This window comes from Triticum aestivum, chromosome 7B (assembly GCF_018294505.1).
Source record: "Triticum aestivum cultivar Chinese Spring chromosome 7B, IWGSC CS RefSeq v2.1, whole genome shotgun sequence".
In the NCBI taxonomy this organism is placed as follows: Eukaryota; Viridiplantae; Streptophyta; class Magnoliopsida; order Poales; family Poaceae; genus Triticum; species Triticum aestivum.
Genome location: NC_057813.1, coordinates 3,101,824 through 3,173,912, shown reverse-complemented (window position 1 = coordinate 3,173,912; position 72,089 = coordinate 3,101,824). Strand labels below are relative to the sequence as shown.

General features: G+C 45.3%; 2 protein-coding genes across 2 annotated transcripts; one reads left to right on the top strand and one right to left on the bottom strand.

The window, feature by feature from the left end:
• The first annotated feature begins 50,980 nt into the window (after positions 1-50,980).
• LOC123159451 (uncharacterized) lies at positions 50,981-55,371 on the top strand. The gene is made up of 10 exons (XM_044577291.1): positions 50,981-51,319; positions 51,632-51,694; positions 52,466-52,544; positions 52,655-52,765; positions 53,256-53,334; positions 53,498-53,543; positions 54,132-54,226; positions 54,312-54,381; positions 54,852-54,934; positions 55,126-55,371. Exons 1-10 carry the CDS (start codon positions 51,083-51,085, stop codon positions 55,154-55,156), a joined length of 894 nt encoding a protein of 297 aa, XP_044433226.1. The 5' UTR covers positions 50,981-51,082; the 3' UTR covers positions 55,157-55,371.
• A 387-nt stretch (positions 55,372-55,758) lies between these two features.
• Positions 55,759-57,772, bottom strand: LOC123159450 (NAC domain-containing protein 71). The gene is made up of 3 exons (XM_044577290.1): positions 57,482-57,772; positions 57,100-57,392; positions 55,759-56,840 (listed from the first exon to the last, which is right to left on the bottom strand). The coding sequence occupies exons 1-3, from the start codon at positions 57,654-57,656 to the stop codon at positions 55,947-55,949; spliced, it is 1,362 nt and encodes a 453-aa protein (XP_044433225.1). The 5' UTR covers positions 57,657-57,772; the 3' UTR covers positions 55,759-55,946.
• Positions 57,773-72,089: the final 14,317 nt, after the last annotated feature.

Here is a 72,089-nt window from a genome sequence, read left to right as displayed (position 1 = left end):
GACTTTAAGCATCGCTATGGATGAGAAAATCTCATCGTAGTCAACTCCTTGAACTTGTGAAAAACTCTTCGCCACAAGTCGAGCTTCATAGATGGTGACATTACCATCCACGTCCGTCTTCTTCATAAAGATCCATTTATCTCAATGGCTTGCCGATCATTGGGCAAGTCCACCAAAGTCCATGCTTTGTTCTGATACATGGATCCTATCTCGGATTTCATGTCTTCTAAACATTTGTCGGAATTTGGGCCCACCATCGCTTCTCCATAGCTCGTAGGTTCATTGTTGTCTAGCAACATGACCTTCAAGACAGGATTACTGTACCACTCTGAAGCAGTACACATCCTTGTCACCCTACGAGGTTCGGCAGTGACTTGATCTGAAGCTTCATGATCACTATCATAAGCTTCCACTTCAATTGGTGTAGGTGCCACAGGAACAGCTTCCTGTGCCCTGCTACACACTAGTTGAATTGGCGGTTCAATAACCTCATCAAGTCTCCGCCATCCTCCCACTCAACTTTCCGAGACAAACTTTTCCTCGAGAAAGGACCCGATTCAAGAAACAATCCCTATTGCTTTCGGATCTGAATTAGGAGGTATACCCAACTGTTTTGGGTGTCCTATGAAGATGCATTTTATCCGCTTTGGGTTCAAGCTTATCAACCTAAAACTTTTCACATAAGCGTCGCAGCCCCAAACTTTTAAGAAACGACAACTTAGGTTTCTCCAAACCATAGTTCAAATGGCGTCGTCTCAACGGAATTACGTGGTGCCCTATTTTAAAGTGAATGCGGTTGTCTCTAATGCCTAACCCATGAACGATAGTGGTAATTCGATAAGAGACATCATGGTACGCACCATATCCAATAGGGTGCAACTATGATGTTCGGACACACCATCACACCATGGTGTTCCAGGCGGTATTAATTGTGAAACAATTTCCACAATGTCTTTGTTGCGTGCCAAAGCTCGTAACTTAGATACTCATCTCTATGATCATATCATAGACATTTTATCCTCTTGTCACGATGATCTTCAACTTCACTCTGAAATTACTTGAACCATTCAATAATTCAGACTTGTGTTTCATCAAGTAAATATACTCAGTATCTACTCAAATCATCCGTGAAGTAAGAACATAACGATATTCACTGCATGCCTTAGCACTCATTGGACTGCACACATCAAAATGTGTTACTTCCAACAAGTTGCTATCTTGTTCCATCTTACTGAAAACGAGGCTTTTCAGTCATCTTGCCCATATGGTATGATTTGCATATCTCAAGTGATTCAAAATCAAGTGAGTCCAAACGATCCATCTGCATGGAGTTTCTTCATGCGTATACACCAATAGACATGGTTTGCATGTCTCAAACTTTTCAAAAACGAGTGAGTCTAAAGATCCATCAACATGGAGCTTCATCATGCGTTTTACACCAATATGACTTACATGGCAATGCCACAAGTGGTACCATCATTACTATCTTATATCCTGTTGGCATGAAAATGTGTATCACTATGATCGAGATTCAATAAACCATTCCTTTTAGGTGCTAGACCATTGAAGGTATTATTCAAATAAACAGAGTAACCATTATTCTCCTTAAATGAATAACCGTATTGTGACAGACGTAATCCAATCGTGTCTATGCTCAACGCAAACACCAATAACAATTATCTGGGTTTAACACCAATCTCGATGGTAGAGGGAGCGTGCGATGCTTGATCACATCAACCTTGGAAACACTTCCAACACGTATCGTCAGCTCACCTTTAGCTAGTCTCCGTTTATTCCATAGCTTTTATTTTTAGTTACAAACACTTAGCAACCGAACCGGTATCTAATACCCTGGTGCTACTACGAGTACTAGTAAAGTACACATTAACATAATGTATATCCAATATACTTCTATCGACCTTGCCAGCCTTCTCATCTACCAAGTATCTAGGGTAATTCCGCTCTAGTGACTATTCTCCTTATCACAGAAGCACTTAGTCTTGGGTTTGGGTTCAACCTTGGGTTTCTTCACTGGAGCAGCAGCTGATTTGCCGTTTCATGAAGTATCCATTCTTGCCCTTGCCCTTCTTGAAACTAGTGGTTTCACCAACCATCAACAATTGATGCTCCTTCTTGATTTCTACTTTCGCGGTGTCAAACATCACGAATACCTCAAGGATCATAATATCTATCCCTGATATGTTATAGTTCATCACGAAGCTCTAGTAGCTTGGTGGCAATGACTTTTGGAGAAACATCACTATCTCATCTGGAAGATCAACTCCCACTCGATTCAAGTGATTGTTGCACTCAGACAATCTGAGCACAAGCTCAACGATTGAGCTTTTCTCCCTTAGTTTGCAGGATAAGAAAATCGTCGGAGGTCTTATACCTCTTGACGTGGGCACGAGCCTGAAATCCCAATTTCAGCCCTCGAAACATCTCATATGTTCCGCGATGTTTCGAAAACGTCTTTGGTGCCTCTACTCTAAACCATTTAACTGAACTATCACGTAGTTATCAAAACGTGTATGTCCGATGTTCGCAACATCCACAGACGATGTTTGGGGTTCTGCACACTGAGCGGTGCATTAAGGACATAAGCTTTCTACTGATCGCATAATCGCTACTGTCGACTTTCAACTATATTTTCTCTAGGACCATATCTAAACAGTGGAACTAAAGCGCGAGTTTACAACATAATTTGCAAAGATATTTTGACTATGTTCAGGATAATTAAGTTCATCTTATGAACTCCCACTCAGATAGACATCCCTCTAGTCATATAAGTGATTACATGATCCGAGTCAACTAGGCCGTGTCCGATCATCACGTGAGACAGACTAGTCATCATCGGTGAACATCTTCATGTTGATCGTATCTACTATACGACTCATGCTCGACCTTTCGGTCTCTTGTGTTCCGAGGCCATGTCTGTACATGCTAGGCTCGTCAAGTCAACCTAAGTGTTTCGCGTGTGTAAATCTGTCTTACACCCGTTGTATGTGAATGTAAGAATCCATCACACCCGATCATCACGTGGTGCTTAGAAACGACGAACTTTCGCAAGGGTGCACAGTTAGGGGGAACACTTTCTTGAAATTTTAATGAGGGATCATCTTATTTACTACCGTCGTTCTAAGCAAATAAGATGTATAAACATGATAAACATCACATGCAATCAAATAGTGACATGATATGGCCAATATCATTTTGCTCCTTTTGATCTCCATCTTCGGGGCTCCATGATCATCATCGTCACCGGCATGACACCGTGATCTCGATCATCGTGTCTTCATGAAGTTGTCTCGCCAACTATTACTTCTACTACTATGGCTACCAGTTAGCAATAAAGTAAAGTAATTACATGGCGTTGTTCAATGACACGCAGGTCATCCAATAAATAAAGACAACTCCTGTGGCTCCTGCCGGCTATCATACTCATCGACATGCAAGTCGTGATTCCTATTACAAGAACATGATCAATCTCATACATCACATATATTCATCACATTCTTCTTGGCCATATCACATCACATAGCATACCCTGCAAAAACAAGTTAGACATCCTCTAATTGTTGTTTGCATGTTTTACGTGGCTGCTGGGTTTCTAGCAAGAACGTTTCTTACCTACGCAAAACCACAACGTGATATGTCAATTGCTATTTACCCTTCATAAGGACCCTTTTCATCGAATCTGTTCCGACTAAAGTGGGAGAGACTGGCACCTGCTAGCCACCTTATGCACCAAGTGCATGTCAGTCGGTGGAACCTGTCTCACGTAAGTGTACGTGTAAGGTCGGTCCGGGCCGCTTCATCCCACAATACCGTCGAAACAAGATTGGACTAGTAACGGTAAGCATATTGAACAAAATCAACGCCCACAACTACTTTGTGTTCTACTCGTGCAAAGAATCTACGCAATAGACCTAGCTCATGATGCCACTGTTGGGGAACGTAGCAGAAATTCAAAATTTTCCTAAGTGTCACCAAGATCTATCTATGTTGATTACATGATTTAATATCAAAGCAGTCCATCCTGCGTTCCGGATATTCCCGGAGTAATCCTGATGGTCGAAAGTGATTGGTTTTGACATCCAGTGTCGGGACTCTGCTGGGGTGGACTGTGCGGTGCGTACTTTAATGGGTGCCACTCTATTTTTTTCATGTTGTCACTTGAAGTGAATTTACTGTTTTGACCTCTTGTGGGAAATCCTTTTGTTTTCCGGTGCTTTGCTTGTGAGGTTCGTCATCGTCCTCACTTGGTGTGTCTAGCCTCTTGTGTTCGGCGTTAAGTCGGCCGGACTGCTTGAAGACCCAACAATCTCTGTGGGTATGGTTTGCAGGCCTCCCGGGGGTATTGTGGATTTGGCATATCTTGTCCAAGATTTTGTTTAGGTTGGATAGCTCGTCGCTGTTCTCCTTGAGAGGCAATTTTTTGTTGTTCTGCCGAGAGCTTTTGAATCCGGCATTGACTGCCGTGCTCTTTGGACCATTTCCTTTAGTCCGGCGCTGGTCCTTGTTGCGTCGTGGTTTCCCATTTCCATCTCTGACCTCGGATGTACTTGGGTTGCTGGTGCTGCATCTTGCCAGCCAGCTATCCTCTCCCGCGCAAAAGCGGGTCATGAGGCTTGTTAGTGCGGCCATTGTTCTTGGCTATTCCTGGCCGAGGTGTCTGGCGAGCCATTCGTCTCGAATGTTGTGCTTGAAAGCTGCTAAGGCTTCGGCGTACGGACAGTCGACTATCTGGTTCTTTTTGGTGAGGAACCTGTTCCAGAATTTGCGGGCTGACTCTCCGGGCTGTTGAGTTATGTGACTTAAATCGTCTGCATCCGGAGGGCGGACGTAAGTCCCCTGAAAATTTGCCTGAAATGCGTCCTCGAGCTCTTCCCAACTTTCAATGGTATTTTCTGGGAGGCTTTTGAGCCAGTGTCGGGCTGGCCCTTTGAGTTTGAGGGGTAAGTATTTTATGACGTGGAGGTCATCTCCTCTAGCCATATGTATGTGCAGGATGTAATCCTCAATCCAGACTCCGGGGTCTATTGTTCCGTCGTATGCCTCTATATTTATGGGCTTGAATCCCATTGGAAATTCATGATCCAGCACCTCATCGGTGAAACATAGGGGGGGTGCGGCGCCCCTGTATTTGGGTGTGCCGTGATTTTCAAATACTTGACGTGTTGTGTTACCTTCTGGAGCTTGCTTTCTTGGCCCATAGATGGATCTAACCGGGCCATCCTTTTTGTGAGGATCCTTATGTGGATCGCGTGCCGATTTGTGTGCGGCGCCGCTTGCCGCTCTTTGTTTGTCATGTGGTCGTTTATCTGACCGGGCGGCCTCTTTGTTTTTTGATTTTTGGGGCTCTACGGCCTCCTCGTCAAATTCGGGCAACCGTTTGCGCTTCGGGTAGCTCTTTGCTTGGCGACTATTGTTGGGGAACGTAGCAGAAATTCAAAATTTTCCTACGTGTCACCAAGATCTATCTATGGAGAAACCAGCAACGAGGGGAAGGAGAGTGCATCTATATACCCTTCTAGATTGCTAAGCGGAAGCGTTCAAGAGAACGAGGTTGAAGGAGTCGTACTCGTCGTGATCCAAATCACCAGAGATCCTAGTGCCGAATGGACGGCACCTCCGCGTTCAACACACGTACAGCCCGGTGACGTCTCCCACACCTTGATCCAGCAAGGAGATAGGGAGAGATTGAGGAAGACTCCATCCAGCAGCAGCACAACGGCATGGTGGTGATGGAGGAGCGTGGTGATCCAGCAGGGCTTCGCCAAGCACCGCGGGAGAGGAGACGTACTTGGGAGAGGGGGAGGGCTGCGCTAGAACATGTGGTGCGGCTGCCCTCCCACCCCCCACATATATATAGGGGCAAGGGAGAGGGGGGCCAGCCCCCTCAGATCCAATCTGAGGAGGGGGCGGCGGCCAGGGGGGTTGCCTTGCCCCCAAAGCAAGGGGGGCGCCCCCTTTAGTGTTTCCCCCAAGCCCTAGGCGCCTTGGGCCTTGGTGAGGGGGCGCACCAGCCCACCTGGGGCTGGTCCCCTCCCACACTTGGCCCATGCAGCCCTCTGGGGCCGGTGGCCCCACTTGGTGGACCCCCGGGACCCTCCCGGTGGTCCCGGTACGTTACCGATAAAACCCGAAACTTTTCCGGTGACCAAAACAGGACTTCCCATATATAAATCTTTACCTCTGGACCATTCCGGAACTCCTCGTGACGTCCGGGATCTCATCCGGGACTCCAAACAACATTCGGTAACCACATACAAACTTCCTTTATAACCCTAGCATCATCGAACCTTAAGTGTGTAGACCCTACGGGTTCGGGAACCATGCAGACATGACCGAGACGTTCTCTGGTCAATAACCAACAGCGGGATCTGGATACCCATGTTGGCTCCCATATGTTCCACGATGATCTCATCGGATGAACCACGATGTCAAGGACTCAATCGATCCCGTATACAATTCCCTTTGTCTAACGGTATTGTACTTGCCCGAGATTCGATCGTCGGTATACCGATACCTTGTTCAATCTCGTTACCGGCAAGTCTCTTTACTCGTTCCGTAACACATCATCCCGTGATCAACCCCTTGGTCACATTGTGCACATTATGATGGTGTCCTACTGAGTGGGCCCAGAGATACCTCTCCATTTACACAGAGTGACAAATCCCAGTCTCGATTCGTGCCAACCCAACAGACACTTTCGGAGATACCTGTAGTGCACCTTTATAGTCACCCAGTTACGTTGTGACGTTTGGTACACCCAAAGCATTTCTACGGTATCCGGGAGTTGCACAATCTCATGGTCTAAGGAAAAGATACTTGACATTAGAAAAGCTTTAGCATTCGAACTACACGATCTCTGTGCTAGGCTTAGGATTGGGTCTTGTCCATCACATCATTTTGCTAATGATGTGATCCCGTTATCAACGACATCTAATGTCCATGGTCAGGAAACTGTAACCATCTATTGATCAACAAGCTAGTCAACTAGAGGCTTACTAGGGACATGGTGTTTTCTATGTACCCACACATGTATCTGAGTTTCCTATCAATACAATTATAGCATGGATAATAAACGATTATCATGAACAAGGAAATATAATAATAACTTAATTTATTATTGCCTCTAGGGCATATTTCCAACAACTATCGCCGTATTTGTCTGCGGTCTTGAGTACTTTGCTCCATCTCATTCTGAGTACGTCTTCCGCTGTTTTGAGCTTCCGCTTCTGCTTCTTCAGGCTTCATGCAGTGGCGATGAGCCTTTTGTGGAGGTTCTTCTGCTCCAACGATGTGTCCGGCGTGAGATCATCCGGACTGTTGTTTTCGTCGGAGATGGGTTGCCTCTCCAATTCGTCCTGTTTGGATGGTTGCTTGGGGGCATGTTCGTCGTCCACTGGTTCGCCCTGCTCTATGGCTGGGTCTTCATGGGTGCTGCCGCTGTCGAGGCGGGACTTTGGGCGGCGCTTGCGTCACCGTTTCGGCTGTTCCTTCGCAGGGTCCTGTTGTTTCTCGTTATCGCTTCCTTTGGGTGTATCCACCATATATATATCATGAGTTGAGGTGGATTTCCCGTGCCCTATGGGCACTGGTTCTTGGTCATCTCTAGCATCGTCATCCATATCGTCGATATCTTTGGAGTCAAAATCTAGCATGTCGGTTAAGTCATCGACAATGGCTACGAAGTGGGTGGTGGGTGGGCTTTGAGTTTCTTCGCCGTCCGCATCCCAACCGTCCTGGCCATAATCCGGCCAAGGCTCTCATGATAAAGAGAGGCATTTTAGCATATTCAGGATGTCACCGAAAGGCGAGTGCCGAAAGATGTCCGCGGCAGTGAACTCCATGATCGGCGCCCAATCGGGTTCGGTTGGCAGGAGCGCGGAGGGTTCGGGGTCCGGAGAAGAGTCCGGCACCTTGGAGTCACGAGCTTCGCAAGGGACAGGGTCAATATTCGGCTCCATCACCGTAGAGGTAGCAGCCCCCGAGGCGGTGTCTAGCCACCCATCCTCGATCGGCACAGTCGGCTCCGGGTTTAGGGTCAGAGCAGATTCTTGTGCGGCCTCCAGGGCACTGTCCGGCGGCAGAGATAAATCATGCTCATCGTGACAGTGCGGCGCACTCGGCTGTGGCTCGAATCCGTCTAGATCAAGTCTCCGCGGATGTCGGCCGTATAGTTTAAACTTCCAAATCTGACCCGATGGCCAGGGGCGTAGCTTTCGATCTGCTCCAGATGGCCAAGTGAATTGGCCCGCAGTGCGAAGCCGCCGAATACGAATATCTGTCCGGGGAGAAAAGTTTCGCCCCGGACCGCGTTGTTGTTGATGATCGAAGGAGCCATCGGGCCTATCGGCGACGACACAGAGGAACTCTCAATGAAAGCACCAATGTCGGTGTCAAAACCGGCGGATCTCGGGTAGGGGGTCCCGAACTGTGCGTCTAGGCGGATGGTAACAGGAGACAAGGGACACGATGTTTTACACAGGTTCGGGCCCTCTCGATGGAGGTAAAACCCTACGTCCTGCTTGATTATTGATGATATGGGTAGCACAAGAGTGGATCTACCACGAGATCAAGGAGGCTAAATCCTAGAAGCTAGCCTACAGTGTGATTGTTGTTCGTCCTACGGACTAAAACCCTCCGGTTTATATAGACAGCGGAGGGGGCTAGGGTTACACAGAGTCGGTTACAATGGTAGGAGATCTACATATCCATATCGCCAAGCTTGCCTTCCACGCCAAGGAAAGTCCCATCTGGACACGGGACGAAGTCTTCAATCTTGTATCTTCATAGTCTTGGAGTCCGGCCAATGATGATAGTTCGGCTATCCGGACACCCCCTAGTCCAGGACTCCCTCACCTTCCTCTAGGCCCAAATAATGGTGAAGTGTTATGTAGTCGACGTTCACATAAAACCACTAGAGGTTAGACAACATACATCTCATCAAAATATCGAACGAATACCAAATTCACATGACTACTAACAGCAAGACTTCTCCCTTGTCCTCAAGAACAAACATAACTACTGACAAAGCATATTCATGTTCATAATCAGAGGGGTAATAATATGCATAAAGGATCTGAACATATGATCTTCCACCAAGTAAACCAACTAGTATCAACTACAAGGAGTAATCAACACTACTAGCAACCTACTAGCACCAATCCCGGACTTGGAGACAAGAATTGGATACAAGAGATGAACTAGGGTTTGGAGATGAGATGGTGCTGGTGAAGATGTTGATGGAGATTGCCCTCTCTCGATGAGATGAGCGTTGGTGATGATGATGACGATGATTTCCCCCTCCCTGAGGGAAGTGTCCCCGGCAGAACAGCTCTGCCAGAGCCCTAGATTGGTTCCGCCAAGGTTCCGCCTCGTGGCGGTGGAGTCTCGTCCCGAAAGGTTGCTTGCTATTTTTTTCTTATCGAAAGAGCTCATATAGGAGAAGATGGGCATCGGAGAGCCACCAGGGGGCCCACGAGGTAGGGGGGCGCGGCCAGGGGGGCGCCCCCCACCCTCATGAGCAGGGTGTGGGCCCCCTGGCCTTCATCTTTGGCGACGATTTTTCTTTATTTATTTTAAGACATTCCGTGGAGTTTCAGGACTTTTGGAGTTGCACAGAATAGGTCTCCAATATTTGCTCCTTTTCCAGCCATAATTCCAGGTGTCGGCATTCCCCCTCTTCATGGTAAACCTTGTAAAATAAGATAGAATAGCCATAAGTATTGTGACATAACGTGAAATAACAGCCCATAATGCGATAAATATCGATATAAAAGCATGATGAAAAATGGATGTATTAGTACTAAGCAAGTAACGCAAGCACACAAGTAAGCAAGCACAATATGATATACTTAAGTGCAAAGAGACATGTAACCACAAGTAGAGAGTTAGGGTTAGGTATAATCGCAACTCCGGGAGACGAGGATGTATGCCGATGTTCACTTCCTTGGAGGGAAGCTAGTCACCGTTAGAGCGGTGGATGTTACCACGAAGGAACACCAACGCCACGTAGGCTCACCCTATTCTCCCTTTGAGACAACACCATGGAGGCGTTTCTCAACCACTAGTGGTAGACCTTGGGGTGGTCTCCAAACCCTCACAAACTTTTCTGAGGCTAATCACAAAGTTCGATTCCTCTCCGAATGACTCCTACCGCCTAGGAGTCTCCAACCTCGAAGAGTAAAAAGAACGATGGGGGAAAGCTCAAAACTTTCTCAAATCACAAATTCCTTCAGTGCAAAAAAGGAGAAGGAGTGGATCTATCACTTGATTGGACAACTTCTCACAAATGCTCTCAAATCCCTTAGGGATCTAAGATTTGGTGTGGAGGAGTGAGAGAAAGTAAGAAATGTGTTCTAGGGTTTGTTCAAAGTGAATGGTCAGTCATGTCCCATGGGGGAGAAAGGCTATATATAGTGTGAGTGCAAATGTGGCTGTTATAGTGTAAATGAACGGGCAGGCCGGACATCCAGGCTAGAGGCCGGACATCCGGATTGGCAAGGGCACACAAGGAACACAGCAGAGGCAGAGCAGAAAACAGAGAGGCCGGACATCCGGGGCCCAAGCCCGGACATTCGGCGTATCAGGAAGGCCCGGACATCCGGTAGGTGAGCGGACATCCGGCGTGATCACAAGGTGGTTGCAGAAACCCCATTGTTCTGTGGTAGTAGGGGCCGGACATCCGGGATAAGGCCCGGACATCCGGCGTGGCATGAGGGCCTGGACATCCGGCATAGAGGGCCGGACATCCGGTAGGTGATACCAACAAAAATGCATTCTGGATAGCCAGGCCCGAAAATACGGCCTGCAGGCCGGATATCCGCCATGAGCCCGGACATCCGGGGTCAAGCCTGGACATCCGGTATGTGAGAGACAGAACCTTATTAGAGGACATAAAGTTGGAACACTAGCCTAGTTTTGAATGGTTGTTATTGAAATGGGAAAGTCTTAAGCTAACCCTATCGATCCCCTCTTAATAGTGCGGGATCCTATACTCAAGGAAATAAATATGAAATCACTTTTGATACTTCATCCTTGAGCAAAATTACTTCGTATGCTCTTGATCCACACACGTCGATGAAAGCGGGGACTAACACCTCAGATTTACTTAACAACCATTGTTAGTCCCCTACATGTATATTGTCATCAACATCAAAAACATGATGTAAGAGCATGATTGCTCTTTCAATCTCCCCCTTTTTGTTTGTTGATGGCAATCACACATGTAGTATCACAGTTCTAATAAATAGTCAGCACTGACAAATATGAGAGCAAGAATACAAAGTATGTTGATGTTTCTATTTGTATTTGGCTCCCCCTCATTGTGAGCATGCAATGAATATATTAGGATGCATGTGTATCTCCATAAGATATATATGTATTTGGCATGCACATGGGAAACCATAATAACACATGGATAAGGAAACAATAATTCCATAGCCACAAGGTAATCAATATAGACTCACATGATCAAGATAATACGATAACATATGTAGCAACATACCAAGTTCGAATAATAGTAGGGCTAACATAAGCAACATACCAAGTAATACTACTTCTCCCCCTTTGACAGCAACAAAATAAAAAGGGGGCACACTCGGTCACTCCTGGCGGATGTCATCAAGATCATCAAAGAACTCCTGATACTCGTCACGAGAGGGGAAGCCGAACGTAGAGGTGGACGGAGCCGCAGGAATAGGATCATCGTCACTCACGGGACTCCCACGGTTATGGAGTCCCTGCTTGAGCTGATTCTTGGAGAGGATGAGGCGCTTCTAGACATCATGATTCTGCTGACAGCTAAAAGTGATGGATCTCATGATGGCAGATTGAGCCTTGCTGATGAACATCGCTAAGCGACCACGAGGATCCGTAGAGGAAGATGGAACAGAGGAACCAGTGGGCTGAGTCCCCCCAGCAGACCTCCTAGACTGTGAAGGGGCAGTAGGCGGAGCAGCAGCCACCACGCGCATATGAGGAGCAGGCTTCCAACAAGAGTGAACAGCAGTCTTGACCACCTCAAATGGAGCAGTATGATCAATCAGAGCCTGAATGAATAGAGCATGAGGAAACTGGCGTGACTGAATGAAACTGCAAAGACAGATCTCATGCCAAATGAAATGGGCTGTGTCCAGAGGCTCATTGGGTTTGTCATGCATACGAACCATCAAGTCAATGCAATAGTTGTAGGCCCGCGAGCGATCTCCCTTCTTAGGATAGAGAGTGCGAAGCACACACTGATAGAGGATGTAGTAAGGAGCACACAACATAGATACCTCATTGAGTGGATATGCAAGTTCTTCTTTAGTGAGCTGAGAGGTAGGTTTGATAAGTGGTAAGCAAGCATCAATCGCTTTGGGCTTGCTCTCAGGATCCATACTGTGGGTGCGATGGCCAACACCGGAGAGACCTAAAATCTGAACAAACCTGTCATAGGTGATGCACAGAGTGGTGTTATCAGTCCTCCAAGTGAGAGTGTTGTCCGGACCAAAGAAACAGGTGGCATAGAACTGTAGAATGGCAGCTTCATTCCAATCACACCTGAAGGTCATTGCGGGACCGAGAGTCATATCATCAATGATCTGGACCGGATCGTTTGGAAACATGTCAGGATTCTCACGTAGGAAGTTGAGATGCAAGTATGGGTGAGGAGCAAGTCCACGCCCACGGACGAAACTGGAATAGAGATCCTGCTGCATACGAGTCCGGAACCGAGGATCCTCCGCATCAGCCACCATCTCATATTGATTGACATCCCGGCGAAACGCAAGATATTGAGCTGCCCCTACAGTTTTGAAGTTGTGAGGAGTGCGATCCCCGCTGTCAGGAAGCTCCATGGAGATGCGACGACCATGAGCAACGGGCATTGCAGACCCGCTGACATGAGGCATCGGGGCCCTCCTAGTACCGGGCTTGGACTGTCCAATGGAGTGTCTTGGTGCACAAACCTCCTCATCCTCCCCAACATAGTCCGCATCATCTGGATCCGAGGCCGACGGACTAGTGGATAGTGCCCGCTTCTTCTTCTTAACGGTGGTGGCCTTCTTCTTCTTAGGCCGAGCATGCTCATCGGAGTCGGTTGAGCCTTGCCGGCGGACAACCGGAATGGATGAGAGACCCCGATGAGATGGTACGAATAAGGATGAACATGGATAAAACAATTTTAAACAATGGGATGACCATTTTTGAGCATGACCATAGAATAAGTTCAGTGGTAGATCAAAAAGAGACATATCCATGATTTAAATTTGAGTAGCCAAGTTCATTGACAGATGTTTTAGGCATAGGCAAGAGACACCAACACTTAAGAGACCAAAAGTGATGCCCTAAGATCTTGTGGTCACCATAGAAGCAGAATGGAGGAGAGATATCATGCATACCCCTGGAAGAGGGCTCGGGGCGATCAGGGCCGCAGTTCTTGGTCCTTGCCATGATGAACTCCGACCGTTACTCCCACACAACAGTGTTCCCTCCCGAGGGATTCACAACCCAACCCAAGAAATGGATTAGATAGAATCGTAGATCGGGAGGAGGAGAGGCCGTGAGCAGGAGATCAGGGCCGGAGCTCGGAGAATAGGGCCGGGGTAGCACCGGAGTGGCAGCCGGTGGCGGCTGTGATGAGCGTTGGGGAAGATGAACTGGAGTGAATGGGGAAAGATGCCCCAAACGCCCGAGCCCCTCCCCAGATATGTGTGGCCGTGGGTACGGACCGGATATCCGGGGCCTAGCCCGGATATCCGGCGAGCGACGGTCAGAGAGCAAGTAAAAAGGGGACAACGGGCCGGACATCCGGGAAGGAGGCCAGATATCCGGTGTGTGAGGGACCGACAGCTATAGGATCAGGGCCCAGATGTCCGCCTAAAGCCCGGATGTCTGGCAGTGCTCCAGGGCCCGGATGTCCGGTGAAGGGGCCGGATGTCCGGCCACTAGACAGCAGATCCAGGCCATAGAGTGATTGGAAAGGAGATAATTGATGTGATTTGATATAGACTCCGCCAAGGATTTTTGGAGAGAATTTATAAAAGTGACTCCCTGAGTAATTCTAAGGCCATACTAAGATGAAATAGCATCCCTAACACATAAAAACAAGAGGTTCACATATGTAAAGTACACGCAATGACTGAGGTCACCATGTTTGAGCATATGTAACATAGTGCCACAAAGATGTAGACTGTGGGCATATAGTCACGACTCCATGTTAAAGCACCATAGTTCGAGAACCATGATAGCTTTGAGAGTGTTGGTTCTTTTTATGCGTTATGTAGGGTGAGAGCATTCATGAATTGAATGCCTCTCCCTAAATATATGCCTACATCATGACCAGACATTAGATTCATGCATGAATGGGTACTAGATTTCACATAATATGTTCAAGCTCCAAGATACCAAGTTCACGCCTAAGTCGACAAAACCTTGCTTCATCTAAAGGTTTGGTGAAGATATCTGCCAGTTGCAAATCTGTACCAATGTGATCATTGTGAATATCTCCCTTTTCAACATGATCTCTCAAGAAATGATACCTAATACCAATGTGTTTGGTGCGGAGATGATCTTTAGGGTTCTCAGCAATATTGATGGCACTTTCATTATCACATAGAAGAGGCACATGTCTATAGGTGATACCGTAATACTTCAAAGTTTGCCTCATCCATAACAACTGAGTTGCACAACTGGCGGCAGCAATGTATTCAGCTTCTGCGGTAGAGAGAGCAATACAATTTTGTTTCTTCGAGGACCAACTTACCAAGGATCGTCCAAGAAACCAACATGCACCGGATGTGGACTTACGATCCACTTTGTCTCCAGCCCAATCCGCATCCGTGTACCCAATGAGATCAAACTTAGCATCCTTGGGGTACCAGAGGCCCAACTTTGGGGTGTGAACAAGGTATCTAAGAATATGCTTAACCGCCTTATGATGACTTTCCATAGGGAAAGCTTGAAATCTAGCACACATGCATACACTGAACATGATGTTTGGTCTAGATGCACAAAGATAAAGCAATGAACCAATCATAGAGCGGTAAGTAGATGGGTCGAAACGAGTACCATTTGTGTCTTCAGTGAGAGCAATTTTGGTTGGCATGGGTGTCTTGCATGGACTAGCATCAGCATGCCAAACTTCTCTAGGATATCCTTGAGGAACTTTGCTTGAGATAAGAAAATTCCTTCTTGAAATTGTTGAATTTGAAATCCGAGAAAGAACTTCAAATCCGTATTGAGTGACATTTCAAAATTCTTGGTATTGAAGCCGCAAACTTCTTGAACAAATGAATGTTAGGAGAACCAAAAATGATGTCATCTACATAGATTTGGCATAGGATCAAATCACCCTTGTCCCTCTTAGTAAAAAGAGTGGGATCGATCACCCCTCTCACAAAACCATCATCGAGTAAAAACTTCTTCAAATGATCATACCAAGCATGAGGTGCTTGTTTGAGGCCATACAAAGCCTTATGAAGTTTATACACATAGTCTTTGTGAAAGGGATCAACGAACCCGGGTGGTTGTGACACATATACTTCTTCTTGTAGAGGACCGTTAAGGAAAGCACTCTTCACATCCATTTGATGTAATGTAAAACCATTGAAAGCGGCATAAGCAAGTAAGATGCGAATGGATTCAAGACGGGCAACGGGGGCAAAGGTCTCACCAGAGTCCAAACCTTCAACTTGTGAGTACCCTTGTGCCACTAACCTTGCCTTGTTGCGGATGATTACACCATTTTCATCTTGCTTGTTCTTGAAAATCCATTTTGTTCCAATGACGTTGTGCTCGGTAGATGGCCTCTTGACTAATGACCACACTTGGTTGCGTTCAAAATTGTTCAACTCTTCTTGCATAGCAACTAGCCAATCATTGTCCATCAATGCATCTTGTACCTTGAGGGGCTCAATACTAGACACAAACGAGAAGTGAGCACAAAAGTTTGTCAAATGTTTATGAGTGACTCTACCTTCCGATATGCCGGTGAGAATTTTGTCAACATCAACACGACCGGCCACTCGAGGCATGATGGAGGTAAGGGTTTCACGAGGTTCAACTTCATGTCCATCATCCACATCCTCAACATGGAGGAAGATCTTCTTGTTCATATTGCATTTGTTGAGGTTCATCATCAATGATTGGACTTTCTTGTTCTTGCACTTGATGATGATCTTTTTCTTGAAGATTATCATGAAGAGGAACTTGATTATCCTCTTCAACTTGGGCTAAGGGTATTGGTTGAACAATAGGAGCTTGTGGTGATATGGGTTGAAGTAGTTTGATGATGTGTGAGACTTCCATCTTCTTCTTCATCATCATGAGGTTCTTGTTCCGTAGGAAGAAGTGCACCAACACCCATGGTCAAAATGTCTTGAGAAGAATATTCTTCACCTACATCACTTAGATCAACTTGCTCCCCATGGGAGCCATTAAATTCATCAAACACCACGTCACAAGTTTCTACAACACATCCATTGAATTTGTTGTAGACTCTATAGGCGTGAGAGTTTGATCCATAGCCAACAAATATACCCTCAATTGTTTTGGATTGAAATTTTCCTAACCGTTCTCTTTTGTTGAGGATGAAACATTTGCACCCAAATACACGAAAGTACTTGACATTTGGCTTGTTTCCAGTTAGAAGCTCATATGGAGTATTTTCCAATATAGTGCGGAGGAAGAGCCGGTTTGATGCATGGCATGCGGTGTTGACAGCTTCGGCCCAAAAACTATGTGGTGATTTGTATTCATCCAACATGGACCTTGCCATCTCTACAAGTGTATGGTTCTTCCTTTCGGCTACACCATTTTGCTGAGGAGTGTATGGAGCTGAATATTGATGCTCAATCCCTTCATCACTAAGAAATTCTTCCAAGGTATAGTTCTTGAACTCAGAGCCATTGTCACTCCTTATTGCCCGGATTTCTTTGTCAAACTTGCGTTGGGCTTGCTTGGCAAAATCAATGAAGGTGATCTTCGTTTCGTCCTTGGACTTGAGGAAGAACACCCATGTATATCTTGAGTAATCATCAACAATGACAAGCCCATACTTTTTCCCACCAAGACTATCCCATGAAGGAGGCCCAAAAAGATCCACATGAAGGAGCTCCAGGGGCCTTGAAGTAGATACTATGTTCTTGGGTGGGTGCTTTGATTGATGTTGCTTTCCGGATATGCCTGCACTACACACACGATCTTTCTCAAAAGAGACATTGTTTAGTCCAAGGATGTGATTCCCCTTTAAGAGATCTTGAAGATTTCTCATGCCGACATGGGCTAGCCGGCGATGCCATAGCCACCCCTTGTCAGCCTTGGCCATTAGACAAGTTGCATGGAATGTGCTCTCTTTCGAGAAATCAACCGTGCAAAGGTTGCCATCCAACTCTCCAACAAAGGCCACTTCGAGAGTATCTCTCTTAAAGACTTTCACATCTGTTAGTCCAAAGAGTGTATCATAACCAACAGAAGCCAATTAGCGAACAGAAAGCAAGTGGTATTTAAGGGATTGGACAAGCATGACATTTGCAAGAGACATGTCATTTGTGATAGCCACCTTGCCCAACCCGAGTACCTGTCCTTTGGAACCTCCACCAAACATAATGCTCATGAATGGTTGAATAGCTTCCATGAAATCGTAGAGCAATTTGCTATCTCCGGTCATATGTTTTATACATCCACTATCAATCACCCATTTCACTCCACCGGAGAAGTTAACCTACACACAATTAGGACTTGGTTAGAGTCACCCATTTTGCAATGGGACCTCTCAAGTTAGTCACAAAGGTCTTAGGGACCCAAATAGCATCGAACCGGAATGCATTTCGAGGACCAACAAATTTTGCAAAGACTTCTCCATCCTTAGTCTTACGAAGTACATAGGATGGAGGCATGAACTCTTTAGGCTTGTTGAGAGTGGGCATGCCCCTTGTGGCCTTCCCACTCACAACCTTACCTTTCTCCTTGTGCCCTTCTCTTACTAATGTTTCTTTTAGAGGAGTTGTGCACTTTTGAGAGGACGTCTTCTTCTTGCTTGTGCTTGGGTCAAACCCAAGTCCCTCTTTGGCAAACACCTCATTGTGTTGACTCAATATCTCATCAAGATTCTTTTGCCCTTGAGCACATGTCATGAGACCTTTCTCGATTTGAGCCTTGAGAAAACGATTTTCCTCAAGAATAGATGCTAGATCACTACTAGAGTTAGTAGTACAAGCATCAACATTGATAATAGGAGAAGAGTGAGCCTTGGCTAGAGTTTCAAGATAAGTACGTTTGAGTGTCTCAAAACTCTTTGTAAGAACGGTGAGCTCTCCTTCCTTAGTCTTGAGAGACACGGATAGAAGCTCATAATCCTTAGATAGAGAAGCATGAGACTTTACAAGCTTACTTTTATCATTCATTAAGTCTTCACAAGAGTCAATAGCCTTTTCAAGGAGGCAAGATCATTAGTGTGAACATCAATATTTGCACCAATTTTTAAGCATAATTCATCATTTCGTGCTTCCTCATATTGGACTTTCCGCTCAAGGATTTCAGATTTTTCCTTTTCCTCAGTGACGAGGGTTTCGAGTTCCTTAATGGTGATGGTGTGCTTACTCACCATCTCCATAAGCATACGAAACATAGTGAGCTTCTTTCCTTTGAGGGAGCACACGAACTTATTAAGTTTAGCAATCATAGGGTCATCTAGATCATCATCCTCATAACTATCCTCTACATCAATATACTCATCACTAGGAGTAGAGGGAGTGAAGAGAGGAGGATTTGATCGTGGAGTTACCTTGACCTTGTCAGAAGAGCTTTGGTCCTCTCCATCTTCAACCATGGCCTTTTCCATTAGGCACTTGTTAGTGTTGCCCTTGTAATCTTTCATGTAGTTGTAGGTGACCATGTCACCACTCTTGTTTACTAACCTCAAGGTGTTTTGAGAGTCTTGAGCAACTCCGGCAACACCACTAACATCATCTGGGTCAGATTCTTCTTGAGCAACCATGGCTTTTCCATCTCTCTTCTTGAGCTTGGAGTTCAAAGGATTTGGCAACTTCTTCTTGGGGAAGGTCTTGGGAAACCTTGGTTTATCTTCTCTCTTCTCATAAGGGCACTCGTTGGAGAAGTGGTTGGTTTCTTCACAGTTGTAGCATTTTCTTACTTTCTTCTTTGGAAATCTTCCCTTGAATTTTCCCGCGCTAAACTTCTTGATAAAGAGAGCCATGTCTTCATATGAAGGGCCCTCGTCGGATTCAATCTCATCACCATTTTCATCATCATCATCTTCTTCTTCTTCTTCACTTTTCTCATCTTCACATACATGCTTGGCCTTCAATGCAAGATTGATCTTTGATGATGGGGAACCATGCATGGCAAGATGTTTTGTGGCATTAGCCTTCGACTCTTCAAATAGTTGAAAGGTGGATATGATGTCATCTGTAGTCATTTCCTTGAAGGTATGGTGTTGTCCTATGTCCCACACCATTTGATGGTGATATGGGGCAAGAGCATGAAGCAACTTATCCACAAGGAAATGCTTAGTCATGTTGAATCCATCTTGCGTCTTGTCACACTCACATGACTCAATATCGGCAGTGAGAGTCATAAGACGCTCATGGAGTTGATTGGGGGTTTCACCTTTCTCCATACAAAAGTTTTGCAATTGCCCCTTGGCAATTTTATATTGAGCACTCCGGAGGGTAGAGGTGCCAGTCTTGGATCTTATAATACTTTCCCATAGTTCCTTGGCACATGTGATGTGTATGAACGGTCTCCTTTGCTTTTCAGCCATACCTCTCCTTATACACATGATTGCAGTGTCATTGAGGTTCTTGTCATATATTTCTCTTGGTGTGGGGTTCTTTGGATCAACCACACGATAGCCATACTCTGTGATCTCCAGCATCTCATCATTTCCATGTCGAAGATGATCTTGCATAGCAACTCTCCACAAAGCAAAATCGGAAGTGGCACTAAGTAAAGGAGGTTTGCCTTGAGGATTATATCTTGGTTTCTCAACTTGAGGTCTTGCATAAAGCCAAGGAACACTAGCGTGTTCATTGCTAGGAGGTTGTTGACCAAGTGATGAAGTAGGCACAGTTGGCCTCGAATCCACACCACCCGAGAGTGGTGCAAGCACCGTGGACAACGTGGCTAATCTCATTTGGACCAAGGCCTCAAGAGAAGCATCATGCTCCTCTTTTTGCTTAGCAAGGGCCTGTTCTAGATCCTCAAACATAAAGGACTTGACTTCAGAAGAAGCCTCGCCTTTATCCTTAGGATCTACAACCAAGGGAGTCCCATCTGGGTTCATCTCGCTCTAGGGCGGTTAAGCCACGAGAATAGAGCACGAGGCTCTGATACCAATTGAAAGGATCGAGATGGACCTAGAGGGGGGTGAATAGGTACAATTACCAAATTTTTAATTATTACTTAGCAATTTTAGGCAATAATGCGGAATATGAAGATGAGCCTAACAATTGCAAGTGAGTACTAAGTACTAAGCAAGTAACACAAGCACGCAAGTAAGCAAGCACAATATGATATACTTAAGTGCAAAGAGACAAGTAACCACAACTAGAGAGTTAGGGTTAGGTATAACCGCAACTCCGGGAGACGAGGATGTATGCCGATGTTCACTTCCTTGGAGGGAAGCTAGTCACCATTAGAGAGGTGGATGTTACCAAGAAGGCACACCAACGCCACGAAGGCTCACTGTCGGTGTCAAAACTGGCAGATCTCGGGTAGGGGGTCCCGAACTGTGCGTCTAGGCGGATGGTAACAGGAGACAAGGGACACGATGTTTTACCCAGGTTCGGGCCCTCTTGATGGAGGTAAAACCCTACGCCCTGCTTGATTGATATTGATATTGTGGATGTTTACAAGAGTGGATCTACCACGAGATCAAGGAGGCTAAACCCTAGAAGCTAGCCTATGGTATGATTGTAAGGGTTGTTGTATGTTGTCCTACGGACTAAAGCCATCCGGTTTATATAGACACCGGAGAGGGCTAGGGTTACATAGAGTCGGTTACAATGGTAGGAGATCTACATATCCGTATCGCCAAGCTTGCCTTCCACGCCAAGGAAAGTCCCATCCGGACACGGGACGGAGTCTTCAATCTTGTATCTTCATAGTCTTGGAGTCCGGTCGATGATGATAGTCCGGCCGATGATAGTTCGGCCGATGATGTTAATCCGGCTATCCGGACACCCCCTAATCCAGGACTCCCTCAGTAGCCCCTGAACCAGGCTTCAATGACGATGAGTCCGGCGCGCATATTGTTCGGCATTGCAAGGCGGGTTCCTCCTCCGAATAATTCGTAGAAGATTGTGAACACCAGGATAGTGTCCGGCTCTGCAAAATAAATTCCACATTCCACCGTAGAGAGAATAATATATGCACAAGTTCAATCTGCTGACGTTTTTTGCGGCATGACGTCACACCACTACCAAGCCATTACTTGAATCGTTTTTTATTTTACCACCTCAGCGCATTTAGCCAAGCGGTTTCCTTGGCACGTCTTGTCGAAGCAGAGATCGTGTTCCCCCTTAATCCGGGATTCTGATCAATACGGACGTGGGTAACCCAACCGCGCCCGTCGCCACGCCCCCTCTATCGAAGGCGAGTCTCGAACGGTCACGGAGACGGCTCTCGGTATCCTTCCTCTTTATAACGGGACCAAGGCTCGTTTCTTTTCTTCAATCCTCCATCAAATCCTCTTCCTGCTCCAAGTTCCAGCACCTAGAGCCCCAGATTCGAGCGCTTCGGACCTTCAACGATGTCCGGTTCCGACCTCTAGGGCCGGTGGATGCCCTCCTCCGTCACGGAGGAGGACGTGCTAAAGCTGCGGGAGACCAAGTACCTGGCTTACGAGATTTCGCACAGGTTGCCCGCCGAAGGGCAGGCCATCCCCACCCCCGAGCCCGGCGAGTATGTCGTTTTTGTACCCCACCTCCGTCGGGGTTTAGGCTTCCCGATGGATCCTTTTGTGAGAGGGCTCATGTTTTACTATGGGTTGGAATTCCACGACTTGGCTCCGGAGTCCATCCTCCATATCTCCGCATTTATTGTCGTCTGCGAAGCCTTCCTCCGCGTCACCCCTCACTTCGGCCTGTGGCTGAAGACCTTCAATGTGGCACCGAAGATGATCGGGGGGCGTCAAGCAGAGTGCGGCGGGGCGGCCATAAGTAGGAGGGTCGATGCCCCGTGGCCCGCGGGCTCCTTCCAAGAGGAGCTCGTCCTGTGGCAGCAAGAGTGGTTCTATATTACCGTTCCGAGGGGTAGCAGACAAAAGCCGCCGCCCTTATTCTGCCCGGGACCTCCATGACGGTTGATGTCGTGGGTCAACCAAGGGCTCAACTGGGGGCCGCCAAAGGACGCGCCCCTACTGCAGGGCCGGATTCGAGATCTCCAGGCGAGGGAGATCGATCTGGTCGTGGTGATGCAGGTTATGCTGATCAGGCGTTACTTGCCCTGCAAATGCCGTCCTCTCCGATTATGGGAGTTTAATCCGGAAGGCCCACAGATTCTTCAACACTTCATGGGTATGACACCCCTGGAGATGTACAAATTATTCTTCGGATTGCAAGAGGCGCGTCCGGAATTGACCGAGGATGCTGGCCTAAGCTGCAATCGCCCGGATACTCAAGTAAGTAGTTCCAAGTCCGGACATACCGTTTGTTTGCCTTTCGATGATTCGCCTTATGACCAATTTCCTTCTAAACAGGAGTGGATAGCGGAAGCAAAATTGATATGGTGTCCGGCCCCCCTCCTCGAGACCGCGCCAAATTCCGTGCTGGTCCGGATGCTGGAGGTTGCGCCTCCAGAGGAAGGCGAAGGGGAAAGTGGAAAAGCTACTGCCTCGCCTAAGGAGGCTCTTGAAAGAGGGGGGATCGAGAATCCCTCCCTCCAAGGGGAGAAGAGGATTGCCTCCGAGGACCCGGGGGCTAAAGCCCCTAAGCGGGGGAAGAAATCTTCGCCAGAGGTTCCTGCGTCCGGGGAGGCCCCGGCCGCACAGTCTCCCTTAAAGGATCAGCCCTCCAACGAGTCGTAAGTAGAAAGAAAGGATTTTTATAATAAGGGACATCCCTATTTGTGCTTCTGAGGATAACTAAAGTTTTTACCTTGTAGTTCGGATCTCCGTCCTTCGCAAATGAGCTCGTCTTCGGGGGACCTTCGTTCGGATATGGTGGAGAGCGAGACGCCTCCGTCCGGGGCGCCGTCGGATAGGGCGGACGAGCCTGAAGTGTCGTCACGGAGGGAGCCCTCGGGTTTGGCGAAGCCGGATAGTTCGGCGCCAACTGGTGTACAGCTGAAGAATCTGCTTGAGAAGGCGTCTATCTCAGAAGATCACCACGCATTGATGAGTGTGGTGATTGAAAGGATTTCATCCGCCGAAGGCGGGTTGCATAATGCCGTCAGGTGTTTGCTGGCGGGGTTTGAGGTACGTAAAATGACACACCTTTTGACAGTTTTGCATATAGAATGCGCCATGTATGGATAGTAGCCCCTGAGACTCGGTAGGTTGTCGAAAGCGACAGCGTACCGAGGATCAAAATCGCAGGTTTAAATTTTCGCCGTGCCTATGTAGGTGGCGGGTCGTCCGGGGGCCAGCCGGACTGATGAAGTTGCTGAACTAAAGCGGCAACTCACCGTTGCGGATGCGGACATCACGTTGGTCAACAGGCGACTTGATGAGTCACAAGGTAAGTGTTTCTGTGCGGTCACTTGGTAAGGGAGCCGAAGCCAGCTCCTTACTACATGTGTGTGAAATGCAGATAGTGCCGCTGCTGTGGAGAGCCTTCGGGCCGAACTTGCTCAAGCCAAGGAGCAGGCCAGAAGGAGTAATGCGGCGGCCTCGAGGGCGGCCGAAGAGTTAGCGGCCGAAAGGGCCGCACACTGCCGAAGCAGGGAAGAGATGGCCGAAATGGCCGTGAAGTTAAAAGATGCTACCGACCGCAATGAGGCTCTTGAGAAGGAGCGCCTGGCAGGGCAAGAAGACCTGGGGAAGGCCACCGCCGAAGCCAAGGATGCCCGCTCTGCAATGCGGGCTATAAAGGAAGAGCTGCGCCAGGCCGGAGACATTGTAGCTGGCAAGCCTTTTCTGCTGCGGCGAAGGTTTACGGATCCAAAGTATGCTCAGCTGGGCCAACTGTGGGGTCCGGAGGACCCTTATATGGACTTAGCAGCGAGTGCGGCGGATGTCGTTGTGCATTTTCGAAGCCAGAAGGATCACAAGACGGAAGAGCTGTTTTGGTCTCAATTCCATAGTCCGGAGCGTTCACTTCCGCTGACCGACCGTTTGGCCGAGTGGGCTGAGCTGAATAGGTTGTCCGGGCTTGCCATGACGGATATCGTGACCCATGTCTGGCCGGATAGGCCCAAGCCGAAGAGTTACTTTGGCTTATTGCAGCAATTTCTTGGGGCGGTGCCGCACATGAAGGCGATGAAGCGGTCGGCATGCATAGAGGGTGCGCAGATGGCATTCGCCCGTGTGAAGACACATTGGACAGAGATGGATGCCACCGCTGTTGCGACCCCAGGTTCGGACGATAGCCGGTTACCCGCCAAGCACTATTTTGGCGAAGTGCTGCGTGGTGCTCGTGTAATAGAGTCGCAGTGTTCAAAAAATGTTACGTTCAAGTGAACGTTTTATGTTGTAAAACAATATCTATGATGTAAGCGCCTTTTATACTTGTGCGTTCAAGTAATGTAATATCTCCTATGCGGCCGTTCATGTATATGTGTGTATAACCTGAAAGATGGCAGTCGTCGGCTTCAGCCCCCACGCACAAGGTGCGGGGGTGTTCGCAAAAGATAGCGTGTTTTCACACTTAATCCTACGTCTCGGTCCTGTAAAGGAGGTGGTAGTGTAGCAAACGAGGCAACCGGACTATAATGATTTATCACTTTCACTTAGCCATGGAGTTCGAGGGTGGGGCTACGACATAGCCCCTGGGGGCACCGCGCTCTCCGAATTTGGGGCACGTATGTGCCTGACCGGGAAACGGCCCTTCGTCAAAACGGAGGAATTCTAAACATTCCCTTGGTCGATCGAGTGGTTGACCAGTCTCTCGCTGTATCATGACAGTCAGTTTTCGGCTTTCTCTACTGAGGTGCTCGCCCAGCCGAACTGGGGCACAATCGCAGTAGTTCTCCTGGTGCCGCGTTAGCCGATGATACGGAATGTAAGGCAGCAAAACACAGGAGCCGGGCAAACCCAACATTTGACCAAAGACATGATTCGGAGCTGATGCATATAAGGCCTAACTCGAGACGCCGAACACTCCCGAAGGTGTTCGGTCTTTATAATGACGGGCAGAACAATGCCCTAAGCCCCTTGTGTCCAGGTACGGGCAAGTTCCTCTGGCGCGGCCGATGCCAAAACGCCAGCCTCCACTCTGGTTATAATGAGAAACCAAGGGATTATAGCAACAAGAGACAGTAAGAAAGGTTTACGTAGGGTCTTAGTCTGAAAAGAATCCTTGAAACGGGTCCCTACTGCATGTCTGTGCCTGTGTCTCCGTTGTGACATATCCTGGACGGGTGTGCACGTTGTTCATCTGTAAAAAGAGAGGAACTTAGTTTGAAAAGAAATCGTGCAAAAAGTACATAAAAAATTGAAATATAAATGTAGAAAGCTGAGCCTATGCTAGCTCATTATAGCTTATATACACAAGCCCTTGTGAAGGGGTGTGCGGCTAGGTAGCCCCTAGCTTATTTAGTCCGGACCCGTCCAGCCGTGTCCGGGGTCTTAGCTGACCTTTTTAATGAAATGATGCCACGTGGACCGGCCATTTTAAGCGTAAGAGACGCGTAGTGTGGTATTGCGTTAAAGCGGACGAAAGCTTCACGTCCCAGTAGTGCTTGATAGCTACTTTTGAATGGGGCGACATGAAAGGTTAGCTTTTCTCGTCGGAAGTTGTCAGGTGACCCGAACACAACTTCTAATAGTAATGAGCCTGTGCACCTGGCGTAAGGGCCTGGCACCACTCCTTTGAAGGAAGTGCGGCTATGTCGAATTGTAGTAGGGTCTATCCCCATCTCGCGGATTGTGTCCGGATATAGCAGGTTTAAGTCACTGCCGCCGTCCATCAGAACTTGCGTAAATTGCAGTCCGTCTATTATGGGATCCAATTTCAGAGCAGTCCATCCTGCATTCCGGATACTTCTGGAATAATCCAGATGGTCGAAAGTGATTGGTTTTTTCATCCAATCTCGGTGTTCCACTGGGGTGGACCATGCGACACTTGTCTTAGCGAGTGCCGTGTTGTATTTCCATACTATCACATGAAGTGAGTTTACTGTTTTGACTTCTTGTGGGAAAGTCTTCTGACTTCTGGTGCTCTGCTGGTGGGGTTTGTCATCGTCCTCGCTTGGCGTATCTAGCCCCTTGTGTTCGGCGTTGAGTCTGCCGGACTGTTTAAAAACCCAACAATTTCGGTTGGTATGGTTTGCAGGTCTTCTGGAGGTACTGTGGATTTGACATATCCGATCTAAAATTTTGTTTAAGTTGGATAGCTCGTCACTATTGTCCTTAAGAGGCAGTGTTTTATTGTTCGGCCGCGAGCTTTTGAATCCGGCGTTGACCGCCGTGCTCTTTGGGCCTTTTTCTTTATTCCGGCGCTGATCTTTCATGCGCCGTGATTTTCCGTTTTCATCTCTGATCTCGAATGTACTCGGGTCGCTGGTGCTGCATCTTGCTAGCCAGCTGTCTTCTCCTGCGCAAAAGCGCGTCATGAGGCTTGTTAGCGCGGCCATTGTTCTTGGCTTTTCTTGGCCGAGGTGTCTGGCGAGCCATTCGTCTCGGACGTTGTGTCTAAAAGCTGCTAAGGCTTCCGCGTCCGGACAGTCGACTATTTGGTTCTTTTTGGTAAGGAACCTGTTCCAGAATTTGCGTGCTGACTCTCCGGGTTGTTGAGTTATATGACTTAGATCGTCTGTATCCGGAGGGCGGACATAAGTCCCTTGAAAATTCGCTCTAAACGCGTCATCAAGCTCTTCCCAACTTCCAATAGTGTTTTCTGGGAGGCTTTTGAGCCAATGCCGAGCTGGCCCTTTGAGCTTGAGGGGTAGATATTTTATGGCGTGGAGATCATCTCCTCTAGCCATGTGTATGTGTAGTATGTAATCTTCTATCCAGACTCCGGGGTCTGTTGTTCCGTCGTATGCCTCTATGTTTATGGGTTTGAACCCTGCTGGAAATTCATGATCCAGCACCTCATCGGTGAAACATAGCGGGTGTGTGGCGCCCCTGTATTTGGGTGTGCCCTGTCTTCGAACACTTGTCGTGTTGTGTTGCTTCCTGGGGCCCTCTTTTTTGGCCCGTAGATGGACCTAGTTGGGTCGTCTATCTTCCCAGGATCATAAGTCGGCTTGTGTGTGGCGCCGCTTGTCGCTTTCGGCCTGTCATCTGGCCGTCTATCCGGCCAGGCGGCCTCTTTATTTTTTGGTTGTGAGGGCTCTATGGCTTCCTCGTCAAATTCTGGCAGCAGCTTGCGCTTCGGGTAGCTCTTTGTTTGATAGCCATTACCATACTTGCCTGCGGTCTTGAGTACTTTGCTCCACTTCATTCTGAGTATGTCTTCCGCTGTTTTGAGCTTCCGTTTTTCCTTCTTAAAACTTCTTGCAGTGGCGACGAGTCTTTTGTGAAGGTTCTTGTTCTCCGGTGGTGTGTCTGGTGTGAGGTTGTCCGGACTGTTGGTTGCTCCGGGAAGGGGCTGATTATCTGGTTCGTCCTGTTTGGACGGTCGCTTGGTTGCATGTTCGTCATCCACTGGTTGGCCCTGCTCTAACGCTGGGTCATTGGGAATGCTGTTCTTGCCGAGGCGGGGTTTAGGGCGGCGCTTACGTTGCCGTTTCGGTTGTTTGTCGGCGGGATTATCCTCTGCCGCGTCTTGTTGTTCCTCGTTATCACTTCCTCTTGGGGTGTCCACCATGTATATGTCATGTGACGAGGTGGCCTTCCAGTGCCCTGTAGGCGCTGGTTCTTGATTGTCTCCGGCATTGTCGTCCATACCGTCGATGTCTTCGGAGTCGTAGTTTAGCACGTCGGTTAGATCGTCGATAGTGGCTACGAAGTGGGTGGTGGGTGGGCTCTGAATTTCTTCGTCGTCCGCGTCCCAACCATCCTGGCCGTAGTCCGGCCAGGGCTCTCCGGATAGCGAGAGATGCTTCAGCGAATTTAAGATGTCGCCAAAGGGTGAGTGCTGAAAGATGTCCGCAACGGTGAATTCCATGATCGGCGCCCAATCGGATTCGACTGGCAGGGGCGCAAGAGGTTCGGAGTCCGGCAGGGAGTCCGGCACCTCGGAGTCATGAGCTTTATGCGGGACAAGGTCAGTGTTCGGCTCCATCGCCGTGGAAGTTGCAGCTTCCGAGGCGGCGTCCAGCCACCCATCCTCGATATGCGCGAACGTCTCCAGACTATAGGCCGGAGCGGATTCGTGTGCGGCCTCCAAGGCGCTGTCCGGCGGCAGAGTTAGGTCGTGCCCATCGTGACAGTGCGGCGCACTTGGATGCGGCTCGGATCCATCGAGGATCAAGTCCCCGCGGATATCGACCGTGAAGTTTAGGCTTCCAAACCTGACCTGACGGCCAGGGGCGTAGCTTTCGATCTGCTCCAGATGGCCAAGTGAGTTGGCCCGCAGTGCGAAGCCGCCGAATACGAAGATCTGTCCGGGGAGAAGAGTCTCACCCAGGACTGCATCGTTGTTGATTTAAGAGGCCATCAAGCCTATCGGTGACGACACAGAGGAACTCTCAATGAAAGCACCAATGTCGGTGTCAAAACCGGCGGATCTCGGGTAGGGGGTCCCGAACTGTGCGTCTAGGCGGATGGTAACAGGAGACAAGGGACGCGATGTTTTACCCAGGTTCGGGCCCTCTTGATGGAGGTAAAACCCTATGTCTTGCTTGATTGATATTGATACTGTGGATGTTTACAAGAGTGGATCTACCACGAGATCAAGGAGGCTAAACCCTAGAAGCTAGCCTATGGTATGATTGTAATGGTTGTTGTATGTTGTCCTACGGACTAAAGCCATCCGGTTTATATAGACACCGGAGAGGGCTAGGGTTACATAGAGTCGGTTACAATGGTAGGAGATCTACATATCCGTATCGCCAAGCTTGCCTTCCACGCCAAGGAAAGTCCCATCCGGACACGGGACGGAGTCTTCAATCTTGTATCTTCATAGTCTTGGAGTCCGGTCGATGATGATAGTCCGGCCGATGATAGTTCGGCCGATGATGGTAATCCGGCTATCCGGACACCCCCTAATCCAGGACTCCCTCACTCACCCTATTATCCCTTTGAGACAACACCACGGAGGCGTTTCTCAACCACTAGGGGTAGACCTTGGGGTGGTCTCCAAACCCTCACAAACTTTTCCGAGGGTAATCACAAAGTTCGATTCCTCTCCGAATGACTCCTACCGCCTAGGAGTCTCCAACCTCCAAGAGTAACAAGAACGATGGGGGAAAGCTCAAAACTTGCCCAAATCATGAATTCCTTCGGTGCAAAGAAGGAGAAGGAGTGGATCTATCACTTGATTGGACAACTTCTCACAAATGGTCTCAAATCCCTTGGGGATCTAAGATTTGGTGTGGAGGAGTGAGAGAGAGTAAGAAATGTGTTCTAGGGTTTGTTCAAAGTGAATGGTCAGTCCTCTCCCATGGGGGAGAAAGGCTATATATAGTGTGAGTGCAGATGTGGCCGTTATAGTGTAAATGAATGGGCAGGCCGGACATCCGGGCTAGACGCCGGACATCCAGATTGGCAAGGGCACACATGGAACACAGTAGAGGCAGAGCAGAAAACAGAGAGGCCAGACATCCGGGACCAAGCCCGGACATCGGGCGTATCAGGAAGGCCCGGACATCCGGTAGGTGACCGTACATCCGGCGTGATCACAAGGTGGTTACAGAAACCCCGTTGTTCTGTGGTAGCAGGGGCCAGACATCCGGGATAAGGCCCGGACATCCGGCGCGGCATGAGGGCCCGGACATCCGGCATAGATGGCCGGACATCCAGTAGGTGATACCAGCAAAGATGCATTCTGGATAGCCAGGCCCGGAAATCAGGCCTGCAGGCCGGATATCCTCCATGAGACCGGACATCCGGGTCAAGCCCGGACATCCGGTATGCCAGAGACAGAACCTTATCAGAGGACATAAAGTTGGAACACTAGCCTAGTTTTGAACGGTTGTTATTGAAATGAGCAAGTCTTAAGCTAACCCTATCGATCCCCTCTTAATAGTGCGGGATCCTATAGTCGAGGAAATAAATATGAAATCACTTTTGATACTTCATCCTTGAGTAAAATTACTTCATATGCTCTTGATCCACACACGTCGATGAAACCGGGGACTAACACCTGAGATTTACTTAACAACCATTGTTAGTCCCCTACATGTATATTGTCATCAACATCAAAAACATGATGTAAGAGCATGATTGCTCTTTCAATGGCCTCTGATCATCTTGTGATCACCTGACTTAGGCAAAATTGTGTGCTTGAGGATCCAGTTGATTGTTGGCAATCCTGACAAAAGGTAATGTACTAATCCAAACTTGTGTGTCTCAACAGCAGCATCTGGGATCTCTCTGTACATATGGGCCATGGAGTTGTGATCCTTCTTCTTCGTGGCATAGACATCCAAGTCATCCTCATTTTCCTTAGGTGCATTGATCAAATTTGCCCATTCTTCAACTGTTGATTGGTACCTAGTACCTTTAGAGATCCAGACAATCCTTCCATCTGGATAGAAGTGAGGTGTGGAGTAGAACTGCATAATAAGCTCATCATTCCACTTTGTGAGCTTCTGCCCAACAAAGTCATCCACTCCACAAGCATTCAAACTGTCATACGCTCCTGGATAATGTTCTTCATTCTTCCTGAAGTACTCCCAGTCCACCCATCTCATATCAAAGACGATTGGCTTCTTGTCAAGCAGCACTGTCTCATAGAAGTCCTGCTGTTCCTTTGTATGGAACCTGTAGTCCACAACAGTTCTCCTCCTGACTGCATAGGGATCAGTCAATCTCCACTGTGTGAGTCCTGCATCCTTCCTCAACTTCATATCCTCAGCTACAGGATGAACATCATTGTGATCTAGAATTTTGGGCTTCAACTTCCTCAAGACATGTTCATCATCATCTTCTTCTTCAACAGCAGCTTCAGGCACTCGGGCCTTGTTCTTCTCTCCAGCAGGAATGTTCCTTGTATTCCTCTTGGGTGCAGCTTTGGGGTTTGGAGCAGCTACCTTGGGAGCTTCTTTGGGCTTTGATGAAGCATCCCTTGACCTGATAGCATCTCCCATAAGCTTTTGAGCTTTAGGTGCTGGTGCAGCAACCTCTTCCTCTTCTTCTTCTTCCATCATGGAAGGTTTTCCAACAACCCTGGTCATGGTCTTCTTGACCCTTTCCTTCCTCTTCTTCCCTTCTGCAGCAGCCTCTTTGGGTTCAGATTCCAAAGGTACTTGAGTGGAGGCTCTGGCTTTAGACATGGGAATTCTTCTTGCAGGTGCTTTGGTCTTCATACCAGGCTTAGTGGCAGCAGCTGTGCCATACTCCTTCTTCAGCACCTTCTTCTTGGAAGTGGCCTCATCCTCAACAGCCACATAGTCTTCATCCTCAGACTCTGAGGTTCTCTCCTTTTTGGCCCTGGTGGCTGCCTTGGATAAGTTGCTGGGTGAGCTCCTGCTACCATCATAGCTGCTTGAGGGACTAGTGCCCTCACTCAAGTGAACCTGCTCCTCAGACTTGTTCTGACTGTCACTTTGATCAGACATGTTGCAAACACTGACAGCAGATCCTGTGAATAGATATAGTTGAGGTAGAGTAGATGAGCATCACAAAATACAGAGGTTTTTGCAAAAGAATGAGTCAAAAACTTAGTTTTAGTTTTCCACAGAAAGCATTTCGGATCTACCGATTTGTAAACTCGGTGATACCGAAGCAGCTTTTGGAACCTAAACTAGTGAACTCGGTCAGACCAAGTCACAGTTTGGTGGCACCGAGACTGCTAGGGTTTCACAAAGTCTTGAACTCGGTCACACCGATTTTCAATTCCCGGTCAGACCGAGAATCACATGTGCAATGGCCTTGGCCAAATCGGTGCAACTGATTTCTACAACTCGGTTGGTCTGAGATGGTTTCGGCGGAAACCTAACCCTAAGTTTTCAGTCCACAACTAAACTATGGAGTGTTTTCGCTGGATAAGATGATCTCAATCGTGGCAAGATACATGGCAACACAATGTGCTAGGAAATCAGAGTGGGATTAGCACAAGGATCAAGTCCATACCCTAGTTCGGTGATGGACTTGCTACGCGGCAACGGCGGAGACAATTCCCGTTGACAGCGGCGGAAACCAGTGGCGGGAGGTACCTAGCGACGAGGAGGACGCTCCGGAGACCCAGGGAGGCAGAGCAGGCTGAGCGCGGGCGAAGGGATTCGGAGAAATTTCCAAATTTTGACCCGGGGATATATATAGCATGACCCTGTCGGTGTGACCGAGTGGAACAACTTAGTGGTACCGAGATGCATAACTGCAAGCAGTTACTGCAACTCGATGTGACCGAAAAGTTCAAATGGTTGCACCGAGATTGAAAACCTAGATTGACTGAGTGATCTCGGTGTGACTGAAATGGATTCTCGATCAGACCGAAACGCATAAAGAAGTTTTGGAAGTTTAAGTCTATGACGAATCGGGAACTCCGAGTGCTCCTCACACAGAGTGGTTCGAATCTGACTTGATCGAACTTTGTGATTTAGCATGAATAGAGTTTGAGACAAGAAAAGCATAGATAGCTAAAGAAGGTTCTTAGGCATTCTTGTCCATCCACTTGGCAAAAGAAAATAAATCAATCAATCAAAACAACAAGTGGATGTCCTCGAATGATTAAAATATGCAACCAACATGCTCACACAATAAAATGACAAATGAAATATGTGGCAAAGCATGCTCAACCATTCTAGCATCTATCAAGCAATTGGCAATGACTAGGTCATCTATATATGAGTATATTGACTTAGGAGTCAAATGAGAACATTTGATCATAGGCCATACTCATCGTTTAAGCTCAAGTGGGGTTGCCACTTTTACATAATGCATTGTTGTGTTCACACCATTAGAGTTGCTTTAGCTCAATTCTTAGAGTAAAGCTCCCCCTAGATGTGAGATCCCCCCTAAGAGGGATGAACTAACCTTGGGTTTTGTCGATGATGACTTCATGTAGGTGTTGAAGATGTGGATGCTCAATGTTGATGTAGATCATTTGGAGCAATCCTTTGGAGTGAGTTGCACTTTCAATACCTACACGGGTTAGTCCCACAAGGAACAAACAAGGATATCCATAGACATAGAGTGATGCATACACAAGATGATGTCCATGAAAGCATTAGGTTACCTTGTCCCTTGTCTTACCAACAAGAGGGTTTGTGACTCCTTGAACTAGTGCAAGATGTGGAAGTTGATTGCACTTATCCTTGCCAAAATGATAAGAGTGAAGTATGTTGGCGGAGTCACCCTCAAGAACTCTCTAGTTCTTCTTCTTCGGGATCCACATCATCTTGATGGGAATCCTTGGAGTTGTAGTCGTACTTGATGAAGTAGAACTTGACATAGTCCTGGGAACCCACTTGAGCCAAGGCCTTAGGAGCTTCTTCAAATGCATCAATCTCCTCTTGAAGCTTGACCTTGCCTTTTTGCTTGTGGTCTTGTGGTGGAAGATCATCTTGAGCTTGTGTTCCTGTGAAGGAAGTAGGATCATACTTCTCTTGTTGAGGAACAAACTTCGTCTTGGGGTATTGATCTTCTTCCCACTCAACTCCATTGGCATTGAACTTTCGTTCAAAACCAACACCTTGGTTCTTCCGGTGCCTTCCTTGCTTGCGTACAATTTCCTCGAATTGCTTACTCCCGGCAAGGCTCTTGTAAACACCTTTCTCTATAATTCCCTTCAATAAGCTATTTTATTGCTCAAGTGTAACTTGGCTAAGAGAATCATTAGTGGAATCAAGAGAACTACTACAAGCAACAACATTGGATTTAACATGATTATTGTTACTACTAGAGGAAGAATCCTTCTTGTTCTTGTTACCAGACTTGACTTGAGGCATGTAAGTAGATAAGAGTAAATGCTTGGCAATGTAAGAAGAACTTTTCTTGCAAAGATCATCATTGATTGCCTTTAAGAACTCATGCCCTTGCTCAAGGTTGAGCTTTTCAAAGCGTAACTTCTCATGAGTGCTTAAAAGTTCTCGATGATCTCCTAAGATAGTTTCATGAGCTAACTTAAGAGTGTTTAGTTCTCTAGTTAGAAGCTCAATCTTCTCCTTATCATTGTCATTTGTTTTATCTTGATTAGCATGATTAATTGACATTTCATCATAGTATTCATCACTAGAGTTATCAATAATTAAATCATCATCACCTAACAAGTCATCTTCATCACTATTGAAATCAACATACTCAGGGTGTGATACCTTTGGGCCTTTAGCTATTAAGCATCTTCCAAGTCCTTCATTTGGTGAATCAAATATGTCGTAGGAGTTGGTTGACACAAGTGCTAGACCGGCAACACCTTTATCTTGATTATGTTCGGAGTCAGAGTGATAGCTTCTCTCAGAGTGATGGTCGGAGTCGGAGCCGGATACCCATTCACCAACATGAGCTTGATGTCTTCGTTTTGTGTAGCTCCCTGATGACTTGTCCTTCCTTTCCGAATCCTTGCTTCTCCAGGATGTTCTTCGTTCATAACGATCATCTCTACTCCTTCTCTCTCTTGGTGGTGATTCTTCTCTTCTACTTCTCCTCTTAGGTGATTCCTCTCTTCTTTTGTAGGGAGCCGTACACTCATTGGAATAGTGTCCGGGTCTTCCACAATTGTAGCAATTACGCTCTCGACTAGAAGATCTTTTGTCATTGTAGGAGCTTGACTTGGAGCTTCTTTCCTTGCTTCTACTCTTGTAGAACTTGTTGAAGTTCTTCACCATTAGGCTCAATTCTTCATTGGAGGTTTGTTTCTCACTTGATGATGTGAGAGCTTCACATGAGGCTTTCTAAGCACCACTTGACTTGTTGTGGAGCTCCTCCTTATCCTTGAGTGACATCTCATGAGCAACAATTCTTCTAATGACTTCCGTTGGCTTGAGATTCTTGTAATTTGGCATCATTTGGATCAATGTGCACACAGTATCATATTTCCCATCCAATGCTCTTAGGATCTTCTTGATGATGAATTTGTCGGTCATCTCTTCACTTCCCAAGCCGGCAGTCTCATTTGTAATGAGAGCAACCTAGAGTACATTTCAGCGATGCCTTCACCATCCTTCATCTTGAACTTATCAAGTTGACTTTGAAGCACATCCAACTTGGATTCCTTGACGAAGTCGGTATCTTCGTGCATATCAATCAAAGTATCCCAAATTTCCTTTGCATTCTCAAGACGGTTGATTTTGTTGAATTCTTCGGGGCACAATCCGTTGAAGAGGATATTGATACGTCTTCAACGTATCTATAATTTTTGATTGTTCCATGCTATTATATTACCTCTTTTGGATGTTTATGGGCTTTATTTTACCCATTATTATCATTTTTGGGACTAACCTACTAACCGGAGGCCCAACCTGTATTGCTGTTTTTTGCCTATTTCAGCATTTCGAAGAAAAGGAATATCAAACGGAGTCCAAACAGAATGAAACTGTCGGTGTCAAAACCGGCGGATCTCGGGTAGGGGGTCCCGAACTGTGCGTCTTAGGATCAATGGTAACAGGAGACAAGGGACAATGTTTACCCAGGTTCGGGCCCTCTTGATGGAGGTAAAACCCTACGTCCTGCTAGATTAATATTGAAGGTATGGGTAGTACAAGAGTTGATCTACCACGAGATCAACGAGGCTAAACCCTAGAAGCTAGCCTATGGTATGATTGTTGTTGTATATCTATCGACTAGACTGGCCCCAGTTTATATAATGCACCAGAGGCCTAGGATAACAAGAGTCCTAGCCGAATACGCCGGTGGGGGAGGAGTCCTTGTCTTGATCGCCAAGTCTTCTTGATTCTTCCTTGTATGCGGCAGCTGTCTGGACTGGCCCATGAGTATACGGCCATGGGGGTCCTCGGCCCAATCCAACTGATGGGGAGACGACACGTTGAGTACCCCCTAGTCCAGGACACCGTCAGTAGCCCCCTGAACCGGTCTTCAAGTTAGGGACGCTCCTCGATTCTTCCGAACTGTTCTTCATCTTCGGTTGTCGGTCTTGAAAACTGGTTCAACAAATCTTCTCATCTTCTATCTTGAGGATCGCCGAAATGTATTCGACGAGTTTATACGTCGGGTATCCGAGGAGCCCCTTTAAGTTTCTAGCCTTTATCAATGCCTTGTTATTTTTATGCCATGCCTCGGGTTTGAAGTTATTCCCAGGAGGCAGTGTCCTCTTGCGTCCGAGCTCTAACACCGAACTGCATTCAAGGTATCTTTTGCAGCCGAGCACCAACGCCAGACTGCTTCCCAGCTCTATCGCCGAACTATGTATCTGAGCTCCAACGCCGGACGGTATCCGAGCTCCAACGCCGGACTATGTATCCGAGCTCCAACGCCGGACTGTATCCGAGGTGTCGTAAATCACCTTGATTCAAAGAAGTTTGAAGGAGTTTAGCCGAGCTTAATGCCGGAAATGCCCTCTATGGAGCCAGCCACTAGCGTCCGAGCTTTATGCCGGACTGCTTCCGAGGTGGTGCACCACCCCGAATATGGGCCGATTTTTGTCAATATTTTTGATTGGTGAAATGTATTCTCTACCGAGATACACAGCCAGTAGCCCTCAAGGTGGGTATCGGTCTAAAACCCGAGATGCCCATGAAGGATGACATAAGACCGCTGATCCCCGTAGCTGCTGAGACTCAGGTTGATTTGCAAAATCGGTCTGAGGATCAAGTCCTAGCTCGGCAGAATACTTCAGGACACAAAAAGCGGCGTGCTCAGTCCTCAAGACTCAGGTTGGGTGCGGCCGACCAACCTGAGGATCAAAATCTCCTCGGAGACTGTATTACACTTAAAATTTTCTGCATAGAACAGGCAATGCAGTAGCCCCCGAGACACTAGTCGGGTGGCAACACCAGATCAGGGGATTGATGTGCCCCTTTAATATTTGTAAATAATAAGCCCGAAGCCCAGTAGCCCCCGAGCCTTAATGCGGGCACGGGAGGCCGAATTAAGGATCGATATCCATAGTAAAATCACAAATTATGTGTAATGATTCTATGTATCCAAGTACTTTACGTCATTAATGCTCGGATCCGCATTGTACAAAACTTTGTTGACCGACCATCGGCTTCCACCTCCTCGGCCAATAGCCAAGGAGTGTTTGTCCTACTTTATAAAGCCTTTATGAGGGCAAAGATTTACAACAAACAAGGCAATCTGGCCATATGGTTTTATAAACAAAGGTACGCGGAGAGACATGTTATATTACTGTTTAACAGAAGAAATGTCTTCCAAAGAAAATAGTCCCGCTATCGGTTCCTTTCTTTGGGTTGTCATGCTAAGCATGATCATGAAACCTCAGCTCTAATGGAAGAGCCAAATATTGAGGATTTAGTTTGGGAGGCCAGTTACTAGCCCCAGGTAGTGTTCGGCGACAGTCAAGGTCAAGCCATAAACACTTCGGCCAATGTTATGAACGGCCCGTCATTTAATATAGTCATCAAATTGCTGACCAGTTTACGCCTATTGTGATAGTCAGTTTTCGGCTTTCTCCACTGAGGTGCTTGACCATGCGAGCTGGAAGCACAATCGCAGTGGTTCTCCCTTGACACACCTAGCCGAACAAAGCGGAACGTAGGCGGCAAATACAGGAGCCGGGCAACCCAACTATTGACCGAAGACACAATTCGAAACTGATGCATATATAGCAATATCCGAGAATGTTTCTGCCGAATCCCTAAAGGTGTCCGGCGTTGCACTGCGAGACTAATGCTGGAAATGCACAAATAGCTTAAAAGTGCCATAGGCTCGAAAAGCCAAAAAACTTATTCAAAAGTTTAATGTCCGAACTAGATCAAGTGTTCGGTGCCAAATCAAAACTTGGACTTTAGAAAAGAAAAGTGCTTCTGCCATGCTTTAACATGACACATCCTATCTCAATACTTCAAGCGGGTCAGCCTACGGCTTCAGTCTCCCATCCCGAAGGAGGAGTACTTCTCATTAGGCCAGTTTAGAAAACTAAACTCTAGCGGTTTTGAGAGAGAAATTAGGCTCCCCGGCTAGTGACCGCACACTCGTGTCGAAAAAAGGAGTGATAAATAATAATAAAAACTTTGCAACGACTAAGAAGAAAAACACTTATCATAAAACGGCTCATATAAATTTAAGAGCCCCCAAGTGACTTGGGTAAAAGAATGATTGTATGTACCGAAGTACTTATATCATATCTACGTTCAACCGAACATTAAACGCGTCTTAACCGACCGTCGGCTTCTCCCTCTTCGGTCAAGGACCGAAAAGTGTTATGTACTCCATCTGTCGAGAATATCGACAGTGTTTCCAATAACCAGGCAATCAGGCCATAAGGCTGTAACAGAAAAAGCGCGCTCAGGGTACTTATGCTATATTACTGCAAAGAGTAAGAAGCATCTTCGAAGAAAATAGTACCCCCACCGATACCTTTCTTCGGTGCTCATTGTTATTATGAGACTTGTGCAATAGATTTTTTGTACTCATGAGTTCCGTTGTGTGCCGACCATGATTGAAAACAATAAGAGCGCTAGCTTTCGGCTTCACCCAGTCTGAGGTCCGGCTCGGTTGACCCGATCGTGACAATCACAGAGGTGCTCCCTTTACTCCCTAGCCGAACAATCGGGAACGTAGGGGTAAGCACAGGAGCCAGGCAACCCAGCTTGCAAATCGCTTAAGTCAATATGGTGCATATTGTGGCGTAATACACGAACAAGGAACGAAGCCGTACAAGTATAATCATATGCAAGAGGAAAAAGCTTCATGAAGGAAGCCCCCAAGTAAACGGGGTATTTGAATTTGCGTGTCACAAACAAAGTTTGGACAAGGAAATTTTTTACAAGCAACTTTTTTTCAAAAAATTATAATGCTTGGCTGAGCCGAACACAAGTTAAAAATTTAAAACTTTGAGCATGAAGACAACTTAGCTAGTTTAATGTGTTTGGTATTGATGACGCGGTCCAAGCTTGATGCAGGACAAGGTTCCATCCCCGAGCCGGTCCCGAGGTGGCGGAGCAAAGAGTTCGGCACTCCGAAGTGGTGACATAGCACGGTCAATGCAGGACGGCAGGGTGATGCCGAAGTCACCGGCATGGGGTAATGAAGTGTTGCTGAAGCCCCCCGTCCAGCCGAGGTGACGCCAAAGGATATAGTCCGGCTGGATCATTTTCCTGTGCACAAAAAATAGTGCAAACCGGAGATAATAGTAATAATAAAAAAATTCGTTGCATAACAAATAATTTATGCAAAGTGAGTAATAAAAGAAATATGGCCTGGCGCTGAAGTCAATGTCGATGCAGGGCGGCGGCGTGATGCGGTAAAAGCATGGCAAGGCCTGAATTCACAGGTTGGTTTGAGTTCCGGATGCGGCGTTCGCCGGACTATGTACGGAAACTGACCAAACCACCATGCGACCATTGTTAATGCGGCCACCATTTGATAGACCTGCGTACATATGATGGACAAACCAGAGTAATAATTCGTTGGGAAAAATGAACCCAAACAAGCAAAAAATACTAGGATTAATAGCACCTGGCTTATTTGTTGTAGCAATCCAAAGAAAGGTGATTCCCAAAATTGGGACTCGATCCACACACCTATCGCCTGATGGGCGATAAAGCAACGGCATGGCAATGCTGGCAAAGGTTGGCTCGCCGAGGCAAAGCCCTCGGTCCAGCTAACGTGACGGAGCTGGTCGGCCAGCGACGCCGGAGTCCCCGGAGTAGGTTGATGAAGAGATGATGAAGCCCCCGGTCCAGCTAATGTGATGAAGCCTCGATGTCAGCCGGTGAGTCGAAGTAGGTCGGCGTGATGGACACCAGCTTGAAAAAGCAACAGTGCGGCCCTGCCGATGCAGGTTGTGACGTGGTCGATGCCGGCTTGATGAAGCGACCCTGTGGCGATGCAGGTGTGCCCGCTCCGTGTAATCCGTGGGGCCGCGATGTTGGTGACGATTTATCCTTCGCGATGCCGAACTATTGTTCGGCTGGCCGAGATGATGATCCAAAGAAATTGAGTTTGGCTCAACAAAGCGACGACGTGTCTAACGCAGGTCGGCCGCCATGGAGTGATGTTGTCGGGCTGGTTTGACACCGGCGCGACGGTGAAGTTCGTATTGCAAGAATACTTTTAATACTATTGGGATGTGTTTGAGAATAAAACACAACACCCCATACGAAAACTTCCTTCAAAAAGGATGTCCGAGATCCCGTTCATAAAGAAGATGAATTCGGGTCGGATTCGTTCTCGCGCAGAAAACAGATCCAAAAAGTGATGCACTAATCGGAAGTTTTCCGGAGTTTGGACGGTTGGATCGAGTTGAATTTTTGGCAGGTGGTAGATATGGGAATTCCGCAGCAAATCAACGGTCGGATCCTCCAAAGGACGTCTGAGCTAGATGCTGGATACCACGCCCTAAACTCAACCGGATTCTCGTCCAGATTCAACAGGGCTCCGGTATATCGGAGATTGCTGGAGATTCCTCCATCGGAACTCGACGAAATTTTTGCAGGGTTGTTATAGACTTAATTCCACATAATTCCACCAAAGTAATCGTTTAAACGACACTCGAGGAGGTGGTGGCGGCGGATACAAGTTTGCTGTCCAGAAAAATAGCACGGTCGCCTGAGGGCAATGTTGACGTTGAGCCCCCGAGCTCCATGGATGACTCCTCCATGATCTTGATAGAGATTGGAGTTGGTGTTGATGAAGGGCCTCATCCAAAGATGACGATCGGAGGTAGCGCGCAGTCCTTGGTCGAACCAAGGTGACCAGTCGAGCTGGTGAGGAAGAAGCCGACGTCGCAGTTGACCTGCAGTCGAGCCATTGATCCTTTCGCCGATCACACAGCAGAACTCTCAATGAAAGCACCAATGTCGGTGTCAAAACCGGCGGATCTCGGGTAGGGGGTCCCGAACTGTGCGTCTTAGGATCAATGGTAACAGGAGACAAGGGACAATGTTTACCCAGGTTCGGGCCCTCTCGATGGAGGTAAAATCCTACGTCCTGCTAGATTAATATTGAAGGTATGGGTAGTACAAGAGTTGATCTACCACGAGATCAACGAGGCTAAACCCTAGAAGCTAGCCTATGGTATGATTGTTGTTGTATATCTATCGACTAGCCTGGCCCCGGTTTATATAATGCACCAGAGGCCTAGGATAACAAGAGTCCTAGCCGAATACGCCGGTGGGGGAGGAGTCCTTGTCTTGATCGCCAAGTCTTCTTGATTCTTCCTTGTATGCGACAGCTGTCCGGACTGGCCCATGAGTATACGGCCATGGGGGTCCTCGGCCCAATCCAACTGATGGGGAGACGACGCATTGAGTACCCCCTAGTCCAGGACACCGTTAGTTATTTTACACATTATTATCATTTTTGGGACTAACCTACTAACCGGAGGCCCAACCTGTATTGCTGTTTTTTGCCTATTTCAGCATTTCGAAGAAAAGGAATATCAAACGGAGTCCAAACGGAATGAAACCTTCAGAAGCGTGATTTTTGGAATGAACGTGATCCAAGGGACTTGGAGTGCAAGTCAAGAAACAGCCGAGGCGGCCACGAGAGGGTAGGGGCACCCCCCATAGGGCGCGCCCCCTATCTCGTGGGCTCCTCGGGCGGCCACCGACGTACTTCTTCCTCCTATATAAGCCTACATACCCTGAAAACATCCAGGGAGCACCCGAAACACAATTTCCACCGCCGTAACCTTCTATATCCGCGAGATCTCATCTTGGAGCCTTCGTCGGCGCTCTGCCGGAGGGGGAATCGACCATGGAGGGCTTCTACATCAACACCATAGCCCTTCCGATGAGTTGTGAGTAGTTTACCATAGACCTTCGGGTCCATAGTTATTAGCTAGATGGCTTCTTCTCTCTTTTGGATCTCAATACAATGTTCTCCCCCTCTCTTGTGGAGATCTATTCGATGTAATCTCTTTTTGCGGTGTGTTTGTCGAGATCCAATGAATTGTGGGTTTATGATCAAGTTTATCTATGAATAATATTTGAATCTCCTCTGAATTCTTTTATGTATGATTGAGTTATCTTTGCAAGTCTCTTCGAATTTTCAGTTTGGTTTGGCCTACTAGATTGATCTTTCTTGCCATGGGAGAAGTGCTTAGCTTTGGGTTCAATCTTGTTATGTCCTTACCCAGTGACAGAAAGGGTTGCAAGGCACGTATTGTATTGTTGCCATGGAGGATAAAAAGATGGGGTTTATATCATATTGCATGAGTTTAGCCCTCTACATCATGTCATCTTGCTTAATGCATTACTCTGTTCTTTATGAACTTAATACTCTAGATGCAGGCAGGAGCCGGTCGATGTGTGGAGTAATAGTAGTAGATGCAGGCAGGAGTCGGTCTACTTGTTGCGGACGTGATGCCTATATACATGATCATGCCTAGATAATCTCATAACTATTCACTTTTCTATCAATTGCTCGGCAGTAATTTGTTCATCCACAGTAATACTTATGCTATCTTGAGAGAAGCCTCTAGTGAAACCTATGGCCCCCGGGTCTATCTCTTATCATATTTGCTTCCAATCTACTTTTATTTGCATCTTTACTTTTTGCATCTATATTATAAAATACCAAAAATATATTTATCTTATCATACTATCTCTATTAGATCTCACTTTTGCAAGTGGCCGTGAAGGGATTGACAACCCCTTTATTGCGTTGGTTGTGTGTTCTTTGTTTGTCTGTGTAGGTGCGTGGGACTTTTGAGGAGCCTCCTACTGGATTGATACCTTGGTTCTCAAAAACTGAGGGAAATACTTACGCTACTATTGCTGCATCACCCTTTCCTCTTCAAGGAAAACCAACGCAAGCTCAAGACGTAGCAAGAAGGATTTGTGGCGCCGTTGCCGGGGAGGTCTTCGCTCAAGTCAAGACATACCAAGTACCCATCACAAACCTATCTCCCTCGCATTTACATTATTTGCCATTTGCCTCTCATTTTCCTCTCTCCCACCTCACCCTTGCTGTTTTATTTGCCCTCTCTTTCCCAATCTCTCTCTCTCTTTTGCTTGCCCTTTCGTTTGCTCGTTTGGCTTGAATAGATGCTTATTTATTACTAAACAGAACCTAAGATCTATGGATCCTCATCCGCTTGCTAATATTTTAAGAGATCCAATTATGATGAACCAATTGCTAGTGAGTTTTGTGCACTAGATTATCTTTATAAAGCTTTGCTTGAAATTTGTGAATCTGAAAATTATGATGAAGAAATTTATGAAGAGATTCACGATAACTCCTTTAATAAAAAGCATGATTGCAATGATTTTCCTATATGTCGTGCAGTGTGGTGTTCAGTTAACTGCTTGGTTCAATTCTGCAAATGTGATGTTCAATTCTTCAGGGTGCAATATTTCCAAGTTGTTAAGCATGCTTGGTTTGGTTAACTGTCTGGTCTTCTATTACGAGTATGTTATATTGTGCAATGTGGTGCTCAGTTAACGTTTGGTTCATTTGTTGTGGTGTTTAGTTAACTGCTTGGTTCAATTCTGCAATGCGATGTTCAATTGTTGTGGCTGCATTCTGTTATTGTATACCATGTGAGAAATAAATCGAATTTGGTTGTACTAAATACATGAGAAACAAATACAATTGCTATATTTCAAAGTTGTTAAGCATGCTTGGTTTGGTTAACTGTCTGATCTTCTATTAGGAGTATGTTATATTGTGCAATGTGATGCACAGTTAACGTTTGATTCATTTGTTGTGATGTTTAGCTAACTGCTTGGTTCAATTCTGCAATGCGATGTTTAATTGTTGTGGCTGCATTTTGTTATTGTATACCATGTGAGGAATAAATCGAATTTAGCTGCACTTAATACATGAGAAACATATACAAGTGCTATATTTCCTAGTTCTTAATCATGCTTGGTTTGGATAAATGGGTTTCCTATGTGGCTTGAATTAATCTGATGAATCTGCAATGTGCTTATTTATCATCAACATATTTTACTGATAGCATGCGAACCCTTACTTAACCTGTCCTGATGACTAACTACCTTATATGTGTTGCAGGGAAACAATGGGAGGCACTGAGGTTTACAAGATGGTACTAACTATTATACCTTGCCTTTTTTTATTCCTTTGCCTCATTTCCAATATAGAGAAGATATTTACGCACATCCTTGTTTTCAGGGTTCACTGATGATTACCTCTCAAACCACCTCTGTGGTCAGGAGGCGAGGAAAGTTTTCATACAACACCCACGGTTCAATATTGAAGTGTTCCTGAAGAGGTCGAAGGATGGACGGTCAATCATCCACAGGCACTGACCTAAAGTTGCAAAGACCTTCAACATGAATGAAGACTCAATATTTGCCTTTTGCTTTAGTAGTTTTCCAGATGCATCTCTCTATGTACCGTCTATGATGCTAATTTCGAAAGGTTCTAGATGTAGCATGTGAAACTTGCTGCTGGTGTAGTTGTGTCGGGGATATACCCCACGGTATGACCCGGCCGGAGTCATAATCCGGCTGGGACTTGGTAAACCGGCGAGTGTTAAACCGGCAGAGTTAAGACAGATGGCTAAGACAGACGGTAAACCGGCGAGTGTTAAACTGACAGAGTTAAGACGGATGGTAGCACCGGCACGTGTTAAGTCAATCATAACCTGGCAGACAATGTTAAACCGGCAGACAATGTTAAACCGACAGACAATGTTAAACTGGCAGACAATGTTAAACCGGCAGACGTTAAGAAGCCCAGGAAGGGAAGTCAAAATAGTTTAAGTCTTAGTCCGAGATGGACTCTACATGTAACCCGTCCCTTCAACTTATATAAGGAGGGGCAGGGCACCCCAAAGAGGGACAAGCAAGAAACAATCTCTAGGGCTAGACACAACTAGAGGAGAGCCGGTTTACGGTGACTCCCTCGTGATGATAATGAGATCTAGCCTCAAACACCATGTAGAGTTTTTACCTTATGATGTTTCCCGGGGCCCGAAGCTGTCTAAACCCTTGTCTTGCGTTGCGTCTCTCGATTCCGCTCAACCTCTCTTAAGCTACCACATAGATGCGTTGGCCTCGCGACTAAGTCCTCACAGTAAGGACATCTGACGTGTTAATTGCATGACAGTTGGCGCCCACCGTGGGGCCCGGGCACGGTGGTGTTGAGTTCTTGGAGGGCGCTATTCCAGGGATCGAAAAGTTCGACGAAAGCTTCCGACTGCCTCGACGAAAGTTTCTGTCTGAATCGCCAAAAAGTTCCGACTGCCTCGATGAAAGGTTCTGTCTGAATCACCAAAAAGTTCCGGCCGGACTATCAAAAAGTTCCGGATTATCAAAGAGTTCCGGCCGGGTTATCAAAAAGTTCCGGCCGGATTATCAAGAAGTTCCGTTTCAAAAGTTCTGGATTATCAAAAATAGTTTCGGCCGGACTATCAAAAAGTTTTGGATTACCAAAAAATTTCGGATCATCTGGAATTCAGGTGATATCCATCCAGTATATTTTTATATTATATATTGCTTTCTTTAAAAGAGCAATTACTCCGGCTTGCAAGGTTGTCTAATGCAGGACCCTAAACCGCATATTGGTGCAAATTTAAAGGTCGTCAGAAAATTTTCGACTTAAAAAGAAGGATTCCGGTTTAATATCCAGCTAAGGGAAGTTATCTCCCACAAAGCTTTGAAGCTCTCGATAGCCGGTTCAAAATACTGTTTCAAAAAGAATTTATCTCTTGCAAAAAGTTAAAGGTTGCCGAAGAGGACCTGCTGCCCTGACGCACAGTTCAAACATGGGTATCCTGCCTTATGGGCTCATCTTGATATGATCACTTGGGGGCATCCTGTTCAAACATAGGTGTGTTCACCAAAGAGAACATAGCGTTACTACCCTCTTGATGCAACTATCAAGCCAATATTATTATAACGGGCCAAAGAGAGTTTGTTGCACAACACAACTCAAACATAGGCACCCGGCGAGCACAACTCAGAAATATATCACATGGGGGCTTCTGCTTGCAAAGCGGAGTCCTGTCCATTAATCTGGCTATCACGCACAACAAAGCTTGGGAGCTTCACACCCCATGGGCCAAAGAGAGTTTGTGCTAAGCACAACTCAAACATAGGCACCCATAGAGCACAGCTCACAAAGTTACTTGGGGGCTCTTTGTGCAATGCAACAAAGAGTTTTGAAAGGACCCTTGTAATATGCTATCAAGCATGGCTTGGAAGCCTGGTGTATTCACCTAAAACCCCGGGTTAACCTGCCTTCATCAAGTAAGCCACTCCTATCCAGGTAATCTCGGCATGACCCGCCGAACGTTTGACAAGTCAATCTTATACAGACCCTGAACTTGTCAAAGTTAAAACGACGATTGGTTAGTTGGAGGCCCATCTTAAAAGGCTTTGTCAAATGGTTTAACTCAGCGGCCTGGCAGCCCATGAAAAGCCTCGAATTTGGGCTTGGAAGCCCTTGAAAAGCCTCGACTACACGATTTTATTTGCCTTTGTCAAGATTTTTCTCTTTTGATAAATTTTATGTTGAACCGGCATCTATTGACCCGGCATGACTATCAGTCATCAAATTAATCCGATGTTCATTAACCCGGCTCGACTTTCAACTACAAGTTGTCAGTACATAATCACTTATAAACCAGTGTTTATTGACCCGGCCTGGCTTTGGACTATAAGTCGCCAGTATATATTTGGATTGCGCCATTGGAATTATGCTCTTATAAATCATTGGGTATATTAGTCAAATAGCCAACATGGCTGGATTTTTATTATGGTTATCAATAACCAGTATTATGATTAAGGTTTTCAAAGTCGCTTTAGCACAATGGCTATCATATTGTCAATATGGATATGATTTATTCTACAATTGAAGGAATAGTCCCGAGTTGCTGCAGGCTTACAACCCGGCACTTGGGGGCTACATTATTTAAGTTGAGGTTACATCAAATATGCAAGTCTCATGTCGCTGCAAGCATGCACCATGACACTTGGGGGCTAATGCAAAGTCATTTTTTGCTCATCTTATTGAAGACCCGACTCATCACATTATAATGAGCCGGCCCTTGGGGGCTACCAATTTCTCCTGTCAACAATTCAAGGTACAAAGCTTTTTATCCATTACATTGAAAGGTCCACTGCTCAGTTGGTAAAGCACAAGGCTCTTAACCTTGTGGACGTGGATTCAAGCCCCATGATGGGGGTTACATCATATGATGTTATTTTCATTGAAGTATATATCAAAGTCCCAGCTGAATATTATCTTACTGAGTCGGCCCTTGGGGGCTACACGTTGCTGTTCAAAGTTTACAAGATTATATTTACAAAGTCCCTGCTCATTATTGTATAATGACTCGGCCCTTGGGGGCTAGACTGGTTGAAGTTTTTATGAGCATCGGGCAATTACAAATCTCAGGTTGCTGCAAGCATGACAACCCGACACTTGGGGGCTACATATGTGGAATACTCAATTCTGACTAGTGATTGGGATGAACAACCTGGATTTCTTCAAGATTGTGATATTTATATTGAAGCACTTAAGCTGTTGCTATGCTACCTTCTTAAGATTTGGGGGATACAAGTGATAGGCATATAAGAGGTATATTTTCAAGCTGGATGTTAACTACAAGTATGACCCGGTGCTATCAATATTTATAAATCGGTGATCTTGGCGATGATAAACCGGCAAGTTCTACGTCCTTAAACCGGCTGAAGATCAGATGAGTATTTCAAGGACCAATATTGTTTTTAAGCATTGGGAGCTGAATCAAAGGAGTTATTCTTCACAATATATTTTCTATGAGAAACCAATGTCAGCAAGTTGATTATGAAGCTGGCCTATTAAACTGGATTTTCTAGAAGAAGGAAGTGACAAGGACTTAAGGATGATCAGGATCAGTTTAAAATGGATAAATCCAAATTAAACTGGGGCTAATGTCGGGGATATACCACGTGGTATGACCCGACCGGAGTCATAATCCGGCAGGGACTTGGTAAACCGGTGAGTGTTAAACCGGTAGAGTTAAGACAGATGGCTAAGACAGACGGTAAACCGTCGAGTGTTAAACCGGCAGAGTTAAGACGGATGGTAGCACCGGCACGTGTTAAGTCAATCATAACCCGATAGACAATGTTAAACCGGCAGACAATGTTAAACTGGCAGACAATGTTAAACCGACAGACAATGTTAAACCGGCAGACAATGTTAAACCGGCAGACGTTAAGAAGCCAGGAAGGGAAGTCAAAATAGTTTAAGTCTTAGTCCAAGATGGACTCTACATGTAACCCGCCCCTTCAACTTATATAAGGAGGGGCAGGGCTCCCCAAAGAGGGACAAGCAAGAAACAATCTCTAGGGCTAGACACAACTAGAGGAGAGCCGATTTACGACGACTCCCTCGTGATGATAATGAGATCTAGCCTCAAACACCATGTAGGGTTTTTACCGGATGATGTTTCCCGGGGCACGAAGCTGTCTAAACCCTTGTCTTGTGTTGCATCTCTCGATTCCGCTCAACCCCTCTCAAGCTACCACATAGATGAGTTGGCCTCGCGACTAAGTCCTCACACTAAGGACATCTGACGTGTTAATTCCACGACAAGTTGTGTGATGGGGTAGCTGAGTGCTGAAGCTATATCATGTTGTACTCCAATGTATTTCAATTATGAAATCCTACTTCCTTAATATGGAAATGGAATATATTATGTGCTTAATATGAATGTCAATTAGATGAGTAAATGGATTATTAATAATAGGACAATTAGCCTGCTAATTGGCCAATTAGCTTGCTAATTGGGTTTTCCTATTGCAAAGGTTCTTGAGAAAACACCGTGGGCGATGACCTCAGACAACGCACACAGTTTCTAGAAATAAACCGTATTGGATCAATGAACAATCACACACGACATTCTCTTAAAAACTGTTTGCGTTACGCCACCTTGCGTAAACGTTTTCCTTGCAGTGACTATGTGGGATGTATATACGAACGGAAACGTTTACCGGTGACTGACTGTGTGGGATGTACTTACGACCGAAAATGATTTTGCCTGTATAATTGTATTTTTTTAGCACTACTGTATGTATTTCTGTATTTGAGTGCTCGCCGGTCACACACGACCTCATTTTGCCGAGCGTGTGTGCCAGGAGGGCATATCCCCGATGATTTCTGGGTCGTGTGGGAAGGAGCCCTACCTCCCACACTCACTTGGCGACGGTTCCAAACACTGTCGCTGAAGGGGTTAAAAACCGTTTGTATAGCACCGACGTGTACTAGTGTATTACAAAGATATTTTATGGTAAAGGTAATGGTGACTATGGAGGTGTCCCCAAAGATATCCTGTAAGCTCAGATATCGACCAGAGAGGGATGAATGGGAGATATGACAATTGATTTGAAAATGCAAGCTCTTCGAAGAAAAGCATAGTAAGTTAACGAAATTGCATGACAGGATAGAGGAAATCTAGAAAGATAGCAGAAGTCTTATAGGAAGTAAACTAGTACAACAGAGACAGAGGCATGAGCAAGCTAGATAAAAGAATAACTAAGTAGCAGTAAGATACTCGAGTCTAACAAATAAGCATACAACCTTGAGAACAACAAGAGTGGACACAGATCAGAACATGGTATAGGCAGCGGAATAAGGTAGTTCGCAACAAGGTCTTCAAATCAATCACAGAGAAAGAAGACGAGGAAGTTCTTCAGACCACAAAAAGATTACAAAATGTAAAGTGAAGCGAAAAGATAGAAACCGTAAGCGTGATGAAGACAATGTAGTTGTCCAGCCATTTCAAGTTAATCCTTTAATTGCCTTTTACATTAATCGCCACATACCCTCTAGGGGCATTAGATGAACTTACACATTCGGACGCACCCATATGAGGCCCCTCTTCCTTGGCCTTCGCCCATGAAAGAGGGGTGTTTCTCCTCTGGTTTTCAAGGCAATGGTGATGGAAGGGCAAGAGTCTCCCCTAGTTGGATCTCTGTTTCAAAGGAGTATTTTGTGTATCTTAAAATCAAATACATTTCACCATTTTATCGGTTGTCCGATCCGTAACTCCAAAAAATATGAAAACTGCTACATTTTGATAACTTGGGTGAACAACTACCCTCCAAAGGGAAACCACAAGGGTGAATGTGGGCTCCACACGCCCTTCCACGCGGTTTGGCCCTGGGCACAGTAGGGTGCGTGTGGGGCCCCTATTGCCCCTCTCTCTCTCTCTTTCTCTCTCAATTTTCTACGTGGCTCTATGATCCCTCCAATGTTATCCAAAGTATTTTAATTTATTAAACCTCAGCTAGGATGCAGTTGTTCAATACATGTATCCAGTTGATACATATTTGCTTCGAATAGTTATTTATTAAAGGAAGATTTCACATGATTTTTTTTTCTTTTGAGGATAGATTTCAGAGGATTTTTGATATCACATATTTCTTCTTCTTTCAAGATTTTTTTGATTTGTATTCTTTCAAGAATTTTGGTCCTGTCCATTCATTTCATTCTACTATAAAATCTGTCGCACCGTTTTCTTTGGGGAAAGAAAGTTAGCCTGCGGGTTAAAGCGCAATCTGACTCTCTAACGGTGATCAAATGCTGCTTCGGTCAGAGTACTTGGTGGGACATGTGCTATCTAGTTTTAGTTTTGGTAATTAAGTTTGTTCTAGTTAGACTGACGAGCCTTTAGATTGTCTTATGAGCAAACTCGTAGAGGTTAATCGATAAAAAAAATTTGGCCGGACAGCAAGAAGTGCTGAAAAACCGGGGTTAAACTAGACAGAGCCCCAACGAGACGTCTAAACCGGTCCGTGGCAATCTCCACAGCACCTCCAGCAGAAAAAGCGCACGCAGCGGCGCCTCTCCCCTCCGCCGCGCCGCGCGACCGCCGAGATGAGCCTCTCCCACCGCCGCCCCCACCTGCCGCCCGCCGCGCCGCCTGCGGGGGACCCCTACTACCACCTGTACGCGCCGCAGCCGCTCCAGCACGCGGACCCGCGGCAGGGCGTCGTCACGCTCTTCGTCGCCGGCCTCCCCGACGACGTCAAGCCCCGCGAGATCCACAACCTCTTCTCCCGCCGCCCCGGCTTCGACCACTGCCTCCTCGAGTACACCGGCCGCGGCAACCAGGTCCCCCCCCCCCCCCCCCCCCCCCCCCCCCCCTTCCTCCCTCCCCTAAGCCGTGCCCTGCCCTTCAGTCGAACTAAACCCTCGCGTCGCGTAGGCATTTGGGGGCAGAGCCCTTCGATTCGGCCGTTTCGTCTTTGCCCTCTAGACTCGACTCTGTATGAGTAGTGTAGACTAATCCAATTTTCTCTAGCAGGCGCGGTAGCGGCAAGATAGATACAATTTCCACCTCCCCTGTTTGGGTGTATGTTGCATTACCTAGATTTGAGCATACCCCTGTTTTTCTGATGCCGTATATTAATTCTTGTGCTGCAGGCTGTTGCATTTGTGTCGTTCTTCACCCATCACGCTGCCTTGGCAGCAATGGCTTCGTTAAATGTGAGTTATACTGCGAGTCAAGTTCCTTCTGCGTTTTTTCCTGCTTGTCCTGTGTAGAATTTCTCTGTGCTAATGTGGATATGAACTAGGAAAATTCGTTATACTTAATTCCCTGCCAAGTATTGTGCCGTTGCCGGCATCCTCAGTTCAATCATTGTATTAGAAATTCAGCAGCAGGTCTTGATCATTGTTTATAAGGCTGTAAGGAGACCTATGGCGAGCACCAATGGCCCTGACGCCTAGGAGGGTGCGTAAGGTGGGCATAATTGTAAGGCACTGCCAGGGCGCCTTGCTGCCTAAGTGTCGATGCCTTATAAACAATGGTCTTAATGCAGTAGCTTTAGTCACTATTAAAATCCATATGCTGAGTAACAAATTGACAGTGTCTGTTGTGTAAAAGGTGCTTGGTTTGCGTCAGTAGGTTGATATTGAATGATGAAATCATGTGCCACTTCACAGTAGTACATGAAGCCAATGAGAATTGTTCCGAGGAAACTTGACTTGCTCTAGTTACATGGAATCAAAACTCAAAGACTGGATTTCCATAAATACGATCTAGAAAAACTCTTATGCTTTTACTTGTCAAACCTTGACAATATGAGTAGGCCAAAAGCTCTACAAATGCCTCTGATGTATAAAGTACATTTTCGATGTATGCGGTAGTAGAAAGAGATTACCTACTCAATCTTGTGTTCTGGCCTCATAACTGTATCAATAGGGTTGATCACTTGATTGTCATTAGCACCGGTCTGACATTGTGTTCCATTTTAGGGATCTGTTTTTGATCCTGATAACGGTGATTGCTTGCACATTGAGCTAGCTAAGTCAAATTCACGCAAACGCCATGGAGGTACTTTTTGTGCACTACTATTGCTATTTTTTTTAATCATATCAATTTCCCCAATTAAAATGCTATTGAAAACTTGCACACCATTCAATGGATTACAATTTTCATGTTAGGTGGTGGTGAGGTCTACAGAGTAATTGATAAGCGAGTTCGAACAGAGGAAAATTCTGACAATGATAACAACCGTGATGAAGGTGATGATGATGTATCAGGCAATGATGATGGTAATGGTCATATTTATTTGATAATATCTCATATCTGTAAGGGAGTTGGTCCTCAACTCCACATAGCTAGCAAGCCACTGTAGTGCAATCTGAAAAACCGCATTCAGACTGAACTTGCTATAAGAGAAATTAGGAAGGGCTAGAAATTTGCTGTTCAACATGGCTTCCATTCACTGAGGAGCACAATTTGAGTGTTAACACTTAATTTTGATATTTGATTACTTTGAGGGGTACCTCTTCATTTTATTTTCTCTAGAATTATTTGAGTTGATTTCATAAAATAACTAGCAAGAGTATTGGCTTGTTAGCAGCAGTAAGAGTTTGCACTTGGTATACCCCCAGTAGGAAACAATTTAGCGGTTGGATGACTTTGCGCACACATGTAAATAAAAGTAATGCCGGTTGCAGTATGGGTTCTCAACGCACTATCACTACAATATAGTGTATCTCACCTGCACATTCTTGTTGTTGTTGGCGACCAAACATTCAGGACAGGATGGATCTGATGGACCATCGGATGAAGAAAATGATAATTCCAGCGACAAGAACGAGCTACCCACGGACCAAAGGTTGACATGTAGTTCGCATTACTCATGGTTTAAGTTAGTTATATTTCTTAATTTGGCATTAATCTTAATCAAACACTAGTGCTAGTGAGCCACTTTTCTTATGTCTGCCGATTGTGCATGGATTTGTTGATGATATTTGATTGATGTTTCCTTTGATGGACAGTGGTGAACCAGGGATCAAGCAGCAGAAGGGGCGTTCTTCTTCAAATGTGAGTTTTGTGTCACAGCTTCACTTCATCACACTTTGATCTTATATCGTCTTTGTAAAACTAATATACACTGCGGCAGTGTTGTGAAACAGAGCAACCAGTTGTGCATGTTTTTGTAGCATGCTTTCTCACATTCTATATTGTGGCATGATGTTACTTGTGTTCATGCTCATATTTCTGTTTAACGACTATTAGAAGAGGCTGATCATATTACGCTTGCAATGTAGATTTTGCATGCCTTGTAGAATCATGTAGTAGCTCGATTTATCTACCCATCTGAAAAAGGGTGTATCTGTACGAACTGGGTTACTTTGAACATGTTTTTCTATAGATGTTTTAAATACGAATATGGTTTGTACGTGAGACAGTGCACATGCTTTTATCAGGTTTCTTCATGTCTTCTTTAACGGCACATATTGTGACACGTTCTGTATATACGTTTTTGGAGAATTTTGAAGTGCACAGGTGCTATATTTTAATGATGGATGCATATCAATTTATAACCATATAAAACTGTATTTGATTTCCCCGTGCAGTGTTCGCTTTTTTTCCTTGTCAATTTCTTATAACCTGACATTGATTGTACAGGATCAGCCAGACAAAATTCCACCTTGCTCTACTTTATTTCTTTCAAATTTGGGACAAACATGTACAGAGAAGGAGCTAGAGGAACTTTTGTCTAAGTATGTTGACTAAACTCTACTACTATATTCACTAAAGTTAAGTTGCAGAAGAAATAAAATGATAATTATTGCTTATTGTTGGCAGGCAACCTGGATTTCACGTGCTTAAAATGCGTCGCCGCGGTGGACTACCTGCAGCGTTTGCTGATTTTACAGTATGTCTACCTTTGCTGTTTACGTTTTAGTTATGTTATTTTACCTGTTCTTCAGAGATGCCGTGGACGGTTGATCTGTCTTCACTGTAAAAATTAAAATATATGACCAATAGGCACATCACAGGTTGTCTTTGAGTTGCACATGGGTTCTTATTGTCTTTTAACTTACTAACATTTTAGGTTTCCATACCTTTGCATTTGTTAGTGATATAGAATTGGCATAATTGGAGAGATGCCATACTTTCTTGTACTTTTAATTAATTAAAAGTACAATCAGGCGCAAGTTCAATGTAGGAACAATGTTTGATATGACAAATCACTATATTTTGGTGTATATTAGCGCTTCATGTTTACAACGGGTTGTTTACGTGCATTCTGAAAATACATCTAGAATAGAACAGGGGGTAATATCGCTTCTTCATCCCTGTTTCCACAGCTTTACTTTTCTGAGACATGGCCTCATTGTGCAGGATATCGAGTCATCCGCAGCTGCTATGGAGAACCTCAAAGGCACCATCCTCTCTTCTTCCGATAGCGATGGCCTGCAAATTGAGTATCCTTTATCTTTTGCTGTTCAAGACATTGGCAGTTCTACTTTAAATACAATTTTTCTTATAATTTCTTGTGCTTGTCGGTTTGTTGACTCGTGTTCATAATATTTTATATTTTTCTTTTACATGAACCCAGCAATTGGTTTTCCCTGGAACTGTTCCTTGGCCTTGTTTCCTTTAACTCCAGCTGCAGGTACGCCAGGTCAAAGATGAGGAAGAGCTAGCGAGCAGTATCCGCCGTCTTCGACTGGAGTGACTCCCAAGCTACCATTGAGCATCACCTGCAACATGTAATTGCCTCTAGGCTGTAGCATCTGGAGTTTTAGTTTGTACTGTATTCTTTATCGAAATATATGAGAACCAGGAGCTGTGCATATGTCCTGTGCCAGAGGATTTGGAGTATTTATTTACCCATCGCCTAGGAAACTCTCTGTTTTCAGATTTCAGCAGGAATAGTATCTCAGATGATGGGATGGCAGATCTTGTGCCACGCCACCAGGTCGTATGAAACTGGCATGCATCCTGGCTCCCGGGACTATTTCATAGTATTGCAACAATTTCTCCCACTCCTCAAAACCCTAAAGGAACCGAGTTGACGCTCCCGCATCAATAGCATGAGTAGTTGAAGCAAGTGAATGATTTGAAATTCAAGTTTTGGGCTTTTGGACATGCCATTGCGCAATCTTTCTTGCTGGAAAACAGCTACCGCCCTATTGCAATCCTGACTGTTTCGGCGAAAACGTTTTAGATGGCTGGTCACATCACTCACTCTACGTTGAACGAAAAGATAAGCTGAAAGGTGCATGGTACGAACAGTGGAAACAGATGAACTTCAAACTATATATCCAAACTATATCCCATATGAATATGTCTCCGGATAATCCTAAAGTGTACTAAAACTACTAATACTTGCCCTAACGGCGAGTTAAAGACAACTAGTGAGTGCTCTCTGCTGCAAGTCATATATCCCCTGACCATCTGAAAAATCTATTCTCTAGGCTCCTACCGCGGGTCTCACAGCTCTACCTGTGGCTGCACATCGCTCCCCTGACCAATGCCGCTGCTCATCGCTCCCCTGGCCAACGCCAACTTGTTGGCTCCCGCGGCGCATGACTGCTGCAGCTGGTAAGTATATGTACTGTTGCTGGGGGCCAACTTGTTGGTTCCGGCTGGGTGTGAATGCTGCTGCAGGTAAGTGTATGTACTGCTGCCAGCGGCGTAGGAGTGCTGCTGCGGGTAAGTATATGTACTGTTGCTGGTGCCCAAAAGGCTACTGGGATGACCGCCGGCGTACCCACCATTGTTCAGTTGACCTGCCGGTTGATGTGCAGCGCCGCCATAACCGTAACTGAATGCTCCAAGAGGCGCCGCCGCAGCATCTAGGTAGCTGGTTGCCGGCTGATACGGCGTCGTGCTGTAGTTGTTGTATCCTAGAAGAAGAGGCGCCATCGTCTCATATTCCAGCAGCGACAGCAGCATGGACTCATCAAAGCCGTAGCATGAAGCACCAGGGCGAGACGCCACCATCTCTGAATCCGAGAGCTGCTGCGGCGGTTCCTGTGACGGCGGCACGGTGCCTAGGCCATAGTCACAATCTTGTGCTGGTATCAATGTTTCCGGGCATGGCGGTGGCGGTGGCGGTTCATCATGCTGCTGCTGCATGAGTTGGGGTCTCTTGTTGGGGCGGCTGGCTTGCTCCAACTCAAACATGTCCGTCTCATCAACTTTCTCTGCCACCTCCTGGGTTCCCTGGATCTGGAGGACTTGATCATCAGCTCCCTTCTGTGCCTTGCCCTTCCTCTTCCTGCCGCCCGCCTTGCTTTCCCCCTTGGCCTTGCCCTTGATCGTGTCGTCGCCGACGCGCTGGCTCTTCTGCCTCTGTATCGTGCACAGCACCCACTCGCCAAGCTGCATGCGATCAATGCAACAGATTATAGCATTAGACATTAGTATTACATTCAAGGAAAAAAATAGCAGGCTACACAAAATAGTGCGGCCCTTGAAAATTTTATGCTATTAGCGTGTTGTTAGCGAGACATTGTACATTGATTAATTTAGCTGAGACAATTCTCTACACGCTAGTTTTTCAGTGATTAGATATAGATCGATCAACGGGAAGCGAACAGATGAAGGCGTAGGACGAAGACGATCGAGATTAGATGGCCACCTTGTCGGCGTTCTTGTCGTTGGCCTCCTCCTCGGAGGTGAGGTTCTCGTACTCGTACATGGTCCAGGCGGTCTTGGCCGCCTCGTCGGGCCCGGTGTAGAACACGAGCGTCCTCCGGCGCCCGACCAGCGGATAAGCCTTCGAGGGCCCGGTGCGGATCAGACGCTGAGGGCCGGTGGCCTTCCAGTACCCCCTGCCCGGCGTCGTCCGGTCCGGCCGGTTGCCCGTCGCGTACTTGCGGGTCCGCTTGGTGAAGAAGTACCACCGCTCCTCCCCGCAGTCCATGAACACCTCTGCAACACCCATCAAATTCAGATCAGATCAAAATCGATCTATTCTCTCCGCTGTCTTCATCAACTCGCACGCGCGCATTCGTACGTACCTGTGATCTGCTCCGGGCGGTAGTCGGTGATGGGCACGTCCTTGAAGACGGGCAGGTGCGGCGGGTGGCCGTCCATCTTCCGGCGGAGGTAGTGGACGATGAGCTCCACGTCCGTCGGCGCGAAGTGGTAGCCGGGAGGCAGGCTCAGCACCAGCCGTTGCTTCCCTTCTTCCATGGTTTCCACCCCTCTCGATCGACGGCGTGCGGCGGTTAGGGCAATATATCCCGAGTCGTCCGCGTAGTTGACGATGCCCTCCCTAGTCGGATTGATTATTTATAATAGTACCGCCCGCGCACGCGTCGTGGTGGGTGTCCCTTCTCTCCAAGAAAACTGCTAGCCTTTTTTTTTTGAGTAACAGAAAACTGCTAGCCTATCCCAAGATGAGAGTACTAGTTGCGGGCTCTGCAAGGATCACTTGGTGGGCCGGGAGACTGCCAAAGCTCATCACGGCGCGCTCTCAACCACTGCCATGTGTTACGTGTCGGTTGTCTCAAAAAAAAAACATGTCTATATACATCCGTATGTGGTAGTCCTTCGAAATCTCTAAAAAGACAAATATTTAGGAACGGAGGGAGTAGATTTGACACGTGTGAGTTTTTGATATGTGATGAGTCACAACAGCAGACATACATGAACGCCATTGAATTTCCAGAAATAATTGCAGCGGCTTGCTATTACTTGTGGTGGTAGAGAAGACAGATAGTTCGAGGGGAAGATGTTCAAATATCAGGCAGAACAGGCCCGGCTATACTGGCGCTAACCTTGAAGTTTGAACTACGCCCGAGCAGCAGGGAAATCTTCTACTGTTCCAAGATTGAATAAATGGCCAGTTGCCTTGGCAGGACACCGGCTAGTGAACGTTGACGCATCTTTTTCTGCTGGTGAGTTTATTGGTTCATATGGAATGATCATACGTGATAGTCGAGGGAGTTTTATCTCCACGGGTACGACAAAGCTTGAAATGTTGCGGATGTGGCAACCTTGAAATGTTGAGGATAATTTAGTGAAGAAATTTTTTGTATGGATTTTTAGAATATGCCTTGCCGCTGGTTGTTCTAATATCATGTTGAGAATGGATAATATCATTGTGATAAAAGCTCTGAATCTTAATGAAGGACAAGCTATGATGGCAGCTCCTGTTCTTGAAGATTGCAGAAATACGTTGAAAGACTTGGGGAAGGTGATTATTGAGCATTATAATTGGGAGTCGAATGTAGTTGCTCATGATCTAGCTAGATGGGGTCGTGTTAATCCCCCTTCGGTTTGGGTGGATGATCCATCTGATTTTCTAGTAGAAAACTTAGCGGATGATGTAAGAGTTATTTGACCCGTAAAAAAATAGATTTGACACGTGTGGTGATTAACGAGTCATCATTAGCAAATAGACGAGATCAATAGACCCAAAAAATTCTATGGGACTGGGCCTAACGCTCGCCGTCCTAGGGCCCGATTCAATTACTCCAATGAGGAACAACAACAATAACTTGAAATTGGCCACAGTTTTCAGCCAACCCCTATTCGGCACCTTAGGCGAATAAGCGCTGCTTAAATGTGTTTCCCGTGTGGGGGCACCCGTGGGAGCTCCTAAGGACAAATACAACGCAGGCGCTAAGGCAGGGCGCTAGGAATTAAATCCTGCTAGGTGTGGCTGTTTCCAAGCTATTCCCTGTGCTTTTTTTTTTGGCATCGATGCCAAACTAGGAGTCCAACACTTAGAAAACACGTACAAAATCCATCTCCTAGCTTAGCGTCGATGCTTACAAAAAAAATAGGATCTTAAGCGTCTCTATAAGCACCGCTGCATTGAAGATACCCTAACCGGCGCGCACCAGTTTAGGTTACTGGCACTCGGAGGTAACATTACTGGGCCGGCCCAACAAAACTCTGTTAGATCGGATGGGACTCGAACGAGACGCGAAGTTCGCTCGCTCACTTATAGCTTGTTGGCTGGTTGACCAGTTGACCGTTGACATTTCGACAAAGTTCATAAATCTAAAGAAAGGTCTTAAATTCATAAAGAGTCGCATTTTTTTGAAAATAGTAGAAAAAATTGAAAAGGTTCATAAAAAAGTCCATGAATTTGAAAATTTCAAGTAAATTATAGAAGTTCACAATTTTTTAAAACACTTCATAGAATTTGAAAAAAGTTTGTAGAAATTAAAATAAGTTCACGAATTTGGGAAAAAAGTTTAGAGCTACAATTTCATAAAATTTGAAAAAAGAAATCACGAATTTGGGAAAAAGTTTAGAGCTGCAAGTTCATAAATTTTGAAAAATGAAATCACGAATTTTTAAAAAGATTATGAAAGTTGAAAAAGTTCACGAAGTTTGGAAAAATTTCATGAATTTTAAAAAAACTTAAGACACTAAAAAGGTGAAAATTTGGAAAAAAGACACGGATTTGAAATGTTTCTTGAGAATTAAAAAATTGTTCATTAAAATAAAAAACTAGAAAAGAGAAAATAAAAAAGAAACAAAAAATAGGAAGAAAAATAGATGAATAAATAAAGCATTCAAGAAACCGAGAAAAATCTAGGTTGAAAACATAGGAAAAAAAATCAAACCAAAATGAATATGGGTCGGTTTTGTTGGCTTTTTCCTTTTTGGTTGCTTTTTTCTGTCTCTTTTCCTGTTCCGAAGTTTCTTGTTCCATCTTTTGTTCCTTTTTTCTGTCTCTTTTTATTTTTAGATTTTTCTCTTTTAATTTTTTTCTCGTTTTTATAATTTTTTTTGAACAATTTTAAATTTCATAAACTTTTTATCAAATCAGCTAACTTTTTCCAAATTAGTGAATTTGTTTGCATGTTGATGTTTTTTCAAATTGTAAACTTTTAGCTCCTAACATTTTATTTTAAGTTTGTGAACTTTTTCAAAAATTCATAATTTCTTTTACAGTTTTTTTCATTGTTGTGAAGTTGTGAACATTTTTCAAATTTCTTGAACTTCTTTTTTCCAAATTCGCTAGCCTGTTCCAAATTTTCAGTTTTTTTTTAAATTCGCGAATTTTTTTTCATTTTTATGAAGTTTTTCCAATTTGCGACCATTTCTAATTTTTAAGCCTTTATGATTTTTTTCATAAGTCAATGGTCTGCTGTCGGACGGTCAACCGATCAACCAGTCAACTGGTCAACTAGCCAATGAGCTAGGAGCGAGAGAGTGAATGACTGTCTCAATTCGCGTCTCGTTCAGAGTCCCATTCGATAGACCGAATATTTGTTGGGCCGGCCCGCTAGCGTCGCCTACGAGCAGTAGTAAGCTAAACCTGAGAGCGCCCTTTAGGGGGAATTCCTATTTGGCGCTGCAGGCGCCCGTTACAGTGCAATTTGCAAACGGGCGCCTGCAGCAGTCCAAGCTGGGGCGGCCCATTCTTTCTCTTTCCTTTCTGTTTTGGAAAGGTCAAAAAGAGTGCGGGGAGGGTGATTCGAACTCGCTTCGGTTCATTGCTAGCGATCGGCTCTAGCCACCACGATATCCGCCCGCGAGTGTAAATACAGTGCATTTTTTTCTTTTATTCTCATTCTTCAATTTGGTTTATTCTTATTCTTTTTCTCTCACCTTTTTTGTTTTCTTTAGTACGTGATTTTTCTAATTCGTGAAATTATTTTTAAATACGTGAACTTTTTTTCAAATTCGATGAACTTTTTTGAAATTCGGTGAACTTTTTTGGAATTCGATGCACTTTATTAAATTCACTGAACTTTTTTTGAAATTTGATAAACTTTTTTGAAATTCGATGAACTTTTTTTTAAATTTGATGAACTTTTTTCAAATTGGATGAACTTTTTTCCAAATTCGATGAACTTTTTTCAAGTTTGATGAACTTTTTTTTAAAATTCAATGAACTTTTTTCAAATTCAATGAACTTTTTTCAAATTTGATGAACTTTTTTTCAAATTGATGAACTTTTTTTCAAATTCGATGAACTTTTTTCAAACTCACTAACTTTTTCCAATTTGCGAACTTTTCTTTTCAATTCATGGTCTATATGAATGCATTTTCAATTTATGTTTTCTTTATTCAAAGAATTTATAGGGGGGGTATATAATAGTAGTATATGTTTAATATTTGTACTGTATGAAATATTAAAGAGTCATGATTTCCCAAAATGAGCATCACACCGAGCTTAGGTCCAATGGTTGACCCATGTGGTCGTTTTGTTGGGCGTTACGAGTTCGACTCCCGCTTTCTCCCAAATAAACCTCGTACACTAAAAATTTTCCCTCGCTTTTTGCTTCTCAGCAGCTTGCTGGGCCGGCCCAGTTCTTGTCCGCGCGGGCGCCAGCGGCGCGAACCGGCGCCTACAGCGCCAACTAGGAGCTCCCCCCTTTAGGAGCTCTTTAATTTTGTTTCATCTCTCGTGGTGGCCTGGAATTGGGCAATGTTCGCATGCGTCCATCGGCAAAGGAAAAACGAACAGAAGGAATATGCGCATTGACATCCACGATCAATGGATGAGAAGTCAATACCAAGACCTTCGAGGCGACCCACGCACCTCCATGCTCGACGGCGGCTGTGCATGCTCCGGCGCGAGATGGCGGTGTCAGATCCCTTGTTCTTAACCTCAACGGTCGGTTTCTTCAGTTAACACTGGCATACTGGTTCGCCGCAAGGTACAAAGAATGGAAGGCTCAGACGCACCCTAGTCATCCAATGGTACATATCTCGCCGACAACAACGGCGGAGAAAAATCTACGGTACAAGGAAAGAGGCATAACACTAACACCGGCTCCTAAATTACATAAGGCAGTTTTAATATAATTTTTTTTATGGAGCAAGGTATAGTGGGTACTCCGGGATCATCAAGTTTCTTAGGTATTCCACCCTTAAAGGTATAGTTGGCAAGCATGGTGGAGATTTCAGCTTCATGTATTTTCCTCTTATTTGTAATGATATCTTTCATGTATTTAGCATAAGGGTTTGTTTTAAGCATATCACTTAAGCGCATGCGTAAGAAAACAAGTCTAATCATTTCAGCAAAGCGCTCAAAATTCTCATCATCCTTTGTCTTGGATGGTTTAGGAGGAAAAGGCATGGGTTTCTGAACCCATGGTTCTCTTTCCCTACCATGCTTCCTAGCAACAAAATCTCTCTGATCATAACGTTGATTTCTTGATTGTGGGTTATCAAGATCAACAAAAGGTTCAATTTTTATATCATTGTTGTTACTAGGTTGAGCATCTACATGAACATCATTATTAGCATTATTATCAGGTTCATGTTCGTCTCCGGATTGTGTTTCAGCATCAGAGATAGAAGTATCATTAGGATTCTCAGGTGTTTCCATATTAGGTTCACTAGAAACATGCAAAGTCCTATCATCTTTCTTTCTCTTCTTAGAGGAACTAGGAGCATCTAGATTATTATTCTGAGAATCTTGTTCAATCCTCTTAGGGTGGCCTTCAGGATACAAAGGTTCCTGATTCATTTTACCAGTTCTAGTAGTCACTCTAACAGCGAAATCATGTTTATTATTTAGTTCATCTAGCAATTCATTCTGAGCCTTAAGTACTTGTTCAGCTTGAGTGGTAACCATAGAAGTGTTGGAAATATGCCCTAGAGGCAATAATAAAATGGTTATTATTATATTTCTTTGTTCATGATAATTGTCTATTATTCATGCTATAATTGTGTTATCCAGAAATCATAATACACGTGTGAATACATAGACCACAACGTGTCCCTAGTGAGCCTCTAGTTGACTAGCTCGTTGATCAACAGATAGTCATGGTTTCCTGACTATGGGCATAGGATGTCATTGATAATGAGATCACATCATTAGGAGAATTATGTGATGGACAAGACCCAATCCTAAGCATAGTTCAAAGATCGTGTAATTCGTTTAGCTAGAGCTTTTTCAAATGTCAAGTATCATTTTCTTAGACCATGAGATTGTGCAACTCCCAGATACCGTAGGAGTGCTTTGGGTGTGCCAAACGTCACAATGTAACTGGGTGACTATAAAGGTGCACTACGGGTATCTCCGAAAGTGTCTGTTGGGTTGGCACGAATCAAGACTGGGATTTGTCACTCCGTATGACGGAGAGGTATCTCTGGGCCCACTCGGTAATGCATCATCACAATGAGCTCAATGTGACCAAGTGTCTGGCCACGGGATCATGCATTATGGTACGAGTAAAGTGACTTGCCGGTAACGAGATTAAACGAGGTATTGGGATACCGACGATGGAGTCTCGGGCAAGTAACATACCGATTGACAAAGGGAATTGTATACGGGATTGCTTGAGTCCTCGACATCGTGGTTCATCCGATGAGATCATCGAGGAGCATGTGGGATCCAACATGGGTATCCATATCCCGCTGTTGGTTATTGACCGGAGAGGCGTCTCGGTCATGTCTGCATGTCTCCCGAACCCGTAGGGTCTACACACTTAAGGTTCGGTGACGCTAGGGTTGTAGAGATATGAGTATGCAGTAAATCGAAAGTTGTTCGGAGTCCCGGATGAGATCCCGGACGTCATGAGGAGTTCCGAAATGGTCCGGAGGTAAATAATTATATATAGGAAGTGAAGTTACGGCCATCGGGAAAGTTTCGGGGGTTACCGATATTGTACCGGGACCACCGAAAGGGTCCTGGGGTCCACCGGGTGGGGCCACCTATCCCGGAGGGCCCCATGGGCTGAAGTGGGAGGGGAACCAGCCCCTGGTGGGCTGGTGCGCCCCCCCTTGGGCCCTCCTGCGCCTAGGGTTGGAAACCCTAGGGGTGGGGGCGCCTCCACTTGCCTTGGGGGGCAAGCCACCCCCCTGGACGCCGCCCCCCCTTGGAGATCCCATCTCCTAGGGCCGGCGCCCCCCCTAGGGGGCCTATATAAAGAGGGGGGAGGGAGGGCAGCCGCACCCATGCTCTTGGCGCCTTCCTCTCCCTCTGCTACACCTCTCCCTCTCGCAGACGCTTGGCGAAGCCCTGCCGAGATCGCTGCTGCATCCACCACCACGCCGTCGTGCTGTTGGATCTTCATCAACCTCTCCTTCCCCCTCGCTGGATCAAGAAGGAGGAGACGTCTCCCTGACCGAACGCGGAGGTGCCGTCCGTTCGGCGCTAGGATCTCCGGTGATTTGGATCACGACGAGTACGACTCCCTCAACCCCGTTCTCTTGAACGCTTCCGCTCGCGATCTACAAGGGTATGTATATGCACTCCTCTCTCTTGTTGCTAGATGAACTCATAGATTGATCTTGGTGAAACCGTAGAATTTTTTTTATTTTCTGCAAAGTTCCCCAACAAGAAGCATGTTTACTAGTGAGTTTAAGTTCACCCTTAACTCTAGACATATAATCACTCAAGCGTCCTATCATATAAGCATTATTTTTTAATTGTATACTAACATAATCGTTGAAATTTGCTTGTTTATCCATAAAATCATTAAATTCATCTAAGCACTGGCTAGCAAGTCTAGTAGACGAAATTGCAACTTTGTCATATCTATAGAGAGAATTTACCTTTACTACCTGGGTCGGGTTATCAAGACAATGTGTTTCTTCAGGTGGTATATTAAGACCATGTATCTCTTCAACAGGAGGTAAATTCTTAACGTCTTCAGCTTTAATACCTTTTTCTTTCATTGATTTCTTTGTCTCTTGCATATCTTTAGGACTGAGAAATAGAACACCTCGCTTTTTCGGAGTAGGTTTAGGAATAGGCTCAGGAGTTGGCTTAATTGGTTCAAGGGTTGCCTCAGGAATTGGCTCAGAAAGAGTCCAATTATTTTCATTTGTCAACATATTAATTGTTCAATAATAATTCAGCTTGGTCGACTATTCTTTCCCTGAAAACACAACCAACACAACTATCCAAGTGGTCCTTGGAAGCATCAGTTAGTCCATTATAAAAGATATAAAGTATTTCACTTTTCTTGAGAGGGTGATCAGGCAAAGCATTAAGTAATCAGAGAAGCCTCCCCCAAGCTTGTGGGAGACTCTCTTCTTCAATTTGCACGAAATTATATATTTTCCTTAAGGCAGCTTGTTTATTATGAGTAGGGAATATTTAGCAGAGAAGTAATAAATCATATCCTGGGGACTACGCACACAACCAGGATCAAGCGAATTAAACATGTCTTAGCATCACCCTTTAATGAGAACGGAAATATCTTAAGGATATAATAATAACGAGACTTCTCATCATTAGTAAACAGGGTGGCTATATCATTTAACTTAGTAAGATGTGCCACTATAGTTTTAGATTCAGTGCCATAGAAAGGATCGGATTCAACTAAAGTAATAATCTCTGGATCAACAGAGAATTCATAATCCTTATCAGTAACAAAGATAGGTGAAGTGGCGAAAGCAGGGTCATGTTTCATTATAGCATTCAGAGTCTTTTGTTTCAGCTTAGCTAGTAGTTTCTTAAGATCTAATCTATCATTGCAAGCAAGAAAATCTCTAGCAGTTTCTTCATCCATAACATAACCCTCAGGAACAACAGGCAATTAATAATTAGGGGGAGAACCTTCATCATCACAATCAGTAATAATTTCATTTTTAATTATTTTATTCTCTCTAACCCTAGCAAGTTGTTCATCAAGAAATTCACCTAATGGCACAGTAGTATCAAGCATAGAAGTAGTTTCATCATAAGTATCATGCATAGCAGAAGTGGCATCATCAATAACATGCAACATATTAGAATTCTTTGCAGTAGCAGGTTTAGGTGTCGCAAGCTTACTCATAACAGAAGGAGAATCTAGTGAAGAGCTAGATGGCAGTTCCTTACCTCCCCTCGTAGTTGAGGGATACAGTTTTGTTCTTTGATCTTTCAAGTTCTTCATAGTGATCAGCAGATATAAATCCCAAGTGACTCAAAGAATAGAGCTATGCTCCCTGGCAACGGCGCCAGAAATTAGTCTTGATAACCCACAAGTGTAGGGGATCACAACAGCTTTCGAGGTTGAGTATTCAACCCAAATTTATTGATTCGACACAAGGGGAGCCAAAGAATATTCTTAAGTATTAGCAGTTGAGTTGTACATTCAATCACACCTGGATAACTTATTATCTGCAGCAAAGTATTTAGTAGCAAAGTAGTATGATAGTAATGATAACGGTGGCAAAAGTAAAGATAGCAGTATTGTAGTGATTGTAATAGTAGCAACGGTAAAGTAAATAAGCGAAGCACAATATATGAAAAGCTCATAGGCATTGGATCAGTGATGGATAATTATGTCAGATGCGATTCCTCATGTAATAGTTATAACATAGGGTGACACAGAACTAGCTCCAATTCATCAATGTAATGTAGGCATGTATTCCAAATATAGTCATACATGCTTATGGAAAAGAACTTGCATGACATCTTTTGTCCTACCCTCCCATGGCAGCGGGGTCCTAGTGGAAACTAAGAGATATTATGGCCTCCTTTTAATAGAGTACCGAACCAAAGCATTAACACATAGTGAATACATGAACTCCTCAAACTACGGTCATCACCGAGAAGTATCCCGATTATTGTCACTTCGGGGTTGTCAGATCATAACACATAATAGGTGACTATAGACTTGCAAGATAGGATCAAGAACTCACGTATATTTATGAAAACATAATAGGTTCAGATCTGAAATCATGGCACTCGGGCCCTAGTGACAACCATTAAGCATAGCAACATCAATCTCAGAACATAGTGGATACTAGGGATCAAACCCTAACAAAACTAACTTGATTACATGGTAAATCTCATCCAACCCATCACCGTCCAGCAAGCCTATGATGAAATTACTCACGCACGGCGGTGAGCATCATGAAATTGGTGATGGAGGATGGTTGATGATGACGATGACGACGAATCCCCCTCTCCGGAGCCCCGAACGGACTCCAGATCAGCCCTCCCGAGAGGTTTTAGGGCTTGGCGGTGGCTTCGTATAGTAAAACGCGATGAAACTTCCTCTCTGATTTTTTTCTCCGCGAAACCGAATATATGGAGTTGGAGTTGAGGTCGGTGGAGCAGCAGGGGGCCCACGAGACAGGGGGGCGCGCCCAGGGGGAGGGGGCGCGCCCCCACCCTCATGGACAGGGTGTGGGCCCCCTGGCCTTCATCTTTTGCCAGTATTTTTTATATTTTCCAAAACTTATCTCCGTGGATTTTCAGGTCATTCCGAGAACTTTTGTTTCTGCACAAAAATAACACCATGGCAGTTCTGCTGAAAACAGCGCCAGTCCAGGTTATTTTCATTCAAATCATGCAAGTTAGAGTCTAAAACATGGGCAACAATGTTTGGAAAAGTAGATTCGTTGGAGACGTATCAATACGTCATTATACAAGTTATCATATAGTAGCAATTTAGAGATTGTTTTTACATCAGAATGAGTTATTGCATCATTGGGTGAAAGAACTGTGGATTAGTTTCAAGTGCATGGATCCACCCACTTGAAACTAAACCGCGGTTCTTTCACCCAATGACATAATAACTCATCATCATCATCATATCATTAACAACTTATCATCATAATACATCATTGTCATATAACACCTCCTCATGATCATCATTTTTATCAATGAGACATCATATAGCAAGTTGGTCAGTAGTCATAATCACAACTCCTCATCATCAACTCTAACACATTGTACCACATAATAACACATTGTACCTAGGACCTACTTCTCTCTCATAGGACCTACTACGTTCTCTTAGGCAAAATAGCATAAAACAAGATAGGCCCTGACTCTCCATTATGGAGAATGGAGATTATACTATCTCTAATTCTTGCCCTTCGCCTAATGTTGCTTCCAAGTAGCTCCCTACGAGTGACCATACATTTTTTCCAATCTTTGATTGTCATGTCTTCATTGGTTTTAGAAATCCGATTTGAACATGAGTGATTCGTAGAATGACCTGGCCGTATATTCGAAACATCAAGGCGACCTTTCTGAAACATCAGATGAGGCACACACTCATGCGGGATTATCTATTGAAAAACATAGTAATAACATCGTAGTTAGCAATATAGTTTAGTTTTAAAAGAATTTATGCAAAAGATGCACAGATGTCGTAATACTAAAAAAAATCTTACCATGACATCTTCATTGATGGTAGCATAGTTCAACACGTGCACTAGTTGCACGTATTGACCATAATGTGGAGGAGTTTGATAATACATATTGTAATTCTCAAGATCAATAATAAATGCGATCAGATGATTTTTCTCCTGATAAGTTAATTCCGAGCCATCGGTGTAGTAGGTTCTGTCTACCATCTTCCGCACATTCTTTGAAGAATGAAAATAAGCTATCAATGGAAATAAGAACTATTTTGAAATAAACAATATAAATTACTTAATAACTATGTTTGAGAAACTCACATAGCGGTAGAATTGGAAGCGTATCAACAAGGAGCCAAATGGCCAAATTGTCTTCCTCGATGTCAGGATCACCAAGATCCATGGTGACAAGCATACCCTCATGAAAATCATACATCTTGCAAAGTGCTTCCCAATTCGGGAAATCAAAATGGGATATGCTTTCAGAATTGTATAGATTTACCTAAAAATCCATACCATGATGGGTCCTTAGGTGAATTTTCTTTGTTTCCATACCCTCATGATCTTCAAAGTTCATCATATCCAAGACTTAGCGCCTTGCATGGCATGGGATAAGCTAGTCGAATTGTAAAAGAAGAAAGTTACGCGTTGAAGTAGTAGAAGTCGAGCTTAATTACGAAAAAAACACTTTGTGTCGTAGCATATCATTTCAACATCGCATGTCTCCTGGAGCTTAATGCTGAAGCGCCGATCTTCTACCAAGTAAGGCATGTCACAGAAACCCCGGTTGTCACCGCACCAGGAGCACTCCGCAAGACTTTAGTCCGACGACATTTCCTATGTCCATAATTCAAAGATTAAACTTCTAAAATTCAATATATGTACTACAAAAACTAAATTAGATCATTATTATTCAGCACGGGTTGACTATCGGTCCGTCAAGTCTTTTTTTCTGAAAACTCTCAGCTCACATGGTGTATATATTTGACCATTGGTGATGGTCGCTCCTCTCTTCGTCCCCAAGTGCATTAAACCAAAATGTCTAGCACACGAGAATAAAGGGGAAGCGACCCCCGCGACTATAGTCGGCATTCTTCTTCTCTCATATATGGTGGACACACTCCCTCATTGATTTTTCGACTGTCGGTGATGGTCGTTACTCCTCCTTCCCCTAGTGCCCAACAAAGGTCTAACACAAGGAGAATAAGGAGAAACGACCCCCACGACAACAGTCGGGTTTCTTCCTCTCTCATATATGGTGCAGACTTTCTCCCTCACTCTTTTTTGATTATCATGTATGGAGCCTCGATAGACTTAAAGTCAACCCGAAATGTCGTTTAATTATCTTTCTAGAAAATCCAGGCCACTCGATATTTCCTACATATTCTAGCACAAGTCATGTCAAAATTCACGGAAAAATCCGGCATGACCTTTGCTAAAAAAAGGACATATCGAGCGCCTGAAATTTGCCGGAGCGGAAATTAATCAACACTCCGACAAAACATAGGCCACTCGGAGGTGTTACCTGCAAACATGGCCACTTGGGCAATCACATATCCTATTTGCATTAAAACTTGATGGTCATTGAATTCAAACTTGATGGTCATTACATTTCAATGGTTGAAAATATGAACAAAAATATTTCAAAATATCTTATATGACTCATATTGACATGGAGATTTGGCTAGTCTCGCCTCGAGGTCGGAGGGGGTCTGTGACGGGGACAACAGCGGCGACGACATGGAGATTTGGCTGCAAAAACAAAATAGTATTCAAAATAGTGCTCTCCAATTTGAGCATTCAAAATAGGAGTAGTTCTCCAATTTAAGCATTCAAGAAGCAAAACTAAATCATAAAATAAATTAGTATTCAAATTAGCGTGCATTCAATAAGCAAAACTAAATCATCTCTTACGTCTGTACATCGTCGAATATTATCACTAATACATCTCGAATAGTCTCATGCATATAACCTCACTAACACAGCCAAAACCCTAGCGAATGACGGGTATCGGATTGGGCGGTGGACACCCAAAAAGAAGGAACCATCACAGGATCATAGCTCAAGTGAGATGCCTGAAGAACCTGCTAGGTATTAGAGAACCTTCCCTCCAACGCAACCATGTAGCGACGGACATGCTCGTCCTCCTCGCTGACACGGTGATGTACCACCTCCACGGGGTCCTCAAGCCTCCGCACCATCACTGGCACATGCGACCGCCACCAAAGAAGGTTCGGGTCAATGATGGGTTGGCTCCTCACCAAGCTGCGCCTCTCGGAAGGTAGCACATCCCAGTACTAGCCAGGCAGAGCCCAGTCCCGGACATGGCCCCTCTGATCAAGCAGGCCTCCTCCGTCGAGTCGACGACGAGGATGCGGGATAGTCATTGTCGACGTCGATGCGGGGATAATTGCTTTAACTAAAAAAGTAAACTAGTTTAATTAATTTCATACTGAAAATAGAATAGTTGTATTAATTCAATTAGTTCAACTAAGCACTTACAATAAATAAAAATGAACTAATTCTTACTAAAAATAAACTAGTTCAACTAGTTCTATTAATTTTCTTACTAAAAAAACTAGTTCTATTAATTCAACTAGTTCTTACTAAAAATAAACTAGTTCAACTAGTTCTATTAATTTTCTTACTAAAAATAAACTAGTTCTGTTAATTCAACTAGTTCTTACTAAAAATAAACTAGCTCAACTAGTTCTATTAATTTTCCTACTAATTCTATTAAACACGTACTAAAAAACAGTAAAAAAACTATATTGAATTTTTTTCTCTAAACTAAACAATGTTGCCCTAGTTAGACCCTACTGCCCTCACCCTACTGCCCTAGTTCTTAAGCATCTACAAGTACTAACTAATTAGATGAACCCTACCTAGGTACTTAAGCATCTACAACTACTTAAGCACCCATTGATGAACCCTAGGAATTTGTCCCAAAAACTAATTAAGCATCTACAACTATTGCCCTAATTAACATCTAGTTTACAATTAAGCATCTACAACTACTGCCCTAATTAACATCTAATTTGATGAACCCTAACTAATTAGATGAACTCTAAAATTTGATGAACCCTAACTAATTAGATGAACTCTAAAATTTGATGAACCCTAGGAACCCAAGCTAGGCAGAGGTAGGGGAGGAGGAGGAGGAGGAGGTGTAGGCATGCTCACCTCGGGCCCCGCGGACTTAGGGAGCGACCGAGGGAGGGGCACGCGGTGTCGAGGTCGGGGTCGGGGTCGGGGTTGGCGCACGGCAGAGGGCAGCGATGTAGGGAGCGTCGAGGTCAGGGTCGGGGGCGGCATCGAGGGCATGTGAAGGGCTACGGGTGAGAGCGCGGCGACCGACGGCGATGCAGGGCAACGACGGCGGCGAGAGCACATGAGTTGGATTTGGGGGAAGTGACAGTGGGGAAGAAGAACCCCGCACGGTTAAGTGAAACATAGCAGTAGCGTGTTCCAGGAAAAACACTACTGCTACATTACCTATAGCTAACTTAGTTATAGCGCTGGATGGCAACACGCGCTAGCTAAGTTAGCTATAGCGTCTGTCCTAAAAGCACGCTGCTGCTACACCTTCCTTCCCCTTTTTCTATTTCTTTCATTTTC

Excerpts from the sequence above, each read along its gene's own strand:
- LOC123159450 (XM_044577290.1), bottom strand. The coding sequence starts at position 57,656 with ATGGAAGAAGGGAAGCAACGGCTGGTGCTGAGCCTGCCTCCCGGCTAC. Across the intron at positions 57,393-57,481 it reads CCGCCCGGAGCAGATCACAG|AGGTGTTCATGGACTGCGGG; the intron begins GTACGTACGAAT and ends TGGGTGTTGCAG. Across the intron at positions 56,841-57,099 it reads ACGACAAGAACGCCGACAAG|CTTGGCGAGTGGGTGCTGTG; the intron begins GTGGCCATCTAA and ends GATCGCATGCAG.
- LOC123159451 (XM_044577291.1), top strand. The coding sequence starts at position 51,083 with ATGAGCCTCTCCCACCGCCGCCCCCACCTGCCGCCCGCCGCGCCGCCT. Across the intron at positions 51,695-52,465 it reads CAGCAATGGCTTCGTTAAAT|GGATCTGTTTTTGATCCTGA; the intron begins GTGAGTTATACT and ends GTTCCATTTTAG. Across the intron at positions 53,335-53,497 it reads GAGCTACCCACGGACCAAAG|TGGTGAACCAGGGATCAAGC; the intron begins GTTGACATGTAG and ends TTTGATGGACAG.